Source organism: Pyrus communis, chromosome 3, assembly GCF_041283825.1.
Source record: "Pyrus communis isolate YQ-2024b chromosome 3, ASM4128382v1, whole genome shotgun sequence".
Taxonomy (NCBI): Eukaryota; Viridiplantae; Streptophyta; class Magnoliopsida; order Rosales; family Rosaceae; genus Pyrus; species Pyrus communis.
The window spans coordinates 23,022,660-23,094,748 of NC_142567.1; the positions used below are offsets into that span (position 1 = coordinate 23,022,660).

Below are 72,089 nucleotides of genomic sequence, written 5' to 3' on the forward strand. Positions count from 1 at the left end.
CGTCAAATTTAAATGAGCGGATAACCGCGATTACCTATAACCAATAGGTATTTACCCATCCCTACTAGTACATGCTTAAGTTACAAACTGAACAATGTCACAAACAAAAGTTACAAAACAAACGCATCAATTTGAAGAAGAAAATAAAATCCAAAACATTCACAAATAATCAAAACAGAATACATAATGTCTATCGGAAAACCCAAGACTAATGATTAATGAGCTCAATTACTGGAAACGAGGATAACCTGGACTAACCGATTGAATCATGTAGGCGCATTCAGGCAAACATGATTAATCCGACTAAGAAGACAAATTCCAGTCTCTTTTAACAAAATCATTGAAAAGAGATGACTGTCAAATGCAATACAACTTTCTACCTCGAACACATTTGAATAAATGAATGCACCAGAAGCAAAAAGATAACAAAAATTTCAAGTGACCAAACAAAAACACATCAAACATCGAAATATCACAAACATGAATTCAAATGCAAAGCAAGATTTGATATATGTTCTAAAAATCCCCGCCTAACGCCTCCAAGATTTGATATATGTTCTAAAAATCCCCTCTAGCGCCTCTTAGGCGCTAGGCGGCTGGTCACCGTCCCGATTAATGCCTAGGCGTTTGAAAATTAAGAAAGGATGTCTAGACCTGTTGAGGCGCCCGCCTAACCCGTCCAGACCCACTTAGGCACCTGCCTAGGTCGCAACTCACTGAGACAAAAAATAAATAATTTATATTTTGTATTTTATTTTTTTTCCAATAAATTGTAATAGACTTGTTGCATACTTAAATGAACACATATTATATCCTTATTTCACATGTTTTCATTATGTTCCAATACTTCATAATATATATATGCATTTCATTTTGTAGTTTAAGATGAAATTATATATTTTTTAAGTATAGGCAGACACTTATTTACGCAAAATATGATAGATTTACTTAAATTCGCCTAATCCGTCTAGACCCTGCCTATCCACCTATGCACTAGGCCCCGGCGAAAGACCGACTAGTGCCTAGCATCTTTTAGAACTTAATATCCAAGGTAATTCACTCAAAATATTCATGGTAATTAATCAGATTTACGGGCTCCAACCAAAACATTCGGAGAAAATCAAAGCTTACTGACCGTCCTTCCTGAGTTGAAAGCTTACTGACTGTCCAACCAAAACATTATAGTATGATGGTGGACACTTTACTAGTTATGGGTGAAATTCAATGAGGAATGTATCATATTGAAAAAAATTTATCAATAAAATTATACTTAAAATTGTCATTCTAATTAATATTTATAAGAAAAACTAATGAAAAATGTTTGAAAACTTTGAGTTTTAATGATAAAGACAAAATAAAGGGTAAAGTGAATAGTACCATAATTGACTTTTTAGTGTAAAAATGTAATTTTTCATTAAAGTGAACAGTATCGTGGGCTTTTCGTTAAAACTCTCATATTCAAAAGGTTTACATTCTAATTCTCTATCTTTTACCATAGTAATGTAGAAAATAAATTTCTTGACCAAATTGTCATTGCATTACACTATCGGATAAATTTGATTTAATCTTGCCATTTTGTATGTGTTTCGTATTACGGTACTCGATACAAGAAGCAGTCACACAACATTTACAAAGAGAAATATTTACATGCACTTTTCAAGATGTCACCATGGCACTTAAAGCTAATAATACAATGTTATGTCAAATTTTCTTATAAAAAAAAAAAAAAAAAAAAAAAAACACCAATGTTGACAGTGCAAATTTTTTTCAAGTTCATACGATTTCTGCTATGTCTGTTAGTAAGGAATTTTGTCAAGTGGAAATGTCGAGATCTGCCGGGGCCATATGTTAAGGCCTATCAACCTGCCGAGTCATGTCGATCATGTGATGATGAGATCTTCCAAGCCGAAAAGGTTTGACTTTGCAGCCCAAATTAAAAGTTACAGCCCAACCCAAATCAGAAAGTGTTAGACCGTCTTTTGGTCAACCTTGGCAACCTCGTGCTGCTTTTAACTGTGTCGTTATCCAGTTAGCTTGAGCTTGTTGAAAACCACCCCAGAAAAAAAGAAAGCTTGAAGTACAAGCCACACGAATCAACTAAGAGAGCTGACATGTACAACGGTACTACAATAATAAAATAATGACTTACAAGAAAAGCTTACACGTCACAAATAAAATAGTACAATAATAGTTTGTACCAACAAAATAAACACTTACTATTTGTTTAAGTTTTTATCGACATTTCTTTGTTTCATTGACACGAAACGCCACGTTACGATGTACTTGTGTTATATAAATTTTTCTCATCAACTAGACCAAGAAGTTGCAAAAGCACATGGAAAATGCAACTTCCAGCACTTTTTTCTTTTTTTCAATGAAGTAGAGAAGACAACACTACAATTATATGTTTTACACGAACACGTTTTATGAGTTTTATGTTCGACGAGAGCAATCACCTATCTAATTGGTTTGGGAGTTATGGTCTAACTGGTCCGACAAGAGCAATCACGTATTAGGAGTTGTAGTCTAATTGATTCAGAATTATGAAAGCCCTTTCAATGCCTTTCTTTCATTTCAAAGTCGATTGAAACATAGTAGTTAAACAAGTAAATGTTGTCACTTAATACTACAATCTAGTAATATTCCTCTTCATTTATAAAATCTTAAATTTGATCATCTTCAAAGACGAATTTGAACTACGTTATTACTAATCCCTTTTTAAAGCCAAGGTTATCACAAACCCGGTGCAACATCTCAAGCGGACTAACATACATCGCTCGTGATGCCTAGACATTCCGAGGGGCGCATGTGAGTCTCTCTCGTCGACAACCAAACCACCACATTTCCAAATAGAAAACAAAACCGGAGAAGTGAAAATTACAGTATTATTTAATCAACGAGGATGATTACCACAGCATTCGATCCAATTCAAAAACATTCGTTCTTCAAATCGAACCAGAAGTCCCACTTCCCTAAAACCTGATAGAAAATAGAAATACACCAACTGCCTAAAACCTCACAACAACTAAGAGGCATCCAAAAAACAAAAGCAAGGCGCGCAGGCATAGGCATCAACCCCTGTAGTTCTCCGGCTATGCTTAGGCCTCAGCAAACCTACAAAATTAGAGCAACAAATCGTATTCAAAACCAATTCCACACTGATTAAAACATTGAAGAAACCAGAACTACTCGTGAAAAATATTGTAATTCAAAAATTACCCAAGCTCGGAGAGCTTCATGTGAGATTCAGCATAGTCAGCAAAGAAAGCATCTTCATCCTGAAAAACAAAAGGACAAATTTAACAATCAGTAATTGCACGTAGGTGATGAATAAGCGCACAGAAGAATAAGTCCTACTGAAGACACGCACCGCAGCATATTTTTCCACAAGAGGGCGGAAAACAGGGTCATTCAGAAGAGCCTTGTCAGTTGGAAGCATTAGAAGACCTTCCTGGTCTCCACTGAGAAGCACCCTACATATTCGAACAGCATTGTACATTATTTGTGTAGCTCAATGCAACTAGACATATTGAGTAAACATAGCAGGGAAACGGAACTTACTTGAAGTAGGAGTTGTCAAAGATAAGGGGGTTGGGAGTCCAAGGTCCTTCAAATCCAGATCGCTCCTTGTGGCACCTTCCCTGCAATAAACCATAATACCATTACACAAGGTAGAAATCAGTACCGTGCATTAACCAAATAACAAATGATTTACAATCAACTACAATAACTTGGCACAATTTTCACAGAAGAAATCAAGAGAATAAGAGTTAACGCACCAGGGTGTGACCACCGGAGAGAGTAACAATATCCTTGTCACTGAGGCCCATGGTCTTGCAGAAGACATCCCTCAAATGGTCAGTACCTACAGCATTTCAACAGTAATTTTTAACTCAGTCTGGACAAAACATCCTCGCCTACAATGCAAGGGAAGCATAAACTAAAACAATGACATAAGATCATGTCAAAACATATATTTACCCTTGGTAGCATCGGGAAGACGGCCCTCTGGTGGTGGCTTGGGGGCATCCTGGCACAACAACAAGACCATCAATACAACTAGTCCGTGCTTGAGTTAAAAACTGATCAACGTCACAAACGAAAGTTACAAAACAAACGCATCAATTTGAAGAAGAAAAAAAATCCGAGACATGCATAAATAATAAAAAAGGAATACATAACGTCTACTGGAAAACCCGAGGCCAATGATTTAATGAGCTCAATTACTGGAAACGAGGACAATCCAGGACTAACCGATTGAATCATGGAGGCGGATTCAAGCAAACATGATTAATCCAACTAAGACGAGAAATTCCTCTCTCTTTTAACGAACCCATTGTAAAAAGATGACTATCAAATGCAATACAACTTTCTACCTCGAACACATTTGAATAGTTGAATGCACCAGAAGCAAAAAGATTAACAAAAATTGCAAGTGACCAGATAAAAACACATCAAAGATCGAAATATCACAAACAATAATTCAAATGCAAAGCAAGATTTGATATATTCAAGGTAATTCACTCAAAATATTCATGGTAATTAATCAAATTTACAAGCTCTAACTAAAACATTCGGAGAAAATCAAAGCTTACTGACCGTCCTTCCTGGGTGGAAAGGGACATCAGGCCCACCAGTAATCTCAACAGCAACAACACCAGCCAGCTACACACAAAATTACAACAAAATTATAAGATCAAATAAATCGCATTAAAAAATAAACCCAGATTAATTTTTTGAAAAACCCAAATTAATTTCCATAAATAAGATTTTGAAAATTGTTTTTGTTTGAATTACCTGGTAGAAGTCAGCGTAGGAGAGGATGGGGAACTGTTGCTTGATGGGCTCCAAGAGCCTGACGGCGATGTCGAGACCATTGTTGGCCCCGTGAGCTTGCTCAGCCGGGCACCTCATAGTTCCGAAGGGCCCCCCGGTCTTCGTCTTGGTGTCGTAAGTTCCAGCTGAATGCCATCTGCACCCCACCACACCCAATCAAATCTCACTCCCACAAAAACAGAGAGAAGGACTTAGAGAGAGAAACAAAAGAGAGACGTACGCGATACGAAGCATGATAGGAGCGCAGTTCTTCTCGGCGATGAGGCCTCTGAGCTTCCTCCTGGCCTTGTCGATGGCCGCCTTGTACTCTTCGCTCACGGTAGGGTAGCACTTCCCCATGGTCAAACGTCCTGCAAAACAGTAAACCACCAGAAAAATATCAGATCGGAATTCCAAACCGGCCGATAATCGATAATCCGACACTCAACCGGCTCGATCTGAGCCGATTTTCCGGCGGATCGACATTCGGACAAAAAACAACAAAAATCGGAATCGGAAAACGGTGCCATTTCGGTCTGCGAGAGAGACTACACCTTCAAAGCTTCTTGTTGGTTGGTGAGTGAACTGTAAACCCTAGCAGCAGCAGCTATGGAGTGGCACGGGGAGAGCACAAGCACTCTGGCTGATATAGGCGGGCCGTGAGGAGGAGAAGGTTCTAGTGCTTTTGTCTCAGCCGTTGGATCTTTTCATGATCTTGCGGCTGGATTTGTCTTGTCAATTTGAACGGTTGAGATTCGTTTGGATGGTTTGACATGCGGTGGCGATTGAGGAGTTGGTGGCTGGTTTGAGGAGATCAGCCAGTCAAGGCCTTGTTATTGGAGGAAATATAAGATTTTCTTGGATGGGCAAAAGATTGGCGGGCCCACCTGAAAAGGGTAATTTCCGACGAAAATGGGGATTTTTGTGTGGAATGACTGGAATGCCCCTTTGTTCGTTGGTCGAAGACGGGAAGCTAACTATGGTTTTGGATTACCTTTTTCTGCCGCCCGTGGTTTTCATTAATTCTCTTACTAAATATTATCAAACGGATCAAATTACCACGTGTAAATTTTTTTCGTTCACATAATTTTTTGGTAAGATTTCTTCCTTTTTTTTCAAAGATACCAAGACCAATCATGCTTAAGAGATTACGCATGTGGTATTTAATAATGGTTCGTTATATGACTTAGTTTAAATCTCATTATATAAAAAACAGGTCCATGGTTTCACATAAGTTTTTTCTTAACTTGGCTTAAAAGGAAGGAATATAGGAACCAAGGAAATCCATCTAATTTAAATGGTATGTAGACAAGCATACAAATATTGAGCCTCTTTTAGAAACCAAAATGATTTAGACCATCTTTGTCAGATGACAATATTAACTGACAGAATAAGAATTTTAAATAAACATAATACGTTCTTAAAGTTATAAAACAATTTTAATTCTTAACACGTTTTATATTACACTGAATTATTCTTCCATTTAATATTGTCATATAGGTAAGAATAATTTTTCTCAAATTTTATTTTTTAAAACTGCTTTATTGTAAAATAATTGCTTTACCAAAAAATTTCGGTACAACAAACAAATTGGATGTCAAAAAGTGCAGGGAAAAGGAGAGGCAATGGAGGAATATATCAATGAAACCATGGAAAATTTCTTCGAAAGAAAACAAAAGAGCCGTGATGAGAGGGGTGCCAAAGCGTTTGCTTCTACATAAGAGCATTTTGGTCATTTGAGGGTTCATAATTTCGGAGAGCGGAAAAAATATTTGTTACCGCAAGTGTGAATGCCCCTGGCTTCGGAAGATTCCATTTACATTTTGATTAAGTCACCCCCTCAACAAAGTGAATAAGTCACCGCCTGTAATGTGATTGGCCAACAGATAAGCGCACATCCCTACGAGTTTTATTCGTTGCAAGCTTTTAAATCTATTGGTTGGCGCTGTTAACCGAGGACCAATAATAAGAAGCCACGTTTGCGTCCGGATGGTTGGGTGACAAACAACCACGTGACAACAATCAGTGCCGCACTAGGCGTTGGGTTGGCTTGGCTTTTTTTTTTTTTTTTTTTTTTTTTTTTCAAACGATATATTTGTTATATTTAAATGGAAATTTTATTTGAACTCATCTAACATTTTTCTATATCCAATTTAGGGCTGGTTTGGTATTGATGTGCTTTGAAAAAAAACTGTTTTTGCTGTACTGTGAGAATAAGCGGCTGTGAACGCAGAGTGTTTGATAAACTTTTTTGTAAAAGTGCTTTTGGAAAGAAAAAAAAACAGTATAATAGTGTTTGGTAAACTTTTATGTAAAACAGATGTGACTGTGTAAAATGACCAAAAAAAGTATAATACTAGATGTGCTATTAATTTAATTTTCTTTACAATTTTTAATCCACTATTGCCATTTTTTTATATTTCATTCCAGCATTATCTAATCATTATTCTTACGATATTTTAATGCACTTTGCCATTTTTTATTCCATTTCATTATCCTCTAGTCTTCTTTTTCAATGATATATCTGCAAGCACTCCATCCAAATCCTCTCTCTCTCTCTCTCTCTGAAAAGCTCAAATCACCTTCTTCTTTTCTTTTCTTTTTTTGTGAGAAAACCCATATCAAAATTCTTCATTTTCGCCGTCATTGGGGTACCCCGGTCCCGATCGACTGAAACCGGCGCAATGCAGCACAGCGGGTTCATCTTCAACCCCAATCAGACCATCCAATCAGACAAAAAGCGAATTCAATCGTTGAAATCCAAATCCCTTCTAGCGCCAATCAAACAGCTCCGATTTATACAAAAGCAAGACCCGATCCAAAGCCAAAACGAACCTTAAAGACTTGGAGTTTCTGGTTCTAGAGAGAGAAAGAAGAGGGAGACAGAGACTCATGAAGAGCTATGTGCAGCAAGAATGAGAAATGGAGGAGGGTATTTCTGAGATTGTGAAAGTTTCATTAATTAATTACAGCAAAAATTGAAAACAAGTCGAGTACCTGGTACCTGGAAGGCAACGGCAATGTGGTGCTGAGACCGACAGAGAGAAAGGAAAAGGAGGAGGAGGAAGAGGTGCAGCGGCAGGAGGGAAGAGGGACGTGCGGAGTGTTTTGCGAGAGAGAAAGAGAGAGTGCAGAGTGTAGGAATCAGGAGAAGGAGAAAGGAGAAATGAGGGAGCAGTATTGGCAAATTGAAAAAATTCATTAACTTGGTACTGTAGCTCTATGTTTTGGATAATAAGCGGCTTCTTGAAGTTGCAAAATGCAACTTCCACTTTTTGGCTTTTTTTCATGTGAAACTTTGAAATAAAGCTGTTTTGGGATGTTTACCAAACACCAAAAACCCTACCAGCTTTTTTTCATCCTAGCTTTTTTTTTAAATCACCTCAATCCCAAACTGCACCTTACTCTCTTCACCTATATTTTTTTTTTAATTAAAGAATTAATATCTCTTTAAACCCAAATTTATTACCTAAACTACCTTCTCAAACCCAGTTCAAAATGTAAAGTTCTCTTTACACCCATTCCCTTTATAAAATAACATCTCTAATTGAATGTTTTTTTTCTTCAAATAGGCGTCCTTTGCCCCTATATAATTGCATATGACTAGCATTTCCATGGCTTTTTTTTTTTGCTACCAAACCCATCCATAAACTTGGGATCCAAGAGATCCTTCCATAGATTTGAATTTGCCAGAGAATGCAATGCAAGCTCTAGTTCAGTCCATCACTTTGCCAGAAAAACATTTGACCTTGATGCTTTGGATTTGGATGGAGACTTGCCACCCACTAGTGAGTGGTCAAGATTTATGAGGTTGGGCAGTCGTTATTTGCACCAAGAATCAAGTTATATGTCTTTGCATTACTAATCAAAAGTCCTTGCAATGGTGTTTTGGGGGTAGATAGACGACAGAGAAAAACAAATACAATATAATATAATAAGTATGAAATTTAATCCAAAGAAGAAGCAAACAAACAAAATATTCATAAATCGAGTCATACCTTTGTTGGAGGATTCAAAACTTCAAAATCATTATCCATCAATAAAAAAAGCTTGTTTGTTCTCTATCAGAACTATTAAGGTTTTAGCCGGAATGGATGTAAGATAAACAAAGGGTGATGCTAGGGTTTAATTATAGTGTCTGGGTTTATTGAGAAATTTGAGTTTTATTATTAATTTCATTTTGTACTTAATAGTAATTATGCAATAGGGTAAAATAGAGAATTAACATTTAAAATTTAAGTTGGGTGTAGAATAAGGTTACATGGGTTTAAATTAAATTTCTCTATTTAAATGTTAGATTAGAGAGTCGGTAGGGTTCAAACTCACGCCATAATGATCACGAGTTCGTTGACATGATCAATTTGAGATTGTTGTGATTTTTTTTTTTTTTAATTTTTCTTTTGTTGTGCTTTGAAAATTATAGATTGTAAAATAAAATAGTTGAATGTTTAATAAGCTATATTTTAAAATTGATGGGTATGAAAATTAGTATAAAAGTGTTTGCTAATTTTGATTAAGCTTTTGAAACTTTTGATTAAGGTGCTTTGACTTGAGCAACTTCAGTTTAATTTAATTTAATTTGCATGTCAATGTCAAATATATATATATATATATATATATTAAGATCTAGTGACTTTGTCACAGCAGTCCACCTTTTAGAAGCCAGAAAGCATCACAAAGGCAATTCAGCATGTTCGCGATCATCAACGTGTCACTAGCGTCAGGAATCTAACACAGAACGTGTGGAATATAGACTTGAAATTCGTCTCCTAATACTAGGTCACCTCATAACAAAAAAAACATTTGCTCTTATGTATCACAAAATAAATTCATGGGCAATGATGTAATTTCATACAAATCAAATTTTGTTTTTTCTCCCTTACCCATATATCATCATAGCATATATGTCACATCCCGGCCCGGGACGGATCACTTCTCAGGCCCGCTCCACTACCGTAGCACAATATTGTCCGCTTTGGGCTTACCATTCCCTCACAGTTTTGTTTTTGGGAACTCACGAGCAACTTCCCCGTGGTCATCCATCATGGGATTGCTCTAGCCCCCTTCTCGCTTAACTTCGGAGTTCTTACGAAACCCAAAACCAGTGAACTCCCAAAAGGTCTCGTGCTAGGTAGGTATGAGAATATACATATAAGGATCACTCCCCTGGATGATGTGGGATGTCACAATATATTTAATTTAAAAATATAAATATAAATCTCTCCACTCCTATGTTTTCTCCCATTCACTCCTCTCTTTTACATCTCTCTCCAACTTCTCTCTCCCATGTATTTTCCCAAAAAACAAAACATTGCTAACACATACAGTGTGTGGGTCTGGGCTAGTTTTGAATAGAAAACTCAGGCATCTATACCAAAATGCATTGGTAGAGTTTAAAAAATTGAAGCAGAAAGAATCATTGTGCAAATGACAGCTGAACCTCATCAACTTTGCCTTTTTTGATACTTTTTTTATTACGTACTTTTAGGTGGTGATATGTACCCCCAAATTTATGCATTAAATACATTCCACAACATATAAAATATTGGATATTATTACTTTACTACCCTTAAGTTTCGTCAAAAGCATACTTTATTACACTTAAGTTTTTTTTTTTGTCACACTTTCATACCTAAAGTTTGATTTTTCTACCACTTTGATACTTCCGTTAGCCTAGTCATTAACTTTTCTATTAAATGATAACATGGCAGGTTTTTGCTCCACTAATTCTTACTTACTACTCTCAATTATCTTGAAATTCGCACTTCGCTACACTAGTTTTTTTCGTCTCACTTTCATAACTAAAATTACATTTTGCACCTAAATTCGATATGAGCAAGTCAAGTATTGAGTGCGAAGAGGCCGAGGAGGAACATAATTCTTTGAACGAAGACAAACAGGAGCATTAGTAGAATCATGTTCCAACCAAAGACAATATAAACCCTATTGATAAAGCCAATTCTAGGTCAATAATTCCGTGAAAAAAGAGTTGTGATGACCAATACTTTGACAGAAACCACCACGAAATGACCCATGACAATCTCTTAAAACTTTTCCACAAGCAGCAGGATTAGGATTTTCTTTAGCCAAACCATTAGTATTAAACTTAATCGTAGGAAACCAAGAAGGAGAACAAAGCACATGACAAATAATTAGGGTCTTCCTTGAATACCCAAAAAAGAGATAGTACGAAGATCCAAATTGTGTGAGTTTCCAAGAATAACCTTGCCAGCATAAAGAATCCCAAAAGCAATAGACATGCAAAGGCGATGAAAAGAGGTTGGCTGAAATTCAAAGATAGACTTATTGTGTGCCGTCCAAATAGTATAAAACGGTAAATAGACCCAAAAAAATTCAAGATTGTGCAATTGACGAGAAAAAGGCTTACTTACAAAAGCGTCCCAAAACATTCGAAAGGAATCAGAAGAGAGCAAACAAGTATCAAATTGACAAGTCAACCATATCCAAATTTTCTTAGATACCGAACACTAGTTTAAAAGATGAGCAATAGATTCCTCAAAAGCACAACATAAACGACAAGTGAATGCCAAAGAAAATCCTCGTCGTTGAAGTGCTACCTCATTGGAATTTTATCATGAGCCACCAAATCAAAATAAATAGTTGTGGGGATATAAAATGCTGCCAAATAACCATTGCCCAACCATAAACATTATGTTTTAGCAAAGAAGCTTGTAACCTGAAGCAAAAGAAAACTGCACTAAAAAGAGGGCTTCTAAATTAGCTTGTTATCCTTCACAACCAATGATAGAAGAAGATGTAATACCTTAAGGAAAAAGTTCACTAAAACATTTGGCAAAGTCCAACGTTAAGCTTGAATGACATTTGAAACTCAAGAAAGTACCACAGGAGACTAGTCGAAGATAACGAAGGATAAATAATGGGTTCATCTAATTATTTATCAAACCAAAAAGCAACTAATCTTCCATCCCAAATAATCCAATGACTATACTATTCAAAAAAGGAATAACATGCTTCAAACCATGCCACATTGAGGAAAACAAGTACACTTCATATTTTTTGTAAGATGCAAGAGAAACTGCTGATGAGCAAAATAGCTCATAAAAATTCGTATCATAGACAGTTCGGAAAGATAAACGGCTCAGATCGTTAAATATATTATAGAGTTGGCTCTACAAAGACATGTGTCAAAAGTTTTGTGAAAACAAAAAAAAAAGGATCCGCCCCTAATTATCTAAACCCGATGTGCTACAATTCTTCACATTCTCAAGAGTAGTCCCATATCAAAAATTGAAGCAACCTTACAAAGGCATATAAGGAGTTGGCTCACTTATTCTACTACCCATTTCTTAACATCCTTAGTGTTACCATCTTGTCATTAGAAATGTGAGGTATAATCAAAAGCTATCTAATTGTGTATTCTTCAATCTAGTGCATATAGGGATGTATCATATATGCATTCATTTTTCTCTCTTCTTTGCTTTTAGTTTTAGCTTGAAAAAAACTCAATAGTAAGTACGTAATTGACTGTTGAGGCTTATAACAAGAAGACGTACAAAAATATAAAGAAAACCAATCTGCAGCTAAAGATCTTATAGATGAGCAAAAAGCAAGCCATTCTAGGACCTCGGCGAGACTCATACCCTAATTGTTTCCTTCGCTAAGGAGGATAATCCAATGTGGGCAACTGAGCTGTGGCCCTTTCTAGTTCAAGCTTCTCGTAACCAGTTGAATGAAATGGAAGCAAATTTGCCACTATAGTTCGGTCGTGGGAATGGCATCAAGTCATAGTAATTTACCAAGATAGAGATTCTTCAGCCAATGAAGTTTTAATTTATCTCTCTGATGCCTTGAGACAAGTTGGTGCTGACGTTAGCCACCTTGTAGCTCCCCTTCTTCTGTTTCATCTTCATTAATCGACGAGGTTGAGAACATTCGAAATGACCAATGTAAAGTCTTCGTTGTGCATTTGTCTGCCCATTGGCGGTGCAATTATTCGATCGAAAAGGCAAAAGAAATGAAGATAATGGAAAAAGATTATTTATGGATCACCACTGATCCTATTACAAGCCTTGTCCAATCATTTAATGCCTCCACGGTCTTCTCAATGCCAGGGATCATCGGAGTCAAGAGCTACTTCCCCGAAAGCAGGAACCAGTTTATTTTGATCATAGGTTTCGAAGAAGGTTTAGCTCAGAAAATCCTGAAGATGGTAACATTGAGCTTGAAATGTTTGCAGCACAGGCTTATGAGGCTGCAAGGCAAGTGGCTCTAGCTGTGACAGAAATCACCAAATGGAGGAAATTGTTGGCAAAACTTTTGCGCAGCAATTTTCATGGCATAAGTTGGGTTGAGATGAATCCACATAGGAGGAGACAGGAGAGACATTTCATTAGTTTTATGGCATGAGCTTATAAGTAAGTTGAGCTACTCCTCGTATAGCCAATTGGTTTTATGGTGAAATCCCAACTTTCTTTTTGGTACCCGAGCAGGTTGTCCCTATGAAGCAAAAAGACCAAACGCGGTCCATGTTACCCTGATGTGTTGTTCATGCATATGTTAGGCTTGAAAGTTCGCTACATGTGAGGGAGCGTGTTGAGAATGAATCCCACATTGATGATAGAAGAGACCTTCCATGAACTTATAAATAAATTGAACTACTCCCCATATAACCAATTAATTTTATGGTGAAACTGCAACTTTCTTCAAGTACAAGAATCAAGTTCACGACCAAAAATTAGCTCCACAATATGTTTTCAAATAAGCAATGTTAATGGAAAGAGTTACATAGAAGTTGGAAAAACTTTGGAATTGCATGTAAGATATTGACTTTGTAGCTAGTCACTTCAATTGATTAACAAGTCCAAATTGCATGCCATTATTATTTCATGCATGTTTAATTTCATGGAATAATTAAGATCAATCAAACTTGACTTGCAGAAATTTGCCGCTGTGGTGGGTAATGTAGCAACAGTGTCCAGGAGATATGAGTATGCAGAATCCACGCACCCCTATACACAATCGGGATTGGTAATGATAGTTCCAATCAGATCCAAAACATGAAGCAAAGTGGCACCGATTCCATTTGATTTGTTCAATCTGATAGCTATAAATAAATAGTGGTGTGTGAGAAATTGAAAATAGAAGAAATGACAAGTGGTTTTCGCACCGATTCCATTTGATTTGTTCAAAACGGAAACGCGAAGAAATGACAAATGGCTTGAAAAAAAATTGAAATGGAAGAAAGACTTGAACAAAACGGAAACGCGAAGAAGCTGCCACGGTGATGATTTGCAATAACAGAAGTGTGTTCGCCGTGGGGAGGATGAGGAGAAGATGATGAAAATAATAAAGCAAGCCATGTATTGGTTTTAAACTGTTTACTAGCAGAGGGATGGTTATGCCTACACACTGCTCCTTATGCTTATGGAATTAATTTACTTCGGTTGGCTTTGGCCATTTCCTGCTGTACAATCTCATCGCCTGAGGTGAACAGTGCATATGATATGGCCTCGACACATTATTCTTATTCTCTACGTTCAGCAAGACCATGTATTCAAATTGTTTGTCATGGAGAGATGGATACTAGAAACTTGGAACTCATGCCAACAACATCTTGATGTCAAATCTCTCTTGCTGCGAGTGAAGTTGGTGCTATGATGCTATTGCACACAAAATTTCCCTTTCGAGCTCATGCCGTAGCAGTTGAAACCGCCCTGTCTGTTTCTAAAACTCAGGACTCATGCCGTTGCAGTTGAGACTTGAGAGAGGTCGTTCAATCTTCAAAGCATAAAATGTCGAAATTGTCTTCAGAACAAAATGTCGGACATGTCTTTAGAACAAAATGTCAAACATTTACCTTGACCGGTTTAACCTGTATTCATATGCATTGTATTTGCTTAAGAGTTTGCAATTTAGTACCTGGTTGGATAAATTATTTATGGATTTCCAATAACTTAAAAATACAAATTAGACCTTATTTTCTACAACACCATCATCCCAAATGAAATTACTCTCTATTTGTTCTGTTAACCTTCATTTAAAATGCCCCTTATGTCCTTACATTTTGAAGGTTCACAATTATTATTATTTTTTCCTGAACAAACGATATTATCTACACTAAGGAGAGGGGGTGTGGTTAACCTCATAATGAACTCACAATAATGTGGTTCAAATTCACCTTTTGTTATAATTGAACCTAAGACCTTTCACTTACAAGTGAAAAGGAGTATCATTAGACTGTAGTATTAAGTGACAATGTTCACAATTATGAAAAGAATGATAGGTAATTTGGCGTAGGTCGGTGCTCATTTCTTTTTATAACATGGGTCCGCAAAAAGGTTTACATACCACGTGCTGAATTTTCTTTGGTCTAATGGTTAGCAAGGGCTGCATGCTTGATGTTTATAGCTATAGCATACTGATAAATGGCCATTGCAGGCCAAAAAGGGCAGATGAGGCCCAAATGCTTGTTAAGGAGATGTGTGATATGGAATTTGTTCCAGATATAGTTACTTATAACACTCTTATGGATGACTTTTGCAAGATGGGGAGAATACAAGATGCTCAGAACTTATTTCCTCAAATGCAAGCTTGTGGGCAACTTCCAAATGTTCAAACTTATAATATTTTAATGGATGACCTTTGTAAAAACCAAGAACTCCCGATGGCATTGAAACTGTTTCAAGAGATGGTAGATAACAAGTTGGATCCAAATATGGTGAGTTACAATATTCTCATTGAAGGCTTGTTCATCGGTGGGAAAGTTGAATATGCAAGGGATATCTTCAGTGGTTTATCATCAAAAGGACTTCTACCCAATGTCAGGACTTACAATATAATGATCAGTGGATTTTGTAGTAGCGGGCTAACAACCGAAGCGGAAATGTTGCTTCAAGAAATGAAAGACAAAGGCTGTTCTCCAGATGGTTGCATCTATAACACCATTATCCGAGGGTTTTTCAACAACAATGAGACGTCAAGGGCGATGGGACTTATTCAACAAATGGTGGAGATGGGCTTCTCTACGAATGCTTCTACCGCAAAATTGATAATTGATTTACTCTCTAAGGATAAAGTAGATCCAGCTTTGTTGCCATTGATAAGAAAAGAATTATGAAATCAATTTGCATCCGTGAGAATGAACTTTGGATGCTTTATATACCTTACAATTTCTCGAAGCATCTGCTGGTTTCGCACTTTACTGGAATGCTTTATTGTTCGCCAAAAGCATAATTTGCTTCGTCATCCTTGACTGCTTAGTCGATTGTGTGTCGTTGTATGCCCATTTTCCTGCATTTATGTTTTTACCACAGCATTGGTAAGAAAGATTGTCAGTTGTATTTATCAAATGGAACTGACATTACATGAACTTGCATACTTGAATGCGACATGCTGCTTGAGATTTTCGTCAAATATGTCTGCTGTTAGGCTGACTTATTGATAAGCCTGTTAGCTGGGTCCTTTGGTTATATGTATGAAGGGAAAAGTTTGACCACACCGACGATTTTGCACAATGTACGTATAAGGACTGTGAATTTTAAAACATACATTTCGGCAGAGAAATAGAATGCTGGATTCTGGCATTACACGGAGGTTAGATCACGATGATCATCAGTCCTGCTCAATTGCTTTTCACAGGAGCAGAACTTTGAATTTCAAATTCAATTTTTTTTTGACAATGTAACTTTCAACCTGCAGCTTATTGATGCTCCGGTTAGAAGATGCGACGATAGGACAGAGGTTCAGGGTCGAAGGGGTAGAGGAAGACCAAGGAAAACTTTGGAAGAGACTCTAAGAAAAGACTTGGAGTACTTGGATTTAACGGAGGACATGACACATAATCGAGCGCAATGGTGTTTTAGGAATCATATAACCGACCCTACTTAATGAGAAAAGGCTTTGTTGTTGTAACTTTCAACTTGCAGCTTCTTTAAGTTACCGTTTTACTTATGTAAGTTCAAAGCTCTGTGTTCAAGCTTTGTTTTCATTTTCGACACATTTTTTTCGTATCCCTTCCACCATTCTTGCTCCATGCTTCTTCACTCATCCTCCCTCCCAAATAATTCCCTTTGTTTTAATTTCCCTCAGGTTTTGTTGATGAAATGCATCATCACCAGTAGTGCAGTTTAATGGCATGGCAAACACTTGCATAATTTATTGGGTAGCTTTATGTACATGCCAGTTTTAGGTTTTGTTTGAGATTGTTTCTTCATAAACGCTTATGCAAGAAGTTTTTATGTCATAGACAAGTTAAAAATTTTACTAAAAAATTTAAGCGTTCCTTCACAAATGCTTATTTAAAAAGTGTGTTAGTGATCCATAAGAACTTTTAATTTTTTTTACCAAATGTAGTAAAAAACGCTTTTAATTATAAAAAACACACTTTTAACCCATTTAGAAACAGTTTTTATATCTGGAAAAATGTGTGAATCATGCTATATTCTCGCACTTTAGGTCATGTAATGTGATATAGGGTTGGTTTTTACTTTTGTTGATCCATTTTCTGGCATCGACAATGCATAAATATTATATATATATATATATATATATATCTGAAAATATGACTTTAGCCTCTGAAACTCAAGTTTCTTTACATAAAATCCGACATAGTCTTTGTATCTGAATAAAACCCAATGACTAGGCTCCACATAAGTAAATTCATTAATTTTGTTTGCCTTTACACATTTTGCATTTTTCAGATGCCTAAAATACCCCTAATTACCGTTTTGATGTAGACATTTAATTCTATGCAGATTTGAAGGGAGAAATTAATAAAAAGAAATGTATTAATGTTTAAAATCATTGCATTAATATATCAAAACAAATTGTATGTTGAGGCAAAAAAGAACTGATAATGTTATACTTTCCTTGAGAGTTTGTAATTGTTTTTTAAATTTGCATAAAATTAGACAATTTTAATTGAATCTTGTCATTTTCTTACCAAATGAAAATTTGAAGGAGCACTATAAAATAATTTACCTATATTTAAAAAATATAGGTAAATTATTTGGACATGTGTATTAGTAATAAATTTGCCTTGTATATGTAATGACACATGCAAAATAATTTACTCTAGGGTATCGTCTTGGATTATTGTATGTCGTCTTCTTGACATTAATAAAGTCACTATGGTTTCAACTCAAAAAAAAAAAAAAATACTTATAGAATAAAAAATGTTATTTGATCATATAGGTAAATTTTTGCACACATATATATTAGTAGTAAAATATGCCCAATATATATAATAATGCATGAAAATAATTCACCAACAAATAAAAGAAAATTTGATTAAAAATTAATATATCTACTACTTTTTGTTTATGAATTTCAATTTCTTTTTTTATATTACAAACATAATGTACCTACAATATAATTTACCTATTGTTTAATCTTATAAGAAAATAATGTATCTACTATTTTATTTTATTTATTTATTTATTTATTTTTTGTTTAATATGTACTGTTTTATTTTAATGGAGATAATTTGTCTTGGTTTAATTTTTACGAAATTATTTAGGCACTGTTTAACTTTCCCAAAATAATGGAACTCCTATTTTAATTTACCTACAAAATAAATACTATTTGATTCAAAATTAATTTACTTATATTTTACATATAAATATAGATAAATTATTTTTAACAAGCATATATGATAACAAACAAAAAATGCCTAATGTATGTAATAATCTAGGTAAAATAATTTACCTACAACATAAAAGAATATTAATTGGTTTTTTGTTGTTTTATAAAACAATATTATTATTTGATGCAAAATAACTGATTGTACAAAGGATTTTTCTTTCCAAACGAAAAATGTGCCCATAAATTGTCTATGAACATGGCTAAATATATATATATATATATATATATTCCTAATATTTATCATACAAGAAAGGTAAAATTTCCACATGGGGTAAATTGCTAATCATAATTAGGGTGGGTAATAATATTTATTGACATAACTAGAGTTTTGTGGCATAAGTTGTAAATATGTGATACTAATTGGTTACATATTTATCTACATGATACTCTATTTTTTGTGGCATAAGTTGTAAAGAACCCTTATATATATTATTTTTTGAGCAAGAAATGCAGAAATATTAAAAAACAAAAAAACTAGAGTTATCCTACGAAACAGATGAAATGAGTGGAGATTCGAAGATACATTAAAAAAGCAACACAACCATTTGTGTTTCATCGTTTGGAGAAGGAAATCCACAAATTTAGGATCCTGGGAGAACAACAAAAAAGTCAGAACATCAGAACATGTATTTGGTATGGCAATTAATGCCATGTTTTTGTAAGGGAAGCTTTGGTGTGACTGCTCATCCATTCCTAATGAGTGCATATTTGCTCTCCACTATTTAATGTGATGTATGCTCACCATCCTATTTATCATCATTAGATGAGTTTGAATGTTGATATTTGTGCTTTTCCACTACACGAATTTCGAAATTCAAACTCATCGGTGATAAATATAGCGGTGAACATACACCACACTAAATGATAGTGAGTAAAAATGCTCACATTCCTAATTCTTTCACAACTTTTGCTGACTCACTCGTCTGCTGGCATTTTCGTCCAGTCGTTTTATATTAGTTTAAAATAAAAATTATTTTTAAAAGGAGGTTGGTTCAAAGAATGTACATAATCATATAACATTGTTACGTATATTTCATATTTGTATGTATATGTATATGTGTACAGCAAAAGACCCTTATTTTTCAAATTTTCGCATAAATGATCCATATTGGATTATCTCTCCATAACAATAAGGCTAAGGTCAAAAGCTATATGTATCTCTAGTAGGACCATTACACTATATATTCTTGAAAATGTAGGTTGGCTTGGTGAAGTCACCGACTCATTTTTAAAAGAAGAAAAAAAAGAATTTTATTGGATGGATAAAATCCAAATGTATAAAAAGATGAATAGAAGAAATAAGTACGTTAATCAACATAAATTAAAAATACAAATTAAAAGATATCTTAATAATAAAAACAAAACATGTTAATCAATATTTGAATAATAATCAAATCGTGAACAACCACGTATAAAATTTAATTTTAAAATTTGGTCTCCTCCAACGTTCGCTAGGCCACGTCAAAGTTGGTAGTTAAATCGAAATCTAAGGGCGTTACGCGGAAATAACCCATCATCCAAACAAGCCCTTCTCCCTCTCTCTCACCCCTAAAAAGCACCCCCTCTTATTGTGTGTGTCTCTCTCTCTATCTCTTGCTGCGTTGCGATCCTCACACCACAATCTCATCCTCACAGATTCGTCCTCTTCTTCTCGATCCCCAACTGTAAGTCTCCTCTCTCTGCTCGCTTTTTCTCTCTCTTCTCTAACCCTAACCTCCCTCCGATCATCATTCCATCCAATCTCCCAGATCCCTAATTGTTTTAATCATTTTATGTAAAATGGATTAAGTTTGAAATGAGTTTGTTTGGTTATTCCATCGGTGGCTGAGGCCGTCTGATTGACCTCTATTTGCATCCTTGTCTTCGGTTCCTTCTGTTGCATGTCAACGATTAGGTTTTAAATTGTGTATATTAGTTTAATTTTGATGATTATTATCCCTTTTTTATTAATATTTTTCTAATTATGTTTTTTTGTTGTAATTGGTGCTCGATTTTGATCTGCTTTGCTGTAGATTTTGATCTGATTTGAGTTTCAGGATCGATTTGAATTTTGAGTTTGTTAATGTTAAAATGGCGTTAGATGGACTAATCGGGTTGTAGGGTTTCAGTTTGGGGATTTGGCAGACTGTTGCGAGCTCAATTTTGCTGGTCTGGTTTACTGTGATTGGGATTTTTCTAGGGTTTTTCCAGTTTTCTGATTTTGTTTGAAGTAATTGCCACTCGTATATGACTGTTTCCGTAATGTGAATGCAGTTAAATGAACGATTGAGTGAATCATTTACCATGATGCAAATAATCTTGCTGTTAAATGAAATATAGGTGACTTTGAGCTACTACATTCATCGGTTGCTTCATTTTGCATTGTGTTTGGTGTCGAGTCCTTCTCTGTTAGCTTCCTCATTGTCATATTTAGCATATCTTCTGTTTAATCGTTTCTTGCATTTAAGCATTTGAATTTGTTTGCAATTTCTGATGTGTATTTTACTTCTTATTTGTGAGCACATACCCACTAAGATACGCCGTTGCTATATGGTTGCATTGAGTCTTGTGCATTTTTTTTACCTACTAACACTTTTTTTGAAATGTTTTTAAGGTAATCATGAGTGACCAGGGAGAAAAGACTTGCCCTCTTTGCGCGGAGGAGATGGATTTGACAGATCAGCAATTGAAGCCATGCAAATGTGGTTATGAGGTATGGGACACTTACCTTCTACCCCTGTCTCAATCTCTCGAGGGGTTGGTCCGGTTGGAGGGAGGTTTGGTGGATACTTGTTCTCCTTTTCTCTGGATAGTGCCTTTGCTGAATTTTGAACAGCATCATTACTCATTGTCATTTGACTTTTCACGTCTGATGGACTATTTATAGATAAGCTTTTGAAATTCTAATCTATTTGGTTATGTAACATATCTGATGCACTGTTCAAGTTATTTGGGAACTGTTTACAGTTAACTAGTTGTGACCTCTTTCCTAAACATATTATAAACAGCTCCATGTCAGTTATCAGTTCTGAAGTATAGTGGCAAGATGATGGAATTTTATAGGATAACTCCTGAACCTGGTGAGGCAAAGCACTATTGAGTCTCTTTACAGTCGACCATTAATACTACTGAAAAACATTTGACCCCACTAGATTGGGTCCAGGTTCTTCAGTGTAAATTCTGTTATGACAACTTTAGTATTATACTGTTTTTTTTTTATATTTGGATTGGTTCACAAATTGTGATATGCTTCTGTAGAAACTTTCTCTGGGATCTTTGTTGGTCCCTCCTTTCCAAACTTAAGAAGTGGTCTTTGTTGTTTCGTGGCTTTAGTTGAGGAAGTTCTAGTAATGTGATTGCTCCTGTATATGCACCCTTCATCTTGATTCAGTGATATTTGAAACTGTTTTTCCAGCCGATGGAGAAATACTTAGAACCTTTTTCTTTTGCTAAAGTTAATCTTTCGCAAGTTGTTTGTTGGGATGGATAGACAGGAGAGAACATTACGGAAGATAAAGGGATGAAATTACTTGTTTGATAGAAAGGGATGAAAGAACAAAAGTATAATTCTCTTATGTAATTTTCTTGAGGAGTTGGATTGAGTACAGCATCAAAGTATCAAACTTTGCTTTTTGCTACCCTCCTCATTTCCTTTCAAAGTTGAACAAATTTGGTTTTTTGAGGGTTCGTTTCGCCTTACTTGTATGACTGTATCTGGGTCAGTGTGTGTTATTATTATTAATATTATTTATTCTGAAGCCCTGAACCTTTCCAAATGCACGCCATTGCTATTTTGGATGATCCCTTCCTCCCCTGCGCTTCGCTTCTATAGAATCTTAATTCTAAATGCGTGTTTGAATTTATTAATTGTGAATCTTTGTTTTTGTTTGTTTGTGCAATTTGAGAGCTGAGAGTTTTGCACGGATTGTATTGTCGCGATTGCCTAATTTAAAAACTTTTAACTTGATCACAGATATGTGTTTGGTGTTGGCACCACATAATGGACATGGCTGAGAAGGATGAGACAGAGGGGCGGTGCCCTGCATGCCGCACTCCTTATGACAAGGAAAAGATTGTAGGAACGGCTGGAAAGTGTGTGAGGTTGTTAATCCATAAACCATGTTTTATTTCATCAGATAGATAATTGCTTCCAACTTTAATTTGATAAGCAGCATCTGTTTTTCTATTGCTTGTACCTTTCTCAATAAATCTTTGCCCACAGGCTGGTGGCAGAAATCAACACTGAGAAAAAGATGAAGTCTCAGAAGGCAAAGGTCAAATCTACTGAAGGGCGGAAGCAGCTGACTAGCGTGCGAGTCATTCAACGGAACCTCGTTTACATAGTTGGATTGCCTCTTAATCTGGCAGATGAAGATGTAATTCTCCCTCTCTTTGGACTTGATATTAGTGTGCTAGCTCAATTCTATGCTTTGGCTTGTAGAGACTCACTATTTTTTTATGCATATGTTATGCAGCTTCTGCAGCGCAGAGAATATTTTGGTCAGTATGGGAAGGTTCAAAAAGTGTCTATGTCTCGAACAGCAGCTGGCGTCATTCAGCAATTTCCAAACAATACATGTAGTGTGTAAGTAAACCTGTTTTAACATGTCTGGCACTAAAGTACTATTGTTGCATATGTTTTGTTATTTTTTGTACATTGCCGCATCTTATACAGTTTGTTTATACAGCTCATCCCACTATTCTTCTAATTAGCTCAGAAGTTTATTTGTTAATTATGTACTTGTTACTTGGAAAGTTTAGTTTAGGTCACAAAAACTTATTGAAATTTGGAAGTGCAATTATCCTCTTCTCAGTTTTTAGTCTAATCTATAGTGCTTTATGTTTTAGTTTCAGGTAACAAGTTAAACAATATTTTGGCGTTTAAACCAAACTTACCTTTTGCCCTTTCATAGAAAACAATTTTTTAGTATTTTGGTCTCAAATTAATCGAGTACTGTCATATATTTTAACTTTTTAAATAGCATGTCTGAGTGAATTGAAATACTGCCACAATAGCTTTCACTCCCCAAAAAGTTACCCACCACCCCAAACACACCCCCCACAACCAACATACATTCAGAAAGTGTTTTTTTTAATTTATTTAACTGATGTGATGTTTGATTTTTTATTTCCTAATCTCCAATTTAGCATTGATCATTTGCAATCTTCTGATTGCCTTTGTGTGCTTAGTGTCTTTTTTTTAAATGTTTCTTTATATGCAGATATATTACATACTTGAAAGAGGAGGAAGCAATCCGTTGTATTCAAAATGTACATGGGTTCCTCTTGGATGGTAGATCTTTGAGGTACACGCACGCTTACAGTTATTTAAATTTGTTCTTTCAATAATTTTGTAGCCAGTAATATAGTCCTTACATGTTTTTTCAGGGCTTGCTTTGGGACCACAAAATATTGTCATGCATGGCTGAGGAATGTGGTATGAATCATTTCTTGTTCTATCTGGCTTATGAATTTTTTTGTCTTGTAGCTCTGTTGAATCTGAATTGAGATTGACCTTTTGTTGTTTCCAGCCTTGCACCAATCCTGATTGTTTGTATCTGCACGAGGTTGGGTCTCAGGAGGATAGTTTCACTAAAGATGAAATAATTTCTGCATACACTAGGTATTTAGTTCTCTACACTAGCCATTTTTTTTGTTAATGACCTGTGTACTGCCTTTATCTCCCTCTCTCTAAAATAACCAGTTCAGTGTGCTTGTTTTGTTAATTGTAAGAATCTTAAGGAGGTTTTGAAAGAGGTATTTATTATGGCTAAATATTCTAAAGCTTATGCTAGAGGTATGTTACTGATGAGATGAGCCTTAAAAAATCTTTTGTTTTCCCCAAGAAGCATTTAAAAAAGTTGGTGAGGCACAATTTGTATGTCCTTCTAAATCCATAACACTTTCAATAAATCTGGAATAGTAACCTAAGATCTCCTTTGTACATAAATGCCTTTGTTCAGCTTAATGCTTATCATGTTGTTTGTAGTATTGATGAGCATTCTCATATAAATTCATCCCATAAATTTTGATATGGTCCCTTCTTTAACTGCATTGAAATTCAAAGTTCATTCATAAACATTACATTATATGGTTATTGAAGAGAAATGTGGAACTGAACGTTTGAGAAAATATATTATACCTTAAAATGCTCAAGTAACGCCCAACTTTTCCTTCTAGTTTTATTTCTGTCTGTTTTCTCTTGGTCCGTGTTTTAAAAAAAAAAAAATTGCATAGTGTTTTCCTTGGATGACTTAATAATTACTTAACTGTTGTGAAGGAGTAGGGTACAACAAATTACTGGTACAGAAAACAGTATGCAACGGCGTTCAGGGAGTGTTTTGCCTCCCCCACTAGATGATTATTGCAACACCAGTTCTTCTTCTGCGGCAGGACCAATTATTAAAAACGGTTCAAGTGTAAGTGTCATATTTAAGTAGGAAACTTATGAATGTTAAGAATAAACTGGTTGGCATCATTACTATTGGCTTATTTTCTTATGGTATTCTTGTTCGTTTTTCATAATATGTTTTATCCTGATTGACCTAAAAAGCCATGTGTATCTTGATATATTTGTTAGAACTTTTAGGTTGATGGGGTAGTGAAGTCTACAAGTTTTCTGAGTTTAGGCTTTTTGGATATTTAGGGTTCAATAGTAACTGGTTAAAAAGTGCAAGTTTGAGTCATATTTCATTGTTCTGATTTTTTTCCCCTAACCTCGCAGAATACTGAAAGTCTTATTAGAGGTTCTCCTCCAAATGGAAGCTCTGGTAGATCTATTGCTCTTCCAGCTGCAGCCTCATGGTATCTGGTTATTTCTTTTTGGCCTTTACATTGTTTGTATGATTGTATTAAATTCTGAACGTACTGAATGCACATTGCAGGGGAACACGTGTTTCAAACTGCCAACCACCAGCTACACATATAATAAGTTCAAATGGACATTCAAAACAGAAACCTGATACAGTCAGTTGCACGTTGCCATTTTCTTCAGCAGCTGTTGCTACTGTTCAGTCATCTACAGTGCATAGTGATGCTGGAAATAGGTCAGCATTAAATGAAGAAAGTCAGACTGTGCATGCTAAATCTAAACCAGAATCATTGAAGATTGTGAAACAGCGTAGTGGCGTGGATTGTCAAAATGATCTGTCTGACAATCCTGCTGCACCCGATGAAGGCTCTGCTTCTGTGAATGTTAGCAGCCAGTTATCTGCCCCATCAGTATCCAAGGACAATGATAGAGGCAGTAGCATGCAGGCAAACATTAGCAATCCCACCAACTATAATCATCTATCTTACAGTTATCGTCATGAAAATGAAAACATTTTTTCTGCTGAAGAAGTGGTCCAAAACTTATGCTCTGATATCCCTCTAATGAGCATTGATAGAAATGCCAAGGTTGAACATTCCAGTGTAGTCGGACCTAATAGTTCCCTTTCAGATTACTCCTTTGTTAAATCGCCTCGGAACCAACAATATTGTGCTGAGCAATCTAGAGAGCCTCCAACAACTGGTGATAAAGCTGTCACACCTGTTAATGGGGTGTGTGTTACAAGGGAACAATCCAACTGGACCCTAGATTTGCAAGCCCAATTAGTGCCAAGTACATCTTCAGAAGTGGAAGAGGATGTACTATCTTTTGACAATCAAAGACTAAAGGATCCAGAAGTGAGTCGATCAACATATTTGCCTAGTTTGCCTAATACAGTACATGCTCCAAACCACTCTAGGTCTCCTTTGTTGCATAATGAGGCTTATGGTGCAGTTTATGCCAATGCTGATCGTCTATTTGTAGATAACAAAGTTAAGGACAGTTCACTTCTATCTTCGTCCAGTGTTTCAATAACATCTAATGGATACCCTGAAAACATGGTAACCAGATCTGGTTCAGAGAGGCCCTTGGAGCATTCCTATCCTCTTCTAAATGACATCCCAGGGAAGCACACTGGAAGATTCCTGGATGATGCAGCAAATCCTGATTTCAGTACTGCTGTTGACAAGGGAGAGAGTAGCATAATCTCAAATATATTATCGATGGACTCACTAACATGGGATGACTCACTAACATCACCACAGCATTTCTCCAAATTCTTGGGTGAAACTGATAGACAGTCTGGAGCTCTCAAAATGTCGAGTCCTTGGAAAGTACAAAATAACAATCAGTCCAGATTCTCTTTTGCAAGACAGGAGGATGCTAAAAATCAAGCATTTGATGTACAGTCATCTCTGAATGTTGGCGGGCAGTTTTCTAATAACCAGTCATTCCACCAAGGCTTTTCTGAAAATAGAGATTTATTTTTGGATAATCTAGGAATTGGCAATGGTTTCCCATCTAGTACTTTTGAAGAATCTGAAAATCATGCCAGCAATCATTTAGCTTTCTCTTCTAACAAGCTTTCTGGTGAGTATTGTCTGGCTTTATGGAGGACTCTTCTATTTCATATTTATTGAGTTTCACGTTATTTGCTGCCTTCCATTTGGTTTGTCATGTTTTTCTTTTTGTGCCTTGTATAATGTTTTGTTGGGTCTTCATATGCACTTTTGGTAATATGTTCTTTCTTGATGTTTAGTGGGCTTGCATTTTGTATGAAGTCAAGACTTTGTTATTGACCCCCTTCATCATCTGCTCGCCCATGTTACTAGTTGATATATTTTTACCCCCCTTCTAACAATGTGTCCGAGTCCTTTTCGCTAATGTCTGAGAGTGGTTTTTATACTTATTGGGTGTTCTTTGTTTCCATCTTCTATAGTTGCCATAGCTTTCTCTGCTGTCTGCTCTGACGTTGTGAGAAAGTAGATCTTTGACTGTTGTGATTGAAATTATTTTTAAGTCCATATTTTCAAATTTTGTTTCCAGACCTTTGGATTATCTGATAAATCCGTGGTGTTGATTAACTGTTAATTACAGCTTTAAGTTTTGTTTTTTTTTTTCAAGCAAATTCGTTCTTGTATTTTGTTAATACTTGAACTTGGGTTTCTTCACCTAGTCTATGTTGATTGATTTTATTGTGATTCCATTTTACTTTGTTCTTTTGTGCTCTGCTGCCTGGGTGCATTTTTCTGCCTAGTTTGGTTTCTGACCCTTGTTTTTATCTTTCAGCGGTTTCAAGGGCTCAAATTTCTGCTCCTCCTGGATTCTCTGTGCCAAGCAGGGCACCACCTCCGGGCTTTACTTCTCATGAGAGAGTGGATCAGGACTTTGACACTCTGTCTGGTTGGTTAACAAATACCTTTGGGTTTTAATTTTCTAATTTATTTCCTTGTACATGTTTAATTGTTGATTTCATTATCTACTGCTCAGGGAATCATCTGTATGATAATTCATCTTTGTTGAGAAACGCATATCAACCTCAGGCAACTGGAAATATTGGGAGCTCCGCAGATATTGAGTTTATGGATCCCGCTATATTGGCAGTTGGAAAGGGGAGACTGCAAGGTGGGCTTAACAACCAAGGCCTAGAAATGAGATCAAACTTCCCTTCGCAGTTAAGTGGGTATGAAAATGATGCAAGGCTTCAACTATTGATGCAAAGATCACTGGCCCCACAACAAAATCTTAGATTTCCTGATTTTGGGGATGGTTTTTCTCACGTCAATGATTCTTATGGTTTCTCCTCAAGGCGTTTGGAGCAGTCCCAGGCTAGCAATCTTTCCCCTTTTTCGCAAATGTCCCTCCAACAGTCCAGAAACCGGGGCATGTCAAATGGCCACTGGGATGGGTGGAATGAGGTTCAGGGTGGAAGCAATGTAGGTATGTCAGAGCTCCTGAGAAATGAGAGACTAGGATTCAACAAGTTTTACTCTGGTTATGAAGAATCAAAGTTTCGGATGCCTAGCTCCGGCGATCTATATAACAGAACATTTGGGAGGTAATCATACAAGATAATAGCTTTTCATGGCTTTGGGAATGTTCAAGTGGAGGAATTGAGGGCTTTGTGGTGTTGCGACCTTGTACTCAAGGATGGGACTGACTCATAACTGGTCTTGCTATCGGCAGCCTGATGTAGGGTCAAACTCCCGTACTTTTGGGGTCTGTAATCCTGCAGGTAAGAATCAAATACTTGGTTAGTTTTTCCTTTTGGTATTTACACAGTTTTTGTTTTACTAGTTGGTTACTTGGTTACAGTAAAACTAAAACTGTGGCATGTAAATAATTTTTGCTGGCAGTTATGTGGTCGGTTTGCCAATTTTTGTCCATCCATTTATTTTTCAGTTAAAAGCTAATTTATAAATCCAGTAGAGTGCCCGTGTAATTTAAAGGGTCATTGCCTGCTCACTTCGTTTTTATCTATCAGTTGTTTCCTTTTACGCTTGAGCATCTATCGTGCAAGTGCTACATCTTAAGTTGGTGTGAATTACTTAAATGTTCTTTATGGTTTCTACTTTCTATGCGTATGCAGGTGGGGCGATAAATGCTTGACGCGAATGTAGTATTGTGGGTTGCTGTATGTGGTTGATTTTCGACCGGCTGATCATCCCCAGATGATGAGTATTCAACTCCCTGCTGTACTGATATATGATTGTTGCTCTCACAACTAAACGGATGAAATCTGACCTCCGTTTGGGAGTTTTATACTGCGTTAACCATCTAACATGACAAAACGGATATTAATGAATTACACCTTTTTCATCTTTTTCCTTTTACTTTTCTGTTTGTATTGTGTTTGCAAAGTTGAAAACAGAATTTCGAGTGATTGGAATTAAAATGCATTTCGTTTCATCCGATCATATTCTGAGTTTGGAGTGTGTGCTGTAACTAAGGCGTCATAGGTAGTTTAGTATTTTAACTTGTATCGGTTGGTGTAGTTAACGACGTATTTCTTTTGCTTTTCTGAATAAAATACCCGACGGAAGCTTCCTAGTTATATTTTGTTGATTGAATTAGTCTATGATGTGGGTTTTGATGAAGCATTTTGTTGCCGAGATATCGACATATTTTTCCTCAACTTGTGATAGCTGCTGTACAACTACTGGTTGGAATTTATAGGTATCCATTAACTTCTTGTCAAGGCTTACCGACTTTGTGGCTCATTTTTGCCTGATACATGCGTCCGATAGCCTCATTTTATTGACCAGTCACTCTCTGGCTATTCGATGTCAACAAGCTCACCGACACCACTCACTTTGTGGCCGTTTGATGTCAACAAACTCATCGACGTGTTATTGATATTTGCAACTTCCTTGATCGATGTTCATGTTATTGACATAATAACCGCTAATTTAGGATGTTTAACGCACGTTTGGAACAAGAGATTTCTATGTCGATGTTTTCGTTTTTCACTTTGTTCTATCAACGGGGAGTGAGTTTTTTTTTTTTTAAAAAAAAAAAAAAAAAAAAAAAAAAAACAAACAGCGGAGTTAAATTTGTTGTTCTTGATTATTAACAATTCGAACAATTGTCGGCATCAAATCGTTAAAATTAAACAATAGAATTATAGAAACTAAATTGTTCTTATTGTTTTATTCCTATTACCGAGACTAAGCTAATATAAATCGCACAATATTATTAGAATTGTCGTTTGTTAATATCAATAATAATTAAGTATCAGACTCGTCCTTTTGCGGAACAATTTTAAGAATGACGACATGTGGCTAAGTATTCCTCAATACTAGTACAATCTCTCAATCACGTGCTCATTGGTCTCCTTGTAAAAGTTTACATTTTCTGTTACTTCGTACTGAAGGTAAAGAAAAACACTAGGGCTGGCTGTGGGGCCCTTTGAAAAGTGAAATCTCACCCCTTAGGCCCACAATAACATCGACAGCATCCCACCAATTTTGGGTAGAGGCAGATTGTCTGCCCTCCTGATATGATATGGTACCATCCTCATATGGTGCCCTTCACATATCCTTCTATTTGTGCGGTCACGTTTAAACCACGTCAATATTTTATAATTCTATTGCTTTTTGTCTTATTATCTCTATAAAAAAATTAATATAAAATGTTGATGTGGCTTAACGTAACTGCATAAAATAGGAGGGCATGGGGAGGCCACCATATCAGGAGGGCAAACAATCAGGCTTCATTTTGGGGGACTTGGATCCTCTCCTGAGCCAATGGAGAGGATCCTCCTCATCAATCATCTTGAGCAAAATCCAACGGCTACAAACAGGAGGGTCCTTTTAAAGTTATAATGATTGTAACCATTGGATAAAAATCCAACGGTCCAAGATGATTGATGAGGAGGATCCTCTCCATTAGCTCAGGAGAGGATCCAAATCCCATTTTGGGTAGTGTTATTCAGTGCCACGTGTTCAATGTTTGTTTGAGAACCCAACATTTTCAATCGACCAAATTTAGGTGGGCAAGTGGAAGATCAGAGCCATAAGAACCCAATTGGACTTTTTGGCCCACCATGTGTTTCACGACTTTATTGATGTCTATCTTACGTTGTCCACCCTCCCCTTTAGCCCAATCTTTGATGTTAAAAAGGAAGGGTGGGTGGGTTTGGAAAGAGATATTGTAGTCTAATTTATCCGAAGGAGAATTCGGATTTAGGTGTAATAGGAGGGCAACGCTTGTTGTAATAACGAATTAAGATTATGCCAAATCAAATCAATGGTCTGCTGGTGATAGGGTATTCGGAAGATAGCGCTTATAGTAAAAAAGTTAGGATTTAAACCCTTGTGGTGTGTGGTGAAGATTGTTGACAATTTTCCACTAGGACTATTTCCGAATACCCTATCACTACAGAGACCATTAATCCACTTAAGTCTTAATATTAAAGAGTCTATTTGTGATTACTGGTATAAGAATTACTTATGCTTATAAGTGCTTTAACGTGAAAATTATTGAAATTTTTATTAAAGAATCAAGTGCATCTTGGAAAGCAATTGAAAGTGCTTCTCCAAAAAGCGTCTCTCGGAAAAGTAGTTCGAAATGCTGCTCACGTGCTTTTTTGAATGCATTTTAATAATTCATATTAATTTTTTTTTTTTTTTAATTTCATGCCAAAGAACACGCTTCTAATTATTAAAAAATGTTTTTAGCCTTTCTAAAAATTCTTTTAACATGCCCAAAACAAATTGTGAATATTAGACCTAAAATGCAAATTGTAATGAGTTTTGGAAATTCAATTTTGGTGGTTGCAAGGGAGAGGAAGATCTACCAACCCTCCACCACTTATCTTGTACAAGTGGAGGCAGGCCTTCCAACGGAAAGTACACTTACAAATAATACAATACAAAGTATACGGGGCTACAGTTGCAGTTGTGGCCATTGAAATCGAATACAAATTTTACAGGTGCTTTAAAAGTCACTTTTCTTTGTCTTCTCATGCGACTCACATGTCCACATTTTTTATGGTTTTGTTTGGTTTAACATGTCGACGTATTTAACAACAAAAAAAATGAAGAACTTGATTGCGATGTCATGTGTCACATAGCGTTGTGTGTTGTTAGACCGAGACACTACTAATGACAATGTATCCCGTGTATGTACGTCCTTCAAAGAAAATGCATAAATTCGGCTTCCTAGACAATCAATAGAATAAACAAGATCTACAATGTCAATACATAGAAAGAGCAACTTCCATGACACATGAAAGTGCTATGAAAGTCATTGGCAAAGAAACTAAAATGAAACAGGTTTACTGTCATCGTGGTGTCCTACTATATTACAACAGTACAACAGTACGTGAAGAGAAATTTATATATAACATTATATTAGGAGCCGAGACATCAAGCGGTGTTTTATGGGTTGAAACATCACAGTGACATTGAACATGTTCCGTATAATTTCTTCCATCTCTTCTCAAACACAACGTCTCAAAAGCACTAATAAAGTTCAACCTATCCAAATCAAACAGCTCCACACCCACCCACCCCACCCCCCCATCAAGCCATGGACCAGCCAAGCCCCGGGCCACCTCTATAGACTCAATAGGAGATGAATTGAAGAGTGTAAACAGGAACTGTTCGTTAATAATAGAGTAGGGAAGCTTTCAAACCTATCAATTTCCCTAGGTAGGTTCTAGTTAACAACTACTTCCAAAAATGAAAGCAATCAACGTAGATGGACAATGACAAATACATCAAGGGACTTAGATGGACCGAATACACAGACAACCACATTAGCGTCATGAGTGAGAGTTTGTACGAGTGTGGTTTGACGATAATACATGAAAATCTAATGAAGGATAATGGCATTTGATTTGATGAAATACTTTGTGTCACTCACGGTCACAACTTCAAAAGGCTACATCGACGTGGGTCTTCCCCTTCAAAAACATATTATTGGTCTCATCTTATATGCTTATATTTCTTCTTTTTAGTTTAATTTTAATTTTTCTTTTCCATGTTTTGTAGTGCAAAACAAATAAAAGAGGCTTATCTTTTCTTTGGACTAATGTCACTAATCATAGAAGATTTTATTCATTTTGGACTACGAATGAGCTGTTTAGAGCTCATTTGGAAAATGTTTTTAAATGTCTGAAAACGCTTTAAAAAAAAGTATTTTGGATTTCAAAAGCACTTAAAATGTGTAAGCATTTAACAAGATTAGGTTACTATCCTTTCATGATCAACTTTATTCTTGAGAAGAAGCTGCCACATGAATCCTACATATTTGCTTAGTGAGTAAATTAAATAATATTATATTACATACTCAAGATTACACCTACCAAACACACACCAAGTGATTTATAGAATTTAGTGTGGATAGAATTTTGTATACCTCAATTTGAAAAATAGTCACTTTTATGATAAAAATTTACAAGTAAGATACAACTGGTGATCCGGTGAATGAATTTTTCTCCACTTCTAGAAGCAAATCACAGCTTGCAATCCTTACAATCAAATCACAATTTGACAAATATTCGCTTTTCTGTTTACACATTTAACTGTGATTTATACGTCTCAACTTGTAACGAAGCATTGTTCTAAATTGTGAAGAGTTTAGCAAGTATATGATTCTGGTCTTTGAAAGGATGCAAAGGACAATCTTTCCGACAGAAAGGTGCATTGAAGTTTCATGTCAACTTTGTCACAAGCTTTGATTTCATTGTAAAGCAATCACAAAACAATTCCTTCTCTCGATTTTGTTCCTCTTCCCACTGGCAAGCATTATGTACAGCAATATCACTAAGTTGTACTTCTACAGACACTCATCACGCTTTTGGCGCAAACGGTACTTTGACTGCACCCGCATATTTTCCAGGAGCGTGTGAGCGATTGTTCCTAGCAAAATTTGTGTCGCAAGGTTTTGTGGGGCCAAACCGGCGACAAGTGAACAAATGCGAGACACAAGAATTATGGCTCATATGCTAAAACAACCTTAAAAGAGCTGACTATTAACAATTTCTTTCTGAACAGTAGTTTTAGATAGATGAGATCCCACCTTATCCACTTGATGCTCTTACATGAGAGCTCAAGTTAGTTACAAATATTTCTTGAGAATAAATACAAATCGACAAAACAGTACTGATATGTCCAACCGAGTGCGGTAACGACAGGAAAAGGAGTCCGAAATCGAGTTGCAGTGTATGTATCAATCTATATTTGGATCATACAAAGAATCCGAAGGCCACCGTTGGTATGGTTGGTTTCTGAATTCGGAGGGAAAGTCTGCCGCGGCTTTCGCTTGGTGGTGCTTCATTGAGATGTGCGAGTGGTGGCCGCGGCTGGTGAAGTAGAACAGAGATTGAGGGCTGTTGGGTTTGGCGGTTGTAAGGGGTGGACAGCAGCGGCTGGAGCGTTAGCTGAAAATGAGAATCCTGATGATGCTGCAGTAGAGAACAGTGGCATTGGGGTAACCTGTCCATGCATTTGCCAAGCCCAGTTGGGGTGTCCTTGAGATCCTAATGCAAGGCTCTTCTCTGTTGCGTTTTCCTGACAAATAAATGATTCAAGAGTAAATTTTTTTCGTTAATAAATACTAATATTTTATGTCAGAAAAATCTTCATCCTCGTTCCCCCAATTTACTATAAGATTTCGTAGTCCTTACAATTACAAAATGCAACTTCCTCCAATGCCTCACATAAACAAGAGCTAAACCGGAAAAGGCATTCTTTGCATGAAAGAGAGTTTTGATTCTTATTCCAACACCGCCAGTTAAGACAGTTCAGCATTTGTAAGTATACCAAGTTTTCGATATTGTATAAACCACGAAACTACGAATAGTTACAACAGGATGAGTCTAGCCATGTTATTATTTTTTAACAGCTCTTTAGCTACAAAGTTGTGTTCTCTGGTACTACATAAGTAATGTTCACCTACCACCATGACATTGTGCATACAGGTTGAACTACGATGGTTATTGAAAAAAGGGTACTCGTAGGGTCCAAGGATTAAAACAAAGTCATAAAGCTAAGAGAATTGGACTCGAGTTGTGTCATTATAGACCACGCATTTAAACTCACCTGATTGGAAAAGTAACTAGGATATACACCGTTCCACAATGGTGGATGGTGATCTGATGTCATTACTAGCCCTTTAAAAGGTGGATCACTCATCGTTAAGTTCACATTGTGCTCCATCTGCAAAGTCAGAAGAGAATGTTTAGTTTTAGCACACAGAGAGAGAGAGAGAGAGAGAGAGAGACTGAAACGCGTTAATTTTATTTTGACAGCTACGAAAAAGAAAAGACCACAGATGAACTCTATATTAGCTCCTCTTTCACTTTCCAAGGTCATATGAGTGAGTTTCAAAAATGTTAAGATCAGCAACATGATATTTTACTGTCTGAAACCTTAAAAACCTTCCAGCCAAAATATTAGGAAAACCTTCACGAGGGCCACCCCTTCGAGAACTTTACGAAACTTGGGGCTTCTCAAGATGAAACTATATCTAAAGGAACTGATGTATCAAACTGATTATATGTTACCCTTTTTCCATTGTGCACGTCAAAAGGGCCAGAGTGGAACTGAAGTCGCCCTTCGCCTTCCTTTTGACCCGTGCCAAATGAGGGGGGAGATATCCCCAAATTTAGATCAAGATTGTGATTGCCATCTGCATTGTAGGAACCAAAAAAATCAAGTACAATCCTATGAAGACAAATTTCTTGAACTTTTTTCTGACGGCAATAACTCAACTAGAAAATTATTTGTAAAACTATACCTTCATTACCAGCCTCAGACATCATCTTCCCTTCATATGTGCTTGGCTCAAAGTTGGTGACCGCTTCCCTTCCATTATATTTGATTGCTGTCTTGTCATAAGCCCTAATTTCGAGAAAATCAAAAGGGAGAGATGTGTTGGATGGAACCCTAATGAGGTTCAGAATTCAGGGTAATAAATTCAATCAGGTAGAGTGTAATTCATGACATTAGGACCTTGCAGCTTCTACTTCGCTGTCGAATAGCCCAAGATATATATACCTGCATGCAAGCATTGTAACCTCCATGATGAAACCACCGTCCCCACAACATTTATTTTTTTCTTAGAAATACGCACTAGGACTTGTTTTTCAGACAACGAAAAGAGAAGACTGACAACAGATTGAGAATTAATCCAAAATCAATTCTCAGTTCAAAGTTCGAAACCAAGCCAACTATGATTATGTGGGTTACACCCAAACCATACAGTACAAAATTGAAAACTCCACAAAAATAATTCCTCACTTTTTTCCGAGGAACTGTCCCATTCGAGCTTCCCATCGACCACATTTGTGTAGTGTAACCCCTCTATATCTGGAGCTGCCCCTCGAGAAGCCAGTACTCTGCCGACGCAGTATGTGCACGAATTCTTCCTTAGTCAAATTCTTCATCTGCTCATTCATTAGAAAAAAGAAAAAACAAAGATTAAAACCCGATCCCACTCCCCATTACAAATTAATCAAGATTAGGTTAACGAAGAAACATATGCATCTTCCAACCTGTTTCAGATCATCCTCATAATCACTGAGGTTGTAATTGATATCAGCATCAACTCCTCTGAACTTAATCGCAGCGCGGTCGTAGGCTCTAAATTCAGCAAACCCAATTTAAGAACAATAGTACATACAGTTCCCACAATAATCAAATTATCTAAATTCCCAAACAGTATGAAAATCCAAGCAAAATAACGGAGTAAGTCTTTTTACCTAGCCGCAGCATGAGCAGTGTCAAATCCACCTATATGTCAAAACCCAACACTTAATTTTCATCAAAAATTTTCCAAATAGTAAATCTTGACAAATAATTAGATTAATTAACACTAATCCAAGTCAATCAAATAGACAAGGTCAAAAATCCATACCCAAATACACTTGTTTCCCACAGTCCCTGCACCCAATCAAAAATTAATAAATCGGATTAATACCAAATTGGGACGGATGCACTTGAATCTTGCATTCAAATTCAAAAAATTCACTCAAACGAGAATAACCCATAAAAAAATTAAATCAAACTTAGTAAACCCAAATTGAGTAAATCAAAACTGGACTAACCAAATGTGCGATTCCCATCTACCAGTTCTTCTGTAGAAGGTGACCCCTCTGTACTGAGAGCTCCGAGACCTGGGTCCTCTCCTGCTCTTCTTCGCCTGCTGCTGCGGCGGCGGCGCAGCTGGTTGTGGTGGTTGCTTCTGTTGAACCAACCTGACCTCTCCGGCGCTGCCACCAGTGAACCCAAGCTCCATCAGATTCTTCCTCACCAAAGGCGATGATGAAGAGGACTCCCCCTGCCCTGGCCAATTGTTCAAGCCTCCAGTGACCGGAAACAGTTCCTTGGTCACGACGACGTCGTCGTCTTCCTCTTCTTCTCCGTCCCTGACCTTGAGAATACCGAAGTTGAAGATCGTGACGGCGTCATTTCTGGCGGCGCGTGCGGAGCACGAGTCGTCGTTGGTGCTGGACGCGTCGGCATTGACAACGGACGAGTTGGACGTCCCCGACTCGTCCATTTGGGTGCCGCACGATTCGACGTCGTTTTGCCCCGAAACGACAACGTTCAGATTAAGATCCAACATAGCTCCTTTTTTCCAAATTCAGCTCCGGCTCCTACACTTTCAGCTCTCCCCACTCAGATGACCGTCGATCACCGGATCTAGCCGGACGGCGGTGATCAACCGAATCAGACACCACTACAATACACCGAGAAGCACACGAACGGAGCTCAAACGTGAAATATACATAGACTAGACGGTGCGTCGGCGATCGCGGGAGAAAGCAAAGCAAGAGGCTGGAAACGTCGTCGTTTCCTAAGCCAGTGAGTTAGTAATTTGCATTTAGTCGGCGGCGAGGGGTGGTTGAGAGTGGAAATCTCAACGGCGTCGTTTGAGCTGGGTGTGCTGTGATTCCGTAACCATAAGCCAGAGTCATAGAGTCATAGGATATATAATATCATAGGCACTCAGAGGGAGGAGAGAGAAAGAGAGGGAGGTGAGAGGACGTGTGAGGTAACATTTCAGACCCATTTTAAAAGCATGGGAACATATAATTTAACATTTTTCCTATTCTTTTAGCAACCGGTTACATCGTTGCCCGGTCGCCTCGACGTCGCCAAGAGATTTCTTTTCTCTCTCTAGGGTCTAGCGACTCTAGCCTCATTCGGTGTATCGTACAAGGGAACACCCGTTGCCCGTTGCCGACCTCATGTAAATAGTAAACAGTAGATATGTAGCCTTTTACCATGTGTGCTTTTGTTCATCGACCTCTAGACATGATTATGCACATGGCATTCAATGTTATGTGTTAAATGTTTAATTAGAGTAGAAGTTGTTCTAATGTTTGGTGAATGTTGATATCGTTGATTGATTTACATTATTATTTATTGCATCGCCTATCACAAGTTTTGAAAACAAAACTTCTTAATCAGGCTCAGTACCATGTAGAGTGGGGCTACACATGTTTGTACGTTTATGTCTTTTTGTGTGCGTATTGATAACTTAAATACATTAGTGATTCTTGACTTCTTTTAAATGTAAACGAATGTCATATTATGCATTTTGATTAAGAGGTGGTTGGAGCAATTCTTTGAGAAACATAATTTCGTAAAAATTTTGGTGATTTCAAAATTAGTGCGTTTATTTTATATACATACATATATATATATATATACATACATACATACATATATATATACATACATACATACATATATATATATATATATATATATATATATATATATATTGTGATGCATCATGATAAAAGGCAACGAGTAAAGTTTTGCTCCTATTCCACTCAAAGATAGGTGACTGGAAAACGTATGGACAATTGGTTTTTGGTGAGGACGGTGAGACCATTGACGAAGTCTAATGTGCATGTAATTGTTGAAATAACTTTCAACCATCGTATCTTTAAGAAAAAAAGAGTTTAAATATTTTAAATCTCATTTCAATTAAGATCGAGATATCTTATAATAAAATTTACACTTAACGGATTGTGATGTGAAACCCCACCCCCCAATATTAATTGTAATTTCCCATTTGTTTTTAAAATTTATGAAGTTACAATTTTGCCCCCATCCTCTTCCCAATCCGGATCTACTTTTTGGATTCTCTTAGGTTCTCCTTCTATCTCTGCCTACCACGTGGTAGACCCCACCCCTTTCCTTCCTTTTCTCTTTCCTTCCCCTGAACTATATCTCAGCTCACTCACTCTCACAGATCTCTCTTTCTCTCTCTCATTCTTCTCTGCTTCCCGGCGACACACCCACCCACCCACACACCTAAATAACCACACTCGAGGAAACACAATAGCACCACCACCGTGATGGATCTTCTCTCCCTCTCCTTTGTTTCTGTGAAACACAGAGAAATCGAGAACCTAGGTCCGGCGAGCCCAAAATCCGGCCAACTCCGCCACTTCACGATGTATCTCTTTCCCTCGTCTCTATGTTCAATTTCGTAGGTAGATCGGAGGGTAAAATGGTGAGACGGAGTTAACCGGAGCTCCGAAGGTTTCAGCCTTCTTTCCTGACGAAAAACGGGTCAACGACCCAAACCCAAAGAGACCCAGGCCCTTCGGGTCGTGCCAACTAGGACCCTCGGCCCGTTTAACCTTAAGCCCAACCCACTAAACCCTAAACCCAAACCCAGTCATTTATAAACCCCACCCAAAAACCCTTAGGCTGGGCTTTCAAGCCTAAGCCCGGTTATACCAACCCAGGGCCTTTGGCCCGTTTAACCTTGAACCCTTTTCCCCCTAGGCCGGGTTACCAGCCCAATACCCTAGGCCCAAGCCCAGGAACCAAACGCAAGCCTAGACCCGGATCCGGCCCAACCCAGTCGGATCCTAGGAACCCAAGCTGCACGTGAAGGCCTACCGGTGCCGGTGCGTGGAGCACACGCGTCACCATCCACGGCGGCGTTGGTGAATTTTCCGGCCAACTTTCCGGCGATGCGTGGTGGCGCATGGCAGCCAAAGCCGCCACCTTGCGGCGACTCGTGGGGGGTACTCGAGGTCCATCTTTTATGTTTTTCGACGTCCTGAACTCGTTTATGACGTCCGTTTCTTGAAATTCAATCGTTATGATATAGTTTTATTAATTGAACTCTTTATGTGCTTAGGTGCGACTATTAGCGGCGATTCCATCCTTCATATTTCACACGGCTCATCGACAACGGAGTATTTGTGAGTGGACCCCTTCTAAAATGCATGTTTTAATAGTAGAAATGCATACATGAAAAACATGATTTAATGGTTACATTTTATGAGTAAATTAGATTTACACTTTATGATTATCATGCTTTACTGAGAATATTTTAGAATACCATACTTTATCGAATTTATGTTCTTTGTAGTATATATGATGGATGACTATATACCATTTATGAACTTGTTTTTACACTCTTTGTAGTATATATAATGGATGACTATATACTATGAAAATGTTTTAAGATATATGTACGTATGTTGGAAAGATTATGTTCAATGTTTTGTGCTTATCTAGTGGTCATTGTTCTGCCTACGAGCGATGATACTTATTGGCCTACGGGTCAGGTGATGTGAGGGCTTATGGGTCGATTATGATACCACTAGTTAGCACATTATATATGATATATGTTTTATGAAGTTTTATGGCATGCTAGGGTTTTTGGAAAACCTATTACTTATTATGCTATATGAGTTTTCATAAAACTTTAGGGGTTAGTATGTTGATGAATAACTATTTTGATATTATATATATATATATAAACTTGGTCCACTCATATTTGTTTTGCCCCCCTTCAGGACATAGGAACGAGACATACGATCCGAGCTACGAAGCATTCCCCTACTAGTGATTTCGTACCATCCTCTCTGCCTTCACATTACTTGTAATAACACCTTCCGCTTGTATTCTGAATTAGATGTATGCTCTGAACATGTCATGCATTATCACTATGTTTTCATTGGTGGCAATTGAATATTATACTATTTTGGTTAGTTCGAGCGAAATTTATAAGCATGTTTCACATGTTCTCGGCATATGCACTCATTAAATGGCTTTCGTCACCCTCGGGTGTCGACCAGCACGTGGCCATCCTGATGTCCCTCGGACATCGAGATCGGAGTGTATCATGTGATGTGGTAATTACCAAGTTAGGGATCATATCTGTGTTATTAAAAGTGAGCTTTTGGCCCGTCTCTCTGATAATTCGACATTAATATGATAGTTGAAACAATTGGAAATTGAACAAACTATCCATTTTATTAGATGATTTTCCTTTTAATCATTTTGTTTGGTAATAATTTCTCTTTCAACTTCAATTTTTTGTTCGGAACAGAAGGGAGAAAGACAATGGAGCAAAAATAGAGAAAATATAGATGAAAGAATGAACATGAATGGGAAGGGAAGTCATTGAAATGAACATAAATGGTCTACAAACATCATAAAACTAACAAACCACTTTTTCTTTCGTTCTAATTTTTGTTTCTTACATTCTCTTTCACTTCTTCTCCTCCTTCCCTTTACTCTTCATTCACCATGCTTCAACCCTTATTTTCCATATACATCCCCGCAGGTCCTTTAAGGGGAATGATTCATTCCTTTTTTTTTTTTTTTTTTTTTTAAAGGGATTAGTTATGGGACTTGTTCAACATCGAACTTCAACGATCTAAATCGTCTATTTTGTAAGTCTCGATTCATAGATCATTTATGCAAAAATTCAATTCAATTCAAAATCATATGTCATTTAATTGTTACGATAAAATTTCAATGTTTTTTTAGAATACAGTGTTCGTCAATTTCTTTGAACTCAATTAGATACCTTAAATATTTCTGATTTGACTAATATTTTCCAAGAATGATCTATGAGGTGCAACTTGAAAAATAAACGGTTCTGATAATTGAAGTTTGATGTGGTGTGAGCCCACAACTAACCCTAATTTTTTTTTTTTTTTTTTCAAAAAATGGGGATCCCTCCCTTAAAAAATATTTTTTTTGTCAAACGATAGATTTATTAGATTATATGTTAGATTAGGAAGTCGAAGGGGTTTAAATTCATACCGTAATGCAATGGCAACATTTCTCTCTACCACTGTGGTAGAGGGCCACTTGCCTTAAGGTTTATTAATTGACTGTAAGAATCCAATCTGAAGGTAGCAAATGTCACCATCATCCAAAAGAAAGCTATGGTTTGGGAGAGATTTTTCATTCTGCACGGAACACGATTCGGTACAATGTTTCATAATACGAGTAGTTAAATATTTGAAAAGAAATTTCAACCATTTGTATTATGACTTTCTAAAAATAGAGTTGTGATAGAAGAAGATGCGGCTAATCCATCTTCAAATGAATGAAATTTCCCCTCCATGCCAAGAAAATTCACCTAAATCGAGACATGTCCTTGAATTGTGTTAAAAAATTGGCACAATCAAAAGATTCGAAGCTAGACGGTGGCTAGAGAGGGGCTAAAATGTCTTTGTGAGTCTTCACAACCCTCAAAAGAGTGGACTGCACGGTCTCTAATAATTTTTTATCTTTATCGTCTTTCTCCCGATTCCCCAAAAGCTCTATCTCTTTCTCAACCAAACCCTAGTCATTTACCCCATCGCCTCTAGCCTCTGGCTATGGCTGAGGGTCGGTGGCAGCCTCTCCCTTTCTTTTACTGGCTCTTCCTCCCTTCCTCTTCCCCCTTTTTCCCCATCCCAGCCATCCTCCACCCCTCGCCATACTCGTTTTTTCCCACCACCTCATGTCGACCACTCATTCCCTGCCTTTACCTACACTCTTTCCCCTCCCTTGCTTCTCTCCTACTATTTTGGGTGTAGATTTCCATGGATCTATGCCCTATACCCTGACCTGAGCCATGCTCTTTCAAGATTTCTTTGATTTGGTGCTCGTTTTCTTGTTGTGGGGTTTAGATTTGTGCTGCAAGTAGGTTGGATCCCTATTTGTCAACTCGTTTCCATGGTGGTGTCACCTTCCTCGATGGTTTCGGTGGACGCACAAGCTTTTGCTCTCAAATCTGGTGTCTCAGCTTGTGCAGCTCGGTTTGACCTGGCGGCTTGGCTTGTACGTCTTGATGCAGCTCGGCTTGTGCGTCTTGGACTTGGCTGCTCCGCTGTCTGTTGCTGCTGCTCTTATGGTTTTTCGATGCGTGGAAGCTGGCATCTTACTGTTCAAAATTTGTAGGTAACCTAGGCCTGAGTGCCTCACCCCCCACTGTAATGAATTGCATAACGGATCCTTTCTCGGTGTTGTCTAGTTATGTTCCACTCGTCTTTTGTGCACCGTGGTGGCGCTGTTGCTTTGGCTAATTTGGTCTTCGCCTTTATGCGTTACGTGTTGTTAGTCTCGTCTATCAACGATGACTTGATGTGGTCTCGCTCTAACGTGATGACTTTTTGTGGCCTCGCAATTCAATGATGACCATTGTGGCTGCCTGTATCTCTCTATTGCGGTTATCGTTTATTGCGATGGATTTGTACTGGTAGTACTTGTGCGCTTGGCGATTGTATGTTTGCGCTTGTGGTTGTTTATGAGGGGTTTACTATTATTTGTCTGTTTGTGCAAATTCATTCCAGATCAATTTATTGGTCACTGGAATATTGTACCCAATGACATCCTTGTAATTGTTTGTGTTGATTAATGAAATACTACGTTATCGTTTCCTGTCGAAAAAGAGTGGATTGCACTAAGCCATCAGTTGGTACCTTTTTTACAAAAGGGAAAAAAAAAAAAAAAAGATTCTAAGCTAGATAACTTAAAATGAAACTTAGAGTAAACTATAATAAGCAAAAGGGAGATTTAGCCTATGTTTTTTATATCACATTTTTTTGTTTAGCAATGCTACCTTTTTATTCTCTTTCCTCTGCAATCTTACATGATTATTTGAACCGTTTATCTTTAAGGTCATTCTTCAAAGGTCATTCGTGCAAACAATTAGTTGAAGTTTTTTTTTTTAATTAACTAGTCATTTAGTTAATAATGTGAGAATCCAGTGTTTATCAAATATTAAATTCATATATTTATTAAAAAAATTATTGTTAGATGATGAAACGATTTTTTATAGTTGGATATACTTTGACAAAATATGAAGAAAAAAAAGAAGGCAAATTACACTTTACCCCCTCGGGTTTGGGTGCAATTGCAACCGCATACAACATCTTTAAAACATTTCAATTTCATACACAAACTTTTATTTTGTTGCAATTTCATACATCCGTTAGTTAAACCGTTAAGTGGTGACGTGGCAAATGCATGACCCACATATTTGATGACGTGGCATAAATTAATTGATTATCAAAAAGCAATTTAAACAAAAAATTAAATTAAACAAAATAAAAGAGGGGGCCCACCCCTATTCTCCCAGCTGAGATGTGACATCCCACAGCACCTATGGGAGTGATCCTTATATGTATATTTCCATCTCTACCTAGCACGAGGCCTTTTGGGAGCTCACTGGCTTTGGGTTCCGTAGGAACTCCGAAGTTAAGCGAGAAGAGGGCTAGAGCAATTCCGTGATGGGTGACCCATTGGGAAGTTGCTCGTGAGTTCCCAAAAACAAAACCGTGAGGGAATGGTAAGCCCAGAGCGGCCAATATCGTGCTACGATGGTGGAGCGGGCCCGGGAAGTGTGATCCACCCCGGGCCGAGATGTGACAATTTGGTATCAGAGCCTAACCCTAGTCGTGGTGTGCCGACGAGGACGTCGGGCCCCTAAAGGGGGTGGATTGTGACATCCCACATCACCCAGGGGAGCGATCCTTTATGTATATTCCCATCTCTACTTAGCACAAGGCCTTTTGGGAGCTCATTGGCTTCGGGTTCCATGGGAACTCCTGAGTTAAGCGAGTAGCACGCAAGAGCATTCCCAGGATGAGTGACCCATCGGGAAGTTCTCGTGTGAGTTCCCAGAAACAAAACTATGAGGGCACCAACGAGGACGTCGGGCCCTTAAGGGGGGTGGATTATGACATCCCACATCGCCCAGGGGAGTGATCCTTATATGTATATTCCTATCTCTACCTAGCACAAGGCCTTTTGGGAGCTCACTGGCTTCGGGTTCCGTAGGAACTCCTAAGTTAAGCGAGAAGAGGGCTAGAGCAATCCCATGATGGGTGACCCACTGGGAAGTTGCTCGTGAGTTCCCAAAAACAAAATTATGAGGGAATGGTAAGCTCAAAGCGGACAATATCGTGCTACAGTGGTGGAGCGGGCCTGGGAAGTGTGATCCACCCCGGGCCGGGATGTGACACGAGACCTCCATCTCCATCTTCTTGTGTCTCTACCTGAAACCTGCATCACCATTAGGCTTGGCAATTCCTGACACGACCTAGTAACCCGACATGACACGAAATTAACAGGTGTTCAGGTCGACATGATAAACAATCGAGTTGTTATCGGGTAACCCGATAAGCACCTGTTAAAATAACGGGTTGATTCAGGTATATACGTAGGTAACACGATACATGATAAACAAAATACTAATTTAATAATTTTATAACCCTAAAAAAATACTATAATAATTATATATATTAATTTAACAATTTTATACCCCTAAAAACTATAATAATTATATATATTAAATTAAATTTAAAAATTTGGTGACCATTGGATCGGTTGAGATTTAATCTCAACCGTCCATTTTGCATTAGGTTGGAGGCTATCTTTTTCTTCTCTCTCATTCACTCTTATCTCTCTAGTCTAAACTTACTTTCACGCCATCTCCTTAATCTGCATCTCTCTCGCATCTTCCTCCGTTCACTTCCTTTAACACGACTCTGGGATCCACAAGAAAACCACACACGCTAAAGGTATGAATTTTGTATTTTTGGGTATTCTGTGTTTTTTTTTTCCTTCAAAAACTAGTGATTTGGGGTTTTCATTAAAATTAAAACAAATGGTTGGGGATTTTCTAGGGTTTTCTGACTTTGGAGATTCTGGAGTTTTTGAGTTGGGGCATGTTTGCAGACATTCCAAAAACCCAGCGATCGAGCAAGCGTGCTTCGTGTTGGCTTCACAAGCTTGAAAATCACAAAAGGACCAGGCAGAAATAGAATCAAGCATTGGAATTTGGGAGTATAGATGTAGTTATATGAATTAACTTTATTATGTCATGTCATTTAGTTGTATTGTGAGCCGTAAGGTGAGATTCATTACTTAATGTCATATATATATATATATATATATATATATATATATATATATATTGGGGATATGTTATCAGGGGACTTGGGGGGGGGGGTGGTGTTATATATTATATATATTGGGGATATGTTATCAAGGGACTGGGGAGGTTAGAATTCAGGTGGCCTGTGAGGCAAGCAACGACATAGTAGTAACGCCCCATCTATTTTTGTTTTGCTGTTGTAGATGCAATGTCTTAATTATTTGTATGGAATTATTTGTCCCAAGAATTGGCAGGCATGTCCTTTTTTTTTTTTTTTTTTTATATTGTGAACGCCGCGAGTTCATTTGTATCTATGTTTCATTTTGGGTCTATCTACTTGAAGTTAATAAGTGGGGTCTATATTTGTTTTCCAGATTTGGATATTTGGAACAAGCAAAGCAATTAAGCAAGGCAGCAACTTGCAAGTGCAAGGTATTTTTAATTGAATTGTGAATTTGAAAGTAAATTTGAATTGGATTGTAATTTGTGGATATGTGAATTGGATTTTGAAATTGAATTGGATATGTGAATTTGAAATGGATATAGATAAGTGAAATTGAATTGGATATGTGAAATTGAAATTGAAATGGATATGTGAATTTGAATGGATATGGATATGGTTTTTAATATTTGGTTTTTTAATACTTAGTTTATGCGGAAGAGAGTTTTGATGTGGAAAACCTTACTGAAAACATTATCAACATAACTCTTGAAGGCAATAGATCAAGCCAAAGTTCCAATACAATTTCCTCATGATGATCGATGAAAATTGAGGATTTTGTAAAAGGAATAACATGCAAGCTTTGAGTTCCATTGACAAGGTTTAAACTTTTGAGAAAGGCTTCACAACCTTGAAAACAAAAACTCTTTCATTTTGAATATTCTTGCTCATTTAATATTTTGTAATAGACTAGTAGTGTATGAATGTTTTTTTATTAGGCTCTTATTTTTTAATGTAGATGTAGTACTTAAACGATAAATGTGTTTTAATGGTTTGAAGTAATATTTATGTGGCAATATGTGGTATGTGCAGATTTAAAAAAAAAATAAAAATTTCTTAACAGGTCATAATGGATTATAACGGGTCGAGTCACTTTACCTGTTGGATAAAGTGACCCGACCTGTTAAGGACCTGTTATGATAACGCGTGTGACACGACACAACCCGTTAAGATAACAGGTGTTACACGAAAACTGTTAAAATTAAAGTGGTTTTCCTAGAATGACTTCCCACATACCCAACAACTTATATTAATTCCTTAATTATGGGTGTCTTGGGAACCCGCATGTTTTCATGGTGCAGAGGCACTCTTATATGTTTTGGTTTTCTTTCCAGACAATAGCTTTTAATTGCATTGATAACTAGCTGCTGCTTATCTTTTTTAGTTTAGTTTTTCATCTTTCTTGTTGGTTGCATTGTTCATGCTCTTGGTGAGAGTGTTGTAACTTGTAAGCTTATTTCCTTGTTAGTGAAAGTTGATTCATCTTCGTTGAGTTCCATTCTTTCTCTTTACTGTTGGTTGTAAGTCTTGGGCTAGTGTGGAGTCTGCACTAACTGAGAAGCAATACTGTGGAGTTTGGAATATTGTCTTTCTCTACATGGTACCAGAGCTACAGGGGAGATAGCTTCTGTAGTCAAGTTTCCCTTGGTAAAGAAAGAGTGTGATACTCAAAGATGGACTCAAACCGCAGCTCTGGATTAGGTATTGATTTGTTGAATCAGTCAAATTTCAAGGTATGGAAATCTTGTATGGAATCCTATCTCTTGGGTGAAGATTTATGGGAGGTTGTTGGTGGAGATGAAACTGCCACTCCAACAAATACACAAGAAATTCCAGACGCTTTGAAGAAGTGGAAGGTGAGGAATGCTAAGGCTGAATTTGCCTTGAAGAAATCTATTTCTCGTGAGCTGTTTGAACACATCACAGATTGCAAATCCGCCAATGCGATATGGACAACTCTTGATGGCTTATTGATAGGAGCATATTCATGCGACTTAAATAGCTTGTTCTCGTACATTTACGTTATGTTTCTTTAGTTATTTTAGTACTTTAAGCTATTTTCGTGTGTTTGTAGGTCCAAAGGGCTAAAGGAGCAAAAAGATGCATTTTGGAGACTTTTGGAGCACTTTTGGGCTAAGGACGGATAGCTTATGCTTGAAGCCAAAGTGTTGGACGAAATTGAAGACCTAATTGGAGCCAAAGTGTTGGAACCTTGTTCTCTTTAGTTTTAGGACATTTAAACCTTTCCTAATCCCAATCATGCCATGCATAACACACATCCATTCTAACACATTGTCATTGAACATGCATTTCCTTCATTAGTTAACCCACATGCACTTATCACTTATCATCACCACATATCATATCACTTAATCACTTATCACTTATCATCACCACTTAACCACTTATCATATCATAACCACATATCATATCACTTATCACTTATCACTTAACATAACATCCATCCACTTCACCTACAACATCCACCCACTTCACCTACAACATCCACCCACTTCACCTACAACATCCACCCACTTCACCTACAACATCCACCTACTTCACCTACAACATCCACTTCACCTACAACATCCACCTACTTCACCTACAACATCCACCTACTTCACCTACAAATGACATAGCCATATGTTCCCTCCACTACTCCTATAAATACCCTTGCATTCATTCATTCATGAACATCTCATTTCATACACAACACACCATTTTTCCATTTCCCTATTAATCCAAACACCACTCCCCAAACCATTCACACCATCAAACTATCCTTAGACCTTGTGCTACAACAACGAGGAAGAGAAGAGTGCCTAAACGTTCATACAATTCAAGTTTGAGTTGTTGGAATGTTTAGGTGTTTCTTTGATTTCAATGTTTAAATTCAATTCTCTTTGTTTGTACGTATGAGGAATGGAAGAGAAGAGTGCCTAAACGTTCATACAATTCAAGTTTGAGTTGTTGGAATGTTTAGGTATTTCTTTGATTTCAAAGTTATAATAAACTAAACCCCCTTTAGCTAGGGGGTGATTCGAAATATATGTTTATGCTTGCATTTTGATTTGATTACTTCTAATTGCATTTCATAAGTTGTTGATTCAATTTGTTTAACTGTTTGATTGATAACTTATTTATGTATGTTTATTAAGAATGCGCGTTTAATTTTCATGCATGAATATGACGCTAGAATATAAGTGATTTTCACCTAATCGTTATGAACTTATATTCACAAGTAGTGGAGGTTGCTTATAAACAATCGCGTTAAATGAATTCTTGGCACGAGTTTCATGCTCATCATAGTAATGAATGCCTCGTCAACACTTATAGTTTTCATAATGCTTAATGATCTTTGATTGTATCTTTATTGTGCTGTTCACGTAAAGGACTTTTGGAGAATGTTGTGAATTGCGTTGCGCTAACCCATCCAATTCATTAACTTAAGGAAAACTTGACGGTTAATTTAAGCGGACCTAATTAACCCAGGGTGATGAGTTTCATAATTTATTGAAATGTAATTGGAAATCATTTTATTATGCAAGTGTAACATATGTGGAGATGACCCCCTTAGCTAGCATTCATCCATTCTATTTCATCAATTTCATATTTACATTCTGTTTTAATTTGTTCATTTAATTTAATTTCGTATAAACTTAAATCCCCCTTTACTTTAATGTCAATTTAGTTAGAAATCATTTTAGTTTGTGTTTTTAAAAGCATTTTGAGTCTTTGGTTTGTCTTAGTGTTTTAAAGTTTAGTTTTACATTCTTTGAGTCTAGTTTAGTGTTTATTATTACGTTTTTACGTTTTTGAGTCAAATCTAAGTGATTAACAATCCCTCCTAATCCCCGGTCCAGAACGATCCCTACTTATACTTATACTACAATTGTCAAAAAGAGGGTTTAATTTGTGTGCGTATAAATCTCGCATCAAATTTTGGCGCCGTTGCCGGGGATTAGAAAATTTGCTAATCCCTTGGATTGTTTGTTTCTGTATTGTCTTTTAGATTTAGTTTTTTTTTATTTGTGTTTTGTTTGTTAAGAACAAGATGGCACTTGATAATGCTTCTCTTTTGTCACAACTCATGGAAAGGTCCCAAATGCAAAGAGTTGATATATTTAATCTTCAATCAAGGAATAACGTGTTTTCCAATACTTACAATTCGGATTGGAGTGATCATTCAAACTCTATGTGGTGGGAACCTCAAAATGCTCAACAAGGAGGATATTGGCAGCCACCACAACCTCATATTCAATATGCCCAACCAAACTCAAGTTCGTCAATAGATTATAATCAAAAGCTTAATGAATTAATTTGTTTGGTGCAGGGCTCACAAATTCAAGACAATGAGGCTCAACAAGAAGGATATTGGCAGCCATATGAGGAGTTCTATTCAACGCCTATGCAGCCACCACAAAGGTTGGACCACTTGGATAAGCAAATTGGGCAGATCGCGGAGTTCGTAGGACAGTTTCGAGACCAAGGCGAACTCCCTAGTTCAACCATTGCAAATCCGAAGGGAGAATTTGAAACTGCCAAGGAAATCATGTTGAGAAGTGACAAGGAGGTTGGAACGGACCCTCAACCATCAAAATCAAATCACAAGGAAGAGGAATACACCCAACCCACGGAAAGGGTGGAAACACCTTTACCGGAGGCACCTATTGCTCCTATGCCATCTAATACAGGTATGGTTGTTCCAAATTTCATTATTTTTAACCCTGTTCCAAGATTCATGACTTCCAAGGAAGAAGAAGGTGAAAAAGACATCTTGGAAGCGCTTCCAAAGGTGACAAGTAAGGAATGTCATGAATTCATCAAAGAGGACGTTCTTGAAACCACAAAATCCAAAGAAGTTAAATTTGATGACATTGGACAAGTCATAACCATCACTTGCAATCTGGCCAAATCCAATATCCCTGAAACTTTCAAAGGAGTGGTGTTTGTCATTGAGTTCTTATCGGACAAAACAAGTAAGTTTTTTTTTCCAAATTCCATTAGATTTTATACTAACTTGCTATTTTTTTTGAATCAAGCACCTACACTAGAATTCAAACCACTGCCGGTTCACTTCAAGTATCACCTTCCATTCAAGGACCAATTTCATGCCGTTTGATTTTATTTATGTTAATAAAAAAAAAAAAAAAAAAAAGAAAAAAAAAAGAAAAAAAAAGAAAGATACTAAACATGGAGAAAGGTGGAGCTTCACAAAGGTTGTTTGTGTGAAGCCCCACTACGAGGCGCAGAAGCGGGAGGCATAGAAGCGGGAGGCATCGGAGCGGAAGCCATCGGAGCGGGAGGCATCGGAGCTAGAGCATTCCAGGCCTCAATACTTGGCCAAGCGCTGGATGACCCAGGAAAAATGTGCCTCTGGAGATAAGACGCAAGCCTTTGACGGTCACTGTGAATTCGACCCTCAGATTCTTGCAGCTCATCAAGCTTCCTCTTCATCCCCGACGAATAGTTATTTGCAAGCACATGCAAACTTCTATTCTCGTACTTAAGCTGCTGGATCTCTTGCTTAAGTCTTTCCACCTCTGCCATCAACGATTCCACTTGGCGGGACCGAGCAAGCAGGCGTTGGCCCATGTTGGACACAGAACTCGCACACTGAACACTAAGTGCGAGGGACTCTTGAACGGCCAACTCATCGGACCGTCCTGACAGCAGCCTACTATCTTTTGGAGTGAGGAGGTTTTTAGCTACTATTGTAGCTGTTGTGGCGTCCTGCATCACAGAGTCTTCACCTGAAAGAGGACCGTTAGAAGATAAAAAAGAAGGGCGCCATACATTACCTTGACGGGGCGCAACCGGATCGCTGCTGAGACTCAAATCTAAGCTAAGGTTCGATGAGTTTGCCATTTTTTTCAAAAGTGTTCAAAGAGATGGGGTGGATGGAGTTAATTCTCAAAGGGCTGGAGTCGATTTTCAAGAATGGGAAATCTTTAGAGTGTGTGTGTTGGGGTGATTGATAGCTCTATAAAAAGCCAAGACGACGCGTCCACCGATTCAAAGAGCCGGATTTTCCGGCGTAATTTAGGCGACGCGTTCTCTGCTTTTCAGAAGACGCGTTCAACTTTGTCAAAAGATTTCTGACAAAGCTGAAAACACGTGGAGGCCATCATCGCAACTACACATCTTTAGCCGACAAAGCGCAAAGTTCGGCGACGCTTTCTCTGCTTTTCAGAAGACGCGTGCAGCTTTGTCAAAAGGAGCCGCATCTGCACTACCACGTGTCGTTCAGAAAGAGAAGGGGCGTCGTTCAGAAATCGAAGGGGCGCCTGCTCAGAAATCGAAGAGGCGTATTCAAAGATCGAAGAGGCGGCACTATTTCAAAGAGCCGGATTTGCGGGATCAAAACGTTTGTCGACAAGGGTAAAAAGTACCACCACTTGATATTATCTCTATATATGTCGACCTTCGTCTTTTATGGCAGGGCAAACCTGAAGAAAATGCCCAACTCTCTCTCACCTCTGAGGGCGCACTCCCAACAAAGCCTTTCGAAATACTCAATTCTTTCTTCTTCCCCAAAGATGATACCAGATGCCTGGAGTACATATGACCCAGGAGGAAACGGCGGATTGAAGCATGTGCTGATTCATTCACCGCTTCTTCAAAGCAAAGGTATCTCATATCATCAAGGTCAAAAGCAAAAATATCTCATATCATGCTCTTTCCCTGTCTTTTTCTTTGTCCTTGTTCTTACTTGCATGGCAAAGTAAAAGAAGCAATCACCCGGCACTTGGAGTCAGTCTACCGATCTGGAGCCAACTGCCTGGAATCTATTCCTGATTGCTTACCTAGCGTTGCTCTCGAGTAGTCATCTTCAACGGTTGTTACACTTCCAGAGAAGGGACCACTCCTGCAAAGATTGAACAAAGAAACAGATAACAGGAGGAAGCTCAGACCTTCGGGGGAAACCAAAAGAACCATCCTGCTGCCCAGTTCAAGAAGTAGCACAAAGGAAAATCAACGATGGGCAGAAACCAGTTCAAGAGTAAGCCTGTGGAATCACAAAGATCAAAGCCTCAATGCAATCACCAAGGAGAAGAGGGAATTTACACTCCATAACCAGATTTGCGTCCCTAAACTCTTCTCTTTGTTAATTACATTATGCCATGTTTAATATGTTTAGTTGCTTTTTGTGTGTTTACTTATGTTTTGTGTGAATCTATGCTTAAAACATTGAGGACAATGTTTGATTTAAGTGTGGGGGGGTAACTAAAGTGTTTTGATGCAAATTCGTAGGGTTTTATCCACCATAACTTCTAATGTTGTTCCTTGCTATTTTAAGGTGTTTTTAAGTTGTTTTAGAGTGTTTTAGTGTGTTTTGTTTTATAATTCGAAAATCCCATAAAAATTTGAAAAATTGTTTTGAAAAACCCAAAAAGAGTTGTTTTAAAGTTGTTTTTGTGTGTGTGTTTGTGTCTTAGGGTACCTTCCAACACAACGATAAGGATTTGGTTTATAATTGCATGACGGTTAGAAAGAGTTATAAACATAGAGAAAAGTTTGATTTACTCTTGGTATATGCTTGGTTATGGTTATAATGTATGACTTCACATGCAATCATAAAAGAAAAAAAAATTCGTTTTTGTAACATGCTTGAAGGAAGAAACTCAAACAAACGCTACATCCCTGTGAGACTCGAGCCATTACTTTCTTTGGAGAGTTATTTTCTGTGATTCTTTATTTTCTAAAGTTGTTGCATGATCTCATTATTCCTTGCTTGGTTGCTACTTAGAATGCAATTGTATCATGATAGAACTAAATGCTAGAACTCATGCCCATTTCATTCAAAGCATGTTATTGATTTGCATAACACATATTCAAGAAGAAGTTGTGTAGTGACCACCACCATAGCCAAATAGCCTTACTTCCCATACTTCATATATGTTGTAAGTTTTAACCCCGTTGAGCCTTGTTTAGCCTTTATTCTTTGTTTACCCACATTTTCCTCACCTAGCCTAGTTTAGGACAATCCCCACCCTTGTTCTTAAAAGATAGTGAGCATGACTTAATTGAATTCCTTTTGAGTTACATTATGAAAGAAAATAAGTGTGGGGGAGAGAATGTTTAAGTGTTGATGTTTTGAGATTCAAAAGAAAAGAAAAAAAAAAGAGAAAAGAAAGAAAGAAAGAAAAAAAAAAAAGAGCTTGAAAAAAAAAAAAAAAAAAAAAAAAATGAAAGAATAAGTGATTGAAGAAAGGTTCCAAAACACCAATTCTGGGCGTAAATTGTCTAAATTCTCCCTTTTTGTTCAAAAGTTGAGTTTTCATTCAAAAGTGAATTCTAAGTTGATTCAAATGCTTTGCTCACTATTTCTTTAAAAACCTTTGTTTTCCATATCCCTTCTTTGTTATCCACATACCCCAAGCCCCGTTACAACCCTTGACTTCTATCTTCAGTGTTGTGTATTTCAATTTGTGGAGTTTGAACTTGGTATGAGCTTATGGTGTCACTGGTTCTCGCGTCTAAGTAGTAGCATTCCATTCATGAGATCATATCTAAACATGCTTATTAACTCCAGAAATTGCTTCCTTTGAAATACATATATGTGAGTGTTCGTTTTTATGATTACATCAATCTTCTCACATATAACTAGTTTAGGGTGTGTAGTCAGAAAATCTGTGTGAAAAACGAGAGCATATCTTGTAAGGAATTGAGCAAATTCTCTAAGGCATGTTACTACATTCAAAATATAGTTTTAAATGCTTAATTGTGAATTAGTATGTGGTGACTATGATTAAGAATGTACTTAAGTGTCAAAATGGCTAAAATCTGTGGGAATAATGATTTTTAACTTGTCTTGTGCATTGGAAATCCGTGAGACGATTGTTGGAAGGTGTAGATTGTGTTTTGTTCGTTTTGTCTAGTTTCGTGTTCTTTTGTTTTGTTTTGCTCGAGGACTAGCAAAAGATAAGTGTGGGGGTATTTGATAGGAGCATATTCATGCGACTTAAATAGCTTGTTCTCGTACATTTACGTTATGTTTCTTTAGTTATTTTAGTACTTTAAGCTATTTTCGTGTGTTTGTAGGTCCAAAGGGCTAAAGGAGCAAAAAGATGCATTTTGGAGACTTTTGGAGCACTTTTGGGCTAAGGACGGATAGCTTATGCTTGAAGCCAAAGTGTTGGACGAAATTGAAGACCTAATTGGAGCCAAAGTGTTGGAACCTTGTTCTCTTTAGTTTTAGGACATTTAAACCTTTCCTAATCCCAATCATGCCATGCATAACACACATCCATTCTAACACATTGTCATTGAACATGCATTTCCTTCATTAGTTAACCCACATGCACTTATCACTTATCATCACCACATATCATATCACTTAATCACTTATCACTTATCATCACCACTTAACCACTTATCATATCATAACCACATATCATATCACTTATCACTTATCACTTAACATAACATCCATCCACTTCACCTACAACATCCACCCACTTCACCTACAACATCCACCCACTTCACCTACAACATCCACCTACTTCACCTACAACATCCACTTCACCTACAACATCCACCTACTTCACCTACAACATCCACCTACTTCACCTACAAATGACATAGCCATATGTTCCCTCCACTACTCCTATAAATACCCTTGCATTCATTCATTCATGAACATCTCATTTCATACACAACACACCATTTTTCCATTTCCCTATTAATCCAAACACCACTCCCCAAACCATTCACACCATCAAACTATCCTTAGACCTTGTGCTACAACAACGAGGAAGAGAAGAGTGCCTAAACGTTCATACAATTCAAGTTTGAGTTGTTGGAATGTTTAGGTGTTTCTTTGATTTCAATGTTTAAATTCAATTCTCTTTGTTTGTACGTATGAGGAATGGAAGAGAAGAGTGCCTAAACGTTCATACAATTCAAGTTTGAGTTGTTGGAATGTTTAGGTATTTCTTTGATTTCAAAGTTATAATAAACTAAACCCCCTTTAGCTAGGGGGTGATTCGAAATATATGTTTATGCTTGCATTTTGATTTGATTACTTCTAATTGCATTTCATAAGTTGTTGATTCAATTTGTTTAACTGTTTGATTGATAACTTATTTATGTATGTTTATTAAGAATGCGCGTTTAATTTTCATGCATGAATATGACGCTAGAATATAAGTGATTTTCACCTAATCGTTATGAACTTATATTCACAAGTAGTGGAGGTTGCTTATAAACAATCGCGTTAAATGAATTCTTGGCACGAGTTTCATGCTCATCATAGTAATGAATGCCTCGTCAACACTTATAGTTTTCATAATGCTTAATGATCTTTGATTGTATCTTTATTGTGCTGTTCACGTAAAGGACTTTTGGAGAATGTTGTGAATTGCGTTGCGCTAACCCATCCAATTCATTAACTTAAGGAAAACTTGACGGTTAATTTAAGCGGACCTAATTAACCCAGGGTGATGAGTTTCATAATTTATTGAAATGTAATTGGAAATCTTTTTATTATGCAAGTGTAACATATGTGGAGATGACCCCCTTAGCTAGCATTCATCCATTCTATTTCATCAATTTCATATTTACATTCTGTTTTAATTTGTTCATTTAATTTAATTTCGTATAAACTTAAATCCCCCTTTACTTTAATGTCAATTTAGTTAGAAATCATTTTAGTTTGTGTTTTTAAAAGCATTTTGAGTCTTTGGTTTGTCTTAGTGTTTTAAAGTTTAGTTTTACATTCTTTGAGTCTAGTTTAGTGTTTATTATTACGTTTTTACGTTTTTGAGTCAAATCTAAGTGATTAACAATCCCTCCTAATCCCCGGTCCAGAACGATCCCTACTTATACTTATACTACAATTGTCAAAAAGAGGGTTTAATTTGTGTGCGTATAAATCTCGCATCACTTATTCAACAAAAAGAATGAAGGAAGGCTGCAATTGCTGGAGAATGATCTAGCAAATTTAACCCAAGGTGATCTTTCTATTTCTCAGTTCTTCTTGAAGGCAAAAAATTTATGCTCCGAAATTTCGTCTCTTGATACGGAAGGACCAATGTCGGATGCACGAGTACGAAGGCATATTATCCGTGGACTCAAACATGAATATGTTCCTTTTGTTACATCAATACAAGGATGGGCAAATCAACCGTCTTTGGTAGAGCTGGAAAATCTTCTAGCCTCTCAAGAGTCTTTGGCTAGACAAATGGCTAGTTGCTCTGTGTCATCTTCGAATGGTGATGGAAGTGCCTTATTTACTAGAAAAAAGAAATTTGAAAAGAAAAAAACCTACCAGACCCGTGATTCCAACTACCGAAAAGATGAGAAGAGGGAAAGATTTACCAATGAAGATGTGGATAAGCAATGCCATCGCTGTGGAAAAATGGGGCATATACGGAAAAATTGTAAAGTGAAGATGCAAGTGGGGAACGTGGCTAAATTGAAAGAACCAAAGAATGAGGAAAATTGGGGGAAGTGCTTTGTGGCTGAAACTACCACTATAGATGCTTTGGCCTCAATCAATTTCAAAGAAGACTGGATTGTTGATTCTGGTTGCAGCCATCATCTCACAGGCAATGAGTCAATGTTCTCTTCCTTCCGAAAATATGAAGGAAATGATGCCATTGTTACAGCAGATGATTCTGTTCATCCAGTTAAAAAGGAGGGAGTTGTTACAATTGACAACGGCGATGATCGTATTACACTGAATAGTGTTTTTCAAGTACCGGGTATGAAGAAAAATCTGTTTTCGGTGGCAAATACGGTTGATACAGGTACATATGTTCTCTTTGGACCTGAAAATGTGAAGTTTTTACGAAATTTGAAAGGCATAGATGCTGATGTTGTTCATACTGGTAGAAGAGTTAAAGATGTGTTTACTTTATCAGCTACATCTAGTTCTTATGTTGATAACATGAGTAAAAATGATAGTCCTACACTTTGGCATGCTAGATTGGGGCATCTGAGCATGGCTAAGTTAAAGGCTATGGTGCTGAAAAATTTGGTTGATGGGTTGCTAAAGATAAACTCATTTGTTTGTGATAAAGTTTGTGAAGGTTGTCAATTTGGGAAGGCACATCGTCTTCCATTTCACAAATCTGATTCAAGAAGCAAGGTTTCTTTGGAATTGGTTCATAGTGATCTTATGGGACCAACCACTACACCTTCTTACACAGGTTGTAGGTATATGTTACTGTTTGTAGATGACTTTACAAGATTTACTTGGGTATATTTTTTGAAGGAAAAATCAGAGGTCTTCTCCAAGTTTCAGGAATTCAAAGTAAATGTTGAAGGGGTTCTTGAAAGGAAAATCAAGTGTCTCCGCACTGATAACGGTGGAGAATTTACTTCATCTGAATTCGTTAAATTTTGCATGGAGCATGGTATTCGTAAGCAGCTCACTTGTGCTCACACACCGCAACAAAATGGTGTGGCGGAAAGGAAGATTAGGCATTTGGTGGAGACTTGCAAGAGCTGGTTATTTGCAAAGAATTTACCGAAGGCCTTATGGGCAGAAGGTATGGCTTGTGCAACATACGTGATTAACCGAGTTCCTCTTAGTCCAATTGATTTGATGTCTCCATATGAGAAATTGGCTGGTGAAAAACCAAATGTCAAGCACTTCAAAGTTTTTGGTTCCATTTGCTATGTTCATAGACCAGATTCTCAAAGGAACAAGCTAGATGCAAAAGCCAAAAAGTGCATTTTCGTTGGTTACGATGAAAGGAAAAAGGGTTGGAAGTGCATGGAACCTGATACTCACAAAATTACAGTTTCAAGGGATGTTGTTTTTGATGAGATTTCCTCTTATTTTGACAAGAAAGATGCTTCGGCTGAAATCGGGTTGGTAGAGTCCTTGCCTGTTCCATTAGTGAATGAAATCAGCCCCTCATCATATGATCAAGCATGTGAAGAAACTATGACTCAAGATGATTCTTTTATGGGGGAGCATGCAAATGGGGGAGCTGAGACTTGTCATGTTGAAACTGAAAGCGACGAGGAACTTGTAGCTGAACCATCTCTTAGAAGATCCCAAAGAACAATTGTGAAGCCATCTCGTTTTAAAGATTTTGTTAGTCTTTATTCTTGTCTTCTTGCTGGACCATTTGATGATAATGAGCCATCTTGCTTTGATGAAGCTCATGGAAAAAAGGAATGGGATGAAGCTATGGATTTGGAGATGAATGCTCTAATAAAAAATGAGACTTGGGATCTTGTTCCAAAACCCCAAGGTGCAGATCCAGTGACATGCAAATGGGTTTATAAAATAAAGAGGAAAGTAGATGGAAGTATTGACAGGTTTAAAGCAAGACTTGTTGCCCGTGGTTTCTCTCAAAAATATGGGGAAGATTATGAAGAAACTTTTAGCCCCGTTGCAAAGTTAACTTCAGTCCGAATTATGATATCATTGGCTGCTTGTAGAGGATGGAAATTATGGCAGCTTGACGTCAAAAATGCATTCTTGTATGGCGAGATTGACAAAGAGATATATATGGTACAACCACCTGGGTTTGTATCACAAGAGCATCCAAATTTTGTTTGTAAGCTTAAGAAAGCGCTTTACGGCTTGAAACAAGCTCCGAGAGCTTGGTATGGTAAGATTGCTGAATTCTTACTCTTCTGTGGTTATGTTGCTTCAGATTCAGATGCAAGCCTATTTGTCAAGCGGAATGAAAGCTCACACATTGTAGTTCTCTTGTATGTGGATGACATGATTGTGAGTGGCAATGATGAGAAAGAAATTGCAAATCTTCGATCCGAACTCTCAATTCGGTTCGAAATGAAAGATTTGGGTGAACTAAGTCACTTTCTTGGTTTGGAAGTGGAAAATTTAATGCATGGAGTTTTTGTATCTCAAAAGAGCTATGCTGGAAATCTTGTTGAAAAGTTTGGATTATCTACAAGCAAAAAGTGCTACACTCCACTGGATGCAAATTTGAAGTTAAGGAAAAATCAAGGCAAGCTTCTTCCAGATTCTCGATCGTATCGTGCATTGGTTGGTAGCCTTATTTACTTGACCATCACAAGGCCAGATATTTCATTTGCGGTTGGGCTTGTTAGTCGATTTATGCAGAATCCTCGGAAACCTCATCTTGATGCAGCAAAGCAAATATTGAAATATGTTTCTGCAACTCTTGACATGGGACTTATGTTCAAGAAAGATGTTGATTTTAAGTTGTATGGTTTTACAGATGCTGACTTTGCTGGTGATTTAGATGATCGAAGATCGACATCTGGCTATGTTTTCTTTTGTGGTTCAGCATGTATTTCTTGGTGCAGTAAGAAACAAGACTCTGTCTCTCTTTCAACAACTGAGGCTGAATATAAAGCCTCTTCTTTTGCTGCTCAAGAATGTGTTTGGTTGCGTCGGTTGATTGGGGATGTTGATTCACCAATCTACAGTCCTACGGTTATACATGGTGACAACCAAAGTGCTATAAAGCTTGCAACAAATCCGGTGTTTCACGCGAGGACCAAGCACATTGAGACTGAGCATCACTATATTCGTGAATGTGTGCTTAAAGGAAGAGTCAAAGTTTTTGAAGTTCGAAGTAGTTCAAACATTGCTGACATCTTTACAAAGTCGCTCTCCAAAGGACCGTTTGAAGGCTTCCGTGCGCAGCTTGGTTTAACATCTAGAAAATCACTTTAAGGGGGAGTGTTAAAATTAAAGTGGTTTTCCTAGAATGACTTCCCACATACCCAACAACTTATATTAATTCCTTAATTATGGGTGTCTTGGGAACCCGCATGTTTTCATGGTGCAGAGGCACTCTTATATGTTTTGGTTTTCTTTCCAGACAATAGCTTTTAATTGCATTGATAACTAGCTGCTGCTTATCTTTTTTAGTTTAGTTTTTCATCTTTCTTGTTGGTTGCATTGTTCATGCTCTTGGTGAGAGTGTTGTAACTTGTAAGCTTATTTCCTTGTTAGTGAAAGTTGATTCATCTTCGTTGAGTTCCATTCTTTCTCTTTACTGTTGGTTGTAAGTCTTGGGCTAGTGTGGAGTCTGCACTAACTGAGAAGCAATACTGTGGAGTTTGGAATATTGTCTTTCTCTACAAAAACGACACGAACATGACAGACACGACCCGTTTGCCAAGCCTAATCACCATCTCCTTTTTTCTGCATCACCACCACCTATCATCACATACAACCACCATGTCAATCCTCACCCCCCAATCCCTAAACCCCATTCCTAATTTTTTCAAATTTGTTATGAATCTTCGTATATGTTCTCTCAGTTTTCACTCTTAATCCGAAAAAAAGCCTAGAAAATTTCCTAGATCCGAAGCTGAGTTTATGTCTGAATTAGTTTCCCTTTTCGACTGGGTCATGAGGAAAGGTCGAGATTGAGAGCTCTCTGTGTTCATGCCTTTAATCTTAGGTGCAGCTACTCCGCCGCGACACCCGACTTGAAACCCAGATGGTGAAAACCTGGAAAGACGAACCCAGTGGGAAAGAATCGTCCTCACCAACGCGTGGCGGTGAACGAAGGATATTCGGACCTGGATTCATTGCTGCGGGGGCTGGGTGGCAAAGACGGTCAGCCGCCAGTGTTGAAGGCGTCAATCGACGCCATGCCGTGTGTCAAGATTTGGGAATTAGAAATTTGATGATTTGTTGTGTAAATTGTTTTATTGATGATCTGGAACTATTAAGGATTAGGAGGGGAGATTTAAAGGGGGAGGGATTGACATGGTTGTCTGGGATAGGTGGTCCGCATGGAGAGGAAGAAGATGGGGATGGAGCTCTTCTCAATGTTGGGAATTCCAAGTATATCCTTTATCACTCCACAAAGCCCAACTATGACAAACACGTGCATATTCTCCATAGGCAACAACAAAGCACCAATTATTATGTAATTTTATTCAGTCCTTCCCTCAAGAAATTTTTTATTGTGATCGGAATATGAGTGGTACATCACGTGTTTTTATATAAGTGATGGAAAATTTTATTTTCTAAGTTATTAACCTTTTAACTCACATATCCCACCATTTGTATAGTGACACATGATGTACCACTATGTGTTCCCGTCACATTGAAAAAACTCTCTCTTCCCCCCCCTCCCTCTCTCTCTCTCTCTCTCTCTCTCTCTCTCTCTCTCTCTCTCTCTACTCCATTGGCTCGTCGTAGGCGAATAAACAGTGACTCTGGCCGGATTTTCGTCAATCCTCTCCTTATTGGCCGGATCTTTGGCTGATATAACTTACTTGGGCAGTTTTGTAGGGATATTTTCTCAAACAGTAGAAATAATGCTATCTATATACCCATTTTCATTTCTCACATATCCCTCGCAGTTATGTGTGTTGAATTACGAAAGTAACCTTCTTATGGCTGCTTGTACCTAAACAAATTGGGGCATGCTGTGGAGCGGAAAAGTGCAGAGTTGCACAAAGAACAAAATGTATGCTTTATGGTAATTGTCTACCAACTAGACTTGGGAATTAGTAATGTTAGTAAGTTTATTCCTGAGTTCTTCGAGTCTCGAAGTTGTAAGAAAGAAAATCACAGAAAAAATAACAGGTGTCTCCAATTGAGAAGTTTAGGTCAAATACTATAATGTCATGTATAAGTTTTTCTTTGCGTAATATTAAATTAATTATAAAAAAAATAATAAAATAAAAAACACAAATGTTGTTATAAGAACTTCTGTATTTGTGGAAGAATTCATGTTGAACCTTCAGAAACCACGCGTTGTGCCAAATGTAATTTCATAAGATGATAATCTCATATATATGTCAGTAATGTAACGAGAGATAAACCTGCTTTAGGGAAAAAAATTTCTCTTGCTACATGTAAGTTATTTCTGAATAAAGTTGAAGTTTCACCATAAAATTAACAATATGGAGAGTAGCACAACCTTTTCATGCAAGATCCATCATCTCATCAATGTGAGATTCATTCTCAACAGTTTCCTTGAAATAGAGTTATTGTGGCATCAACATTTACAAGGATATTGGACTTGATGTAGAACAATTATACCGAAGGATATCGCACATGTATGACCTCATTAAAGCTTTGTCGAGACTTTTTCAACCTATACATCATCAGTTGTCCTATCTATTTGTATTAGCAATAATATTAAAGATAATATCTATCAATACAATTTATTACACCGTTTATATTATTTTGTTTTATTCATTTCTCTGTTCACGTAACATAATCAGTTGACGATTGCGCTAAAATAACCTCTGTAAAGGAAAAAAACCAACATTTTCTTTACCTAACAAAATCAGGTTAGTCACCGACGGATCAGATCGAGGAAGAGAAGAAACAAAGAGATTGATAGATGTAGTGAGTGAGGTTGAGAAATCTATTCGATGGTTGGCTTCCTCATAGAAAGCGCGAGAAAAATGACATATAATATTCAAAGTTTCTTAGGATAACAAACGACCACGTTGCTTAGGAAACCGTACACTCCACACTCCACCTGCGACGCAAATATTGACTATATTATGTGGTGGTGATCTTTCTTTTCTAAGACCTAGATAGATCCCTTCCCTAGCTACCTAGCTAATTGCCTCCACAGATACAGTAGGTGTAGGAAACATCAAAATCTAGAAATATTCAAATCTAGAAGTATTCAAACTTGTCTCTCGAGAGTTCGATGGATTAATTCAAGGTTAACTAATAATTAACATCATGTTTCTTTTAATCCCTTTTCGCCTTTTCGTAACGATTCAATGAGTTTATACCTTAAAAAAGAAGTTCATGCGAACATCTTTTTAACCTAAATGATTAGTTTCAACCAACACATAATTGTCCATTTTGCGTACTTTTTACCTGAAGGTATTTTGCATGCATGCCTAAACCCTAATGCTGATCCATCAAATGCAAACACGTATTTGCTCACGTGCATTGAACTTTTGTTTGGTACGTAGTTTCATTTTCCACGATGTTTGATTTTTGCATCATATGTTCACATCTTATAGTGTCAGTGACGATCAATATTAGGTCACATGACATAATACGAGTATGGCTTAAGTGTGCAAGGACAAATCTCTTTGTTCACTTCGTTTACTGTTCTCTTTTGAGATTATCTGCGTTATACTTTAATTAAGTATTCTGCCCTGCTTCATATATAGTTTTTTTTTTTTTTTTTTTTTTTTTTTTTTTTTTTTTTTTAAGGATAAGGATAACTAATGAAAAATATTTGAAAACTTTGAATTTTAACGATAAGAAAAAAATAAAGGGTAAAGTGAATAGTACTATGATTGACTTTTAAGTGTAAAAATATGATTTTTCATTAAAGTGAATAATACCGGAAATTTTCCATTAAAGTTCCCTTTTTTTTAATCAAACCTTCATCGCGACTTAATTAAGAAGCAACTTTTGCATCGTCTAAATCATTTTATTGATTAAAGGAAAAATTATCATTCCATTTAATTGAAGACCAAAGTGATTTCCATGTTCCCATAACCTAATAATGATTTTACTGAAGGGATAAAGTGGTAGTGGATGAAACTATTTGGGCGAGTGGCACTCATAATTCCTCCCAATAATGAAAAGGAAAACAACTCAACAAGTCTTATCGTTTTATGATGTGGAAACCCAACACATGTGCTAACCAATTAACAAAATAAGACCTAATTTATGCGCATGTATAAGTGCATTTGAGTGGTCTGTGTTTAATAACGTGCAGGAAGAAAATAGATCAACAATATTTTAATCAAGGATTAGTTAAGGGGATAATAATACTTGCATCCGCCTTGAGATGAATACATAATATTCCACCAAAAGCTAATAAAGTTTCTTTATTGTATAAATTTATAATCATAATCCTTCAATCCTGTAAACTTCATTCAAAGATTATTCCTATTAAAACATCATTAGAATCAGAGATCATTTTCAAATATATCAAATGAATGGACAGTTCATTATGAATATACTACTTAGCACTCACACCGTCAATTTGTTCCATACATTTAAATTGGAATGCACACCTTTGATTCAAAATATTTTTTTGTATGAATGTTCGTCGAATAAAGTTAAGTGCTTGAACGATTTCGATTATAAAACTTATATAGTGAAAGAAAATTATTCACAAGAATAGGATATATACATTCCCTTATTGAGGAATGCAACATTATTATAGTTAAAGAGTCAACTATATGTTTGTTAATAATTTGATTACTTTAAATTATTTGGACACACAAAATAAAAATGCTCATTAATAAAATGTAGGCCTTTATTATATACATAGTCTACCTGTATAGCAAAAGAAAATGTTGCTTAGGGCTAGTGTGTGCGCTTTGAGAATAAATAGTTGTGAAAAAAATTTTAAGTGTTTGGTAAGCTATAGTTGTAAAAGTGCTTTGATAAAAAAATAATTAGAGTGTCAGAGTGTTTGGTAAACTATTATTCAAAGAATAATACTTATATTCCCCCATGGGAGAATTCCATATCCCACTTCTTTCGAATAATGTTTATTCACCATATAATTTATATATTAAGGACCGTTCAATATCTTCATTTGAAGATCATCCCTACAAAAAAAAATTATTCGAATAAGATATTATTTAATCATCAATATGTATCAAATAAATGAATGGTTCATCATGAATATCTTACTTGGTAATTAGATCCCCAATTTGTTCCATATATTTGGATAACTAAACAATTTCCAAATCGAATTATTTTTCTATCTTCAATGAAAAATTAAGAAGTAGAACAACATTATATGATGAATAAACATTATTCAAAAGAAGTGAGATAATGTGCATTTCCCCATGGGAGAACGCAAGTCTTGTCCTTATATATAAACTACTGTGACCACGTAAAGTGACGAAAAATGATTTTTTTTTTTTTTTTGGCAAAAATATTGGTCAATTTATTACATATATACTTTATTTTTTCTTGTAATCTTTGTCTTACTTTATCCTAGCCCAAATTCTAAATAATTATTATGAAAAAATTGCTTCAAAATATTAAAATAATATATCATTCAAACATGGTAGTTAAAATACAGTCAACTATATAATGGATGTGGATGCAAATTTCGTACTCGACTAATTTGACAAAATTTCACCTACATGAGAACAAACACCATTAGCCTAATTGACTAATATCTAAAAAAACAGAAAAAAATAAAATAAAAAAAGGGTGTGTTGTCCGCCAAACCAAAGAGCCTTCGATGCCTAAGTAAAAAATTATGAAAGAGAAAAATAAAATTTGAGAGAGTTCTTAGTAGTAAGTAGCTATTACTGTTTTCTTTGTCTGTCTTTTAATTATCTTCAGTTCATTCGATCCGAGTGCTGAAAATTGAGAGTGATATGTGGTTAGCGACTTAAGTCTTCACACCACATAAATTCAACAAAAATAAGAAAAAATCGGCAATATTAAAAAAAAAAAGGTTAGAATTTGGGGACAAACTCTTATGGCACACATTTTGACATCCATTTTGTAGAGCTCACTTAGTAATGTATTTCAATGATACAAACCTTTTATATTTTAGTACATCATTCATAGATCATTCTTCAAGAAATAAACAAATCCAAGCCATTAAGAAATCTATTTGTAGTGAAGATAATAGACGAACATTGTTCTACAAAGAAATACTAAGTTTAACCAATAGTAATATGGTTTCAAATTTGAGTAATTTTTGGTAGACATGATCTTTGAAGTAAGACATAATAGATAGTCGATTGGATCACTAAAATATATTACGGAGTGTGCCCCATGAAAAATGTGTGTCAAAAACATGTGTCCTAGATCTTAACTGTTGGAACCAATTCCATGCACAACTGCAAACGCCAGCTATGGTTGATCGGAATCTCCCATAAACACTGCAAGGGGTGGATGAGGATTGTTTGGGAGCTATGACTGAATCTGTAATAGATTGCCTACATATCTCCATAAAGGATAATCAACTCATGGTTGTAGTTTTAGAGAATGAGTGTTGTGATGTGTACTATAGTGTGAACCATCCTTCATGAATAAGCCTATGGTGAGATGTGTAAGAGAAATGAATCTCCATAAATATGTCTATGCGTAGATTACGATGTGTAAGAGATAGATGAGCCTATTATGGGATCATTAGCGATATCGTAGAGAATACCCAAGCTAGGGTTTATATAGAGCTCTTAAGAATATTTGTAAGGAGAATAATCCTTATAAATCAAGAGGAGTATCTAGGTGGCAATCTGGGATAAGATATTCAATCCTCCTAAGATTATGATTTTATTGGTTAGGATTATGATTATATTGCCCAATCCTCAAGATACCCCAATTTGACATGAATTAGAATTTTCTTACTTCGGGACAAGTAATATCTCTAATGGGCTTAAACCTAGTCTAACTAAGGTTGTCTGATTACTTTTGGTGTTCTGACTAGTCACTCCGTTGGGCTACTCTGATTCGACTAGCTTACTCCAATCCAGACTGAGAAGACTAACTACTCTGATAAGAGTAACTTACTCCGATTTGACAAAGCCCATCAAAGTAACTTATTCCAATTAGACTAAGCCCAATAGAGTAGCTTACTCCAATCAGACCAGACCTCTCTCCTGATTTGGATTGTCTGAGTGCCATGTATAGTGCGCATTTTGGTCATTCTGGCCATTCAGGGTGCCACGTGTAAGGGGAAAAATAATGGTCTCACACTAGCTCATAAATAAAATTTGCTACAAATTAGGTTGTTCTATTATTTTTAATTTTTGTAAAAGAAAGAAAAATAGACTAGTAAATATTTATTTGTTAGAATTGGTTATAATACTTATATTCATTTAATACAATTATTATCGGACAGTCAAATATAATATATATTTAAATATTGAATATAAGAGAATTGACAAGAAAGCACAAAACTAAGCAGTAGAAAGACACCAAAAAACAAAGAAGTAAATAAAGCAAGAATAAAAACAAAATGAGAGAGAGAATATAGTGCTTTATTCGGCCAAACAGTTATTAGTACACTTCCTATTCAGGCAAACCTCTTACCTTAAAAAATTTCATAAACTTATTTTCTAAATCTGGTAAATTCGACCAACCACTACGCCACCACCATGACTGCGACTCCTTTTACCGGCTACACCCGGTATCCCCTAATACGTCCAACTAAGTCCAAAGTTGTACCCCCATCTGCCACTTGTCCGTCTATTTGCAGTGCTTGCCACCGTCCGTTGCGATCTGATCCGACGGTGGGTGTAGATTAGAAACATAGGATATTTTTCCTGAAATGATTGATCTGTGATGAGTGAGAGCTGGGACGCAAACTCTGTGTACTATGAATCTGTGATTAAAGTGAAGCTAAAGTTATCGGAAACTTGCTTTTATATTTCGTATCAACAAAAAGCTTTCAACTTTGGATGATGTGATTCAATTATTTCATGTCCTAATTATGCTTACTCTAGTAGACTTGAAACAATCAAATTTAAGTCGAGCACAGGGACGGACCTAAGCTTAGGTTAACCAACCGACGCTTTTAAAAACAAGAGGGCGACGAAGTTTTAGCCGAAACATCTTCTGGCGAGCACAATTCGTTGAAGAAGAAGACCTACTCTTTAGTGAAAAATGGGAGGACGCACCGTTTTCTTTTAAAATCCTTTTGTTTTGTCGAGAAAAACGGTGAGTTGCATTGTGTTAGTGTTATTTTTCAAGGCAGCCTAACCCTGTGTAACTTTTAATTCCTTTAGTTCCCTTCCTAGTTCCCTTTCCCTCTAAAACTGGTTTTTAGTTCAGTTCATGAACTTGCAGTAGTTTGAAGGATAAAATTTAGGGTTTATAGAATTGCACGCAGTGCCATAATTTGGGGGTGATTAGCCTCGAACGGAGCAATTAATTGGGCAAATTGAGATGGTTCTTCTGGGAATAATTTATCTTGAAATTTCTGACTAAAAGAAATTTTTTTACCTTAAATTTAACCCATTCGATTTTCAAATTTTGGATCCATCCCTGATCAAGTGATATTTTTCTACGCAATGTAGTAAGATGTTCTAATTAAATTTGAATTACTTATTTCCAAAAAATCTAGTCAAAACAAAATAATTTTTTCTTTTCCCTTTCATATTACTCTTTGATGCAAACCACATTAGATATATCATGTTCTAAGTAATTAGATTGATGCTAAAAGACGGTTTAAAGGGAAAGTAGAACCGTAAAGTTTCAGACTTCACGTGGTTCATTTAGGCTGATGTAAAAATATGGTTGATCGAGAAACAAAATAGTAAAATCATATCGACAATCGACCTCGTTGATTCATCTCATTTGAGATGCGTTAACAAAATTAGTATTTTTACTACAAGGATAAATTTAACTTGTGAGTTTGTAATTCATTTTCTCGATTTTTAATTTGGTTATGAGTCCATTGATCTCTTAAAGCATGCACACTTAACTTTATCATGAAATATATTTTGTTAGTTTTCTTCATATGAATTGTCACAAATTAACACTCAAACTTGGTGCAAAAAATATAATACAAAAATTCATCATAAGCGATAATGGATGATGGAGATGGCAAATCAACGTATTGAGTTGTTAATGGGTAACCATTAAAACCCATTTAGTTTGATTTTACCATAAGGTGATGAGAGTGATAGTGACGATGATGGTGTAATGGCAAAATTTAATTAAACGAGTCTTATTGGTTATCCATGAACAATGATGAGTTGATTTGCCACCTATGATGAATGCAATTAACTTACAGTATCTCTACCACTTAATACTACATTTTAGTGGTATTCATTTTCACTTGTAAATGAGAGGTCTTAGTTTTAATACTCACAAAATGCGAATTTGAACCACATTACTGCTAACTTGTTATGATGCTTAGCCCACTCCTTTACTGTAGACAGTATCAGTTTGTTCAAACTTGAAGTATCTCCAATAGAGTGGACAAATGAATAACAAACTCCTTTTGATGAGGCAAAATCAAGCTCAAGTGGATTAATTAATTGAGTTGACAAATTTTGCCTACTCCGAAGTAAGCAAACTCTACTCCTCTGCTTCCCTTTCTTTGCCCCGCTACCCATTTTGCTCTCTTCGACGGAGAGTACCAGGGATTTATAGTTCTTTTTAATAATTATTCTTTTGAAAATTTAAAATGAATTTAAATATATTTGGGGATTATTTTAAGAATAATGGTTAGTGGAAAATAATATTTCAATTTTTTAATTTTTATGATGAGTAAGATTATAATATGGATAGAAAAATAAAATAATGAGTTGGTTTAGCAGCACTCTAAATAAATGTTAAATACAATCGTTCACGCGTATGACTGTCAATCATAGATAACAACTTGCATAAACTATTCCCCATACACAACGTAAGACCAATAATGCAATATCATGTATATAAAAAATCATATTATTAAATCAAAGTAGTAAAATAGAATGAACACATTCCATGTAAACTCTTCTCTAATCACATGGGAGAAGGAGAAAGAAGCATATTCAAAGCGCAAATGATGAGCAAGGAACCTTATCAATAATACCAATATTTTATTTATACCTGTTATCTCTAGAACATTTTAATGATATGAATAATAAAATTAATTTAAGAAATATAATTGGTTTGGTCATTACCGCATAAAAAATTTTAATAATACGAATAATAATTTAAGAAATATATATTTTGTTTGGTTGTGCTTTTAAAATGATTGAAAGCGTTTTCAGAGAAAATATTTTTGGGTTTCAAAAGCAACTGAAGTGCTTTCTATAAGAAGAACCAGTTATATGTTTCTTTCAGGGAGCACCTTAAGCATTTTAACAAGATTTACTAATATTTTTGCTAAGAATTATTTCTAAAATATTTTCATCAAAAATGTTTTCACTAATTATAAAAACACATTCAAACGAGCTTATAAATGATTTTGGATTGGATACTGGGATATGCTGTATTATTAGTGTTGTCTGCAAACAGGCGTACGAGGTTAAGGGGCCTAGGGAGACGTGGACGCTCCTTCACCATTCCTGGAAAGTCTTCCCCTCAATATTTTAATCCCCTTCCTTTTCTCAAACTTTCAGTTTCTATTTTTATTCAATGTTTCATTTTCTATTTTTATTCAATGTTTCTATTTTTATTCAAAATTTAGGGTTTATAGAATTGCACGCAGTGCCATAATTTGGGGGTGATTAGCCTCGAACGGAGCAATTAATTGGGCAAATTGAGATGGTTCTTCTGGGAATAATTTATCTTGAAATTTCTGACTAAAAGAAATTTTTTTACCTTAAATTTAACCCATTCGATTTTCAAATTTTGGATCCATCCCTGATCAAGTGATATTTTTCTTCGCAATGTAGTAAGATGTTCTAATTAAATTTGAATTACTTATTTCCAAAAAATCTAATCAAAACAAAATAATTTTTTCTTTTCCCTTTCATATTACTCTTTGATGCAAACCACATTAGATATATCATGTTCTAAGTAATTAGATTGATGCTAAAAGACGGTTTAAAGGGAAGGTAGAACCGTAAAGTTTCAGACTTCACGTGGTTCATTTAGGCTGATGTAAAAATATGGTTGATTGAGAAACAAAATAGTAAAATCATATCGACAATCGACCTCGTTGATTCATCTCATTTGAGATGCGTTAACAAAATTAGTATTTTTACTACAAGGATAACTTTAACTTGTGAGTTTGTAATTCATTTTCTAGATTTTTAATTTGGTTATGAGTCCATTGATCTCTTAAAGCATGCACACTTAACTTTATCATGAAATATATTTTGTTAGTTTTCTTCATATGAATTGTCACAAATTAACACTCAAACTTGGTGCAAAAAATAAAATAAAAAAAATTCATCATAAGCGATAATGGATGATGGACGTGGCAAATCAACGTATTGAGTTGTTAATGGGTAACCATTAAAACTCATTTAGTTTGATTTTACCATAAGGTGATGAGAGTGATAGTGACGATGATGGTGTAATGGAAAAATTTAATTAAATGAGTCTTATTGGTTATCCATGAACAATGATGAGTTGATTTGCCACCTATGATGAATGCAATTAACTTACAGTCTCTACCACTTAATACTACATTTTAGTGGTATTCATTTTCACTTGTAAATGAGAGGTCTTAGTTTTAATACTCACAAAATGTGAATTTGAACCACATTACTGCTAACCTGTTGTGATGCTTAGCCCACTCCTTTACTGTAGACAGTATCAGTTTGTTCAAACTTGAAGTATCTCCAATAGAGTGGACAAATGAATAACAAACTCCTTTTGATGAGGCAAAATCAAGCTCAAGTGGATTAATTAATTGAGTTGACAAATTTTGCCTACTC

General features: G+C 36.6%; 4 protein-coding genes across 7 annotated transcripts; 2 read left to right on the forward strand and 2 right to left on the reverse strand.

Moving 5' to 3' along the window:
- Nucleotides 1-2,871: 2,871 nt before the first annotated feature.
- Nucleotides 2,872-5,631, reverse strand: LOC137715894 (L-ascorbate peroxidase, cytosolic). 2 transcript variants are annotated; one of them, XM_068455256.2, is made up of 10 exons: nt 5,370-5,631; nt 5,057-5,186; nt 4,798-4,972; nt 4,600-4,665; nt 3,982-4,030; nt 3,780-3,865; nt 3,562-3,641; nt 3,371-3,473; nt 3,220-3,278; nt 2,872-3,114 (listed from the first exon to the last, which is right to left on the reverse strand). In XM_068455256.2, the coding sequence occupies exons 2-10, from the start codon at nt 5,173-5,175 to the stop codon at nt 3,099-3,101; spliced, it is 753 nt and encodes a 250-aa protein (XP_068311357.1). In that variant the 5' UTR covers nt 5,176-5,186; nt 5,370-5,631; the 3' UTR covers nt 2,872-3,098. The 2 variants fall into 2 exon arrangements, with proteins under 2 accessions (XP_068311357.1, XP_088547503.1); XM_088691377.1 differs by lacking the exon at nt 2,872-3,114 and having other exon boundaries at nt 3,216-3,278; nt 5,370-5,510.
- Nucleotides 5,632-15,166: 9,535 nt separating this feature from the next.
- LOC137714291 (uncharacterized) lies at nt 15,167-15,913 on the forward strand. Its single transcript, XM_068453534.2, has one exon. The coding sequence runs from the start codon at nt 15,170-15,172 to the stop codon at nt 15,911-15,913; it is 744 nt and encodes a 247-aa protein (XP_068309635.2). The 5' UTR covers nt 15,167-15,169.
- Nucleotides 15,914-19,934: 4,021 nt separating this feature from the next.
- On the forward strand, nt 19,935-29,282 carry LOC137715275 (uncharacterized). Of its 2 annotated transcripts, none has more exons than XM_068454539.2 (14): nt 19,935-20,102; nt 21,032-21,130; nt 22,391-22,518; nt 22,640-22,793; nt 22,893-23,002; nt 23,640-23,723; nt 23,806-23,854; nt 23,949-24,040; nt 24,704-24,836; nt 25,142-25,221; nt 25,302-26,818; nt 27,518-27,631; nt 27,719-28,463; nt 28,818-29,282. In XM_068454539.2, the coding sequence occupies exons 2-13, from the start codon at nt 21,038-21,040 to the stop codon at nt 28,288-28,290; spliced, it is 3,126 nt and encodes a 1,041-aa protein (XP_068310640.1). In that variant the 5' UTR covers nt 19,935-20,102; nt 21,032-21,037; the 3' UTR covers nt 28,291-28,463; nt 28,818-29,282. The 2 variants fall into 2 exon arrangements, with proteins under 2 accessions (XP_068310640.1, XP_068310639.1); XM_068454538.2 differs by having other exon boundaries at nt 19,955-20,102; nt 24,698-24,836.
- A 4,399-nt stretch (nt 29,283-33,681) lies between these two features.
- On the reverse strand, nt 33,682-37,748 carry LOC137715299 (ethylene-responsive transcription factor RAP2-7). 2 transcript variants are annotated; one of them, XM_068454573.2, is made up of 10 exons: nt 36,783-37,748; nt 36,593-36,618; nt 36,438-36,468; nt 36,231-36,318; nt 35,977-36,122; nt 35,689-35,733; nt 35,474-35,577; nt 35,241-35,365; nt 34,777-34,893; nt 33,682-34,245 (listed from the first exon to the last, which is right to left on the reverse strand). In XM_068454573.2, exons 1-10 carry the CDS (start codon nt 37,301-37,303, stop codon nt 34,009-34,011), a joined length of 1,440 nt encoding a protein of 479 aa, XP_068310674.2. In that variant the 5' UTR covers nt 37,304-37,748; the 3' UTR covers nt 33,682-34,008. The 2 variants fall into 2 exon arrangements, with proteins under 2 accessions (XP_068310674.2, XP_068310675.2); XM_068454574.2 differs by lacking the exon at nt 35,689-35,733.
- Between the last annotated feature and the right edge of the window lie 34,341 nt (nt 37,749-72,089).

Coding starts and splice junctions, on each gene's coding strand:
- LOC137715894 (XM_068455256.2), bottom strand. CDS start 5,175: ATGGGGAAGTGCTACCCTACCGTGAGCGAAGAGTACAAGGCGGCCATC. Junction 3,866..3,981: donor TCTTCCCGATGCTACCAAGG/GTAAATATATGT, acceptor GAAATGCTGTAG/GTACTGACCATTTGAGGGAT. Junction 3,474..3,561: donor TTTGACAACTCCTACTTCAA/GTAAGTTCCGTT, acceptor TCGAATATGTAG/GGTGCTTCTCAGTGGAGACC.
- LOC137714291 (XM_068453534.2), top strand. CDS start 15,170: ATGGTTAGCAAGGGCTGCATGCTTGATGTTTATAGCTATAGCATACTG.
- LOC137715275 (XM_068454538.2), top strand. CDS start 21,038: ATGAGTGACCAGGGAGAAAAGACTTGCCCTCTTTGCGCGGAGGAGATG. Junction 23,724..23,805: donor TTGGATGGTAGATCTTTGAG/GTACACGCACGC, acceptor ATGTTTTTTCAG/GGCTTGCTTTGGGACCACAA. Junction 24,041..24,697: donor ATAATTTCTGCATACACTAG/GTATTTAGTTCT, acceptor ACTGTTGTGAAG/GAGTAGGGTACAACAAATTA.
- LOC137715299 (XM_068454573.2), bottom strand. CDS start 37,303: ATGTTGGATCTTAATCTGAACGTTGTCGTTTCGGGGCAAAACGACGTC. Junction 36,123..36,230: donor ATGAGGATGATCTGAAACAG/GTTGGAAGATGC, acceptor ATGAATGAGCAG/ATGAAGAATTTGACTAAGGA. Junction 35,734..35,976: donor GGACAGTTCCTCGGAAAAAA/GTGAGGAATTAT, acceptor GCTTGCATGCAG/GTATATATATCTTGGGCTAT.